The sequence below is a fragment of the Vicia villosa genome, linkage group LG4 (assembly GCF_029867415.1).
Source record: "Vicia villosa cultivar HV-30 ecotype Madison, WI linkage group LG4, Vvil1.0, whole genome shotgun sequence".
Classification (NCBI taxonomy): Eukaryota; Viridiplantae; Streptophyta; class Magnoliopsida; order Fabales; family Fabaceae; genus Vicia; species Vicia villosa.
Window position 1 is genome coordinate 74,972,872 of NC_081183.1, and position 72,089 is coordinate 75,044,960.

At 34.1% G+C, this 72,089-nt stretch overlaps 4 protein-coding genes across 4 annotated transcripts; all 4 read right to left on the reverse strand.

Annotated features, from left to right (window-relative positions):
* Positions 1–33,184: 33,184 nt before the first annotated feature.
* Positions 33,185–36,263, reverse strand: LOC131597377 (ATP-dependent DNA helicase PIF1-like). The gene is made up of 4 exons (XM_058870080.1): positions 35,684–36,263; positions 34,833–35,051; positions 33,869–34,729; positions 33,185–33,765 (listed from the first exon to the last, which is right to left on the reverse strand). The coding sequence occupies exons 1-4, from the start codon at positions 36,261–36,263 to the stop codon at positions 33,185–33,187; spliced, it is 2,241 nt and encodes a 746-aa protein (XP_058726063.1).
* Positions 36,264–36,274: 11 nt separating this feature from the next.
* LOC131597379 (uncharacterized) lies at positions 36,275–39,527 on the reverse strand. The gene is made up of 7 exons (XM_058870081.1): positions 39,361–39,527; positions 39,126–39,257; positions 38,789–38,826; positions 38,576–38,665; positions 38,062–38,503; positions 36,969–37,908; positions 36,275–36,700 (listed from the first exon to the last, which is right to left on the reverse strand). The coding sequence occupies exons 1-7, from the start codon at positions 39,525–39,527 to the stop codon at positions 36,275–36,277; spliced, it is 2,235 nt and encodes a 744-aa protein (XP_058726064.1).
* Positions 39,528–41,608: 2,081 nt separating this feature from the next.
* On the reverse strand, positions 41,609–46,265 carry LOC131597380 (uncharacterized). The gene is made up of 11 exons (XM_058870082.1): positions 45,781–46,265; positions 43,818–44,043; positions 43,480–43,747; positions 43,174–43,392; positions 42,988–43,078; positions 42,757–42,895; positions 42,505–42,662; positions 42,294–42,414; positions 42,027–42,200; positions 41,877–41,945; positions 41,609–41,797 (listed from the first exon to the last, which is right to left on the reverse strand). The coding sequence occupies exons 1-11, from the start codon at positions 46,263–46,265 to the stop codon at positions 41,609–41,611; spliced, it is 2,139 nt and encodes a 712-aa protein (XP_058726065.1).
* Positions 46,266–59,306: 13,041 nt separating this feature from the next.
* Positions 59,307–59,867, reverse strand: LOC131597381 (uncharacterized). Its single transcript, XM_058870083.1, has one exon. The coding sequence runs from the start codon at positions 59,865–59,867 to the stop codon at positions 59,307–59,309; it is 561 nt and encodes a 186-aa protein (XP_058726066.1).
* Positions 59,868–72,089: the final 12,222 nt, after the last annotated feature.

Genomic DNA, 72,089 nt, shown 5'->3' on the forward strand with positions numbered 1-72,089 from the left:
ACTGGTGAAAGCACATGAGATTTACCTGCATGAAGTAATTGGAATATGTTATGGTAGGAAAGTTGCAAGAAATCTCTTCGCCATAAGGAAAATACGTATTTACCTTGGAGGTTATCAAGATCAATATTAAGAGTGAAGGATTTGAGGTCAGAAGTGGCTGTGCCAACATCATCCTACAATCATAAGGTAAAATGTTTACTTAATTATTTCAAGTTTAAAAAAGAAAAATTTTATGAAGGTAATTAGGTTGGGAAATCCAAATACCTTAGTCAAGATGTTATTTGGGCTCGAATTATGGCTCTCGACAACGAAAGCATTACTACCGCCTTTCAAAGGTGATTCTTCAGAAGATACCTTGTCACCCGGTGAAGTAAGTTTCGAAGACCCATATCCTTTTTCTTTCCCTGAGGGAGTGACGGCTTTTTGCCTTTTCTTTTGAGCTTGTCTGGTTCGAGGTGGCGATTTGTCATCATCATCTGAAACAACTACTGGAGAGGTTTTTCGCTTCGAATGTGGTGGGGCTTTGAACTCTGAAAATATAAATTGGGTAAGATAAGTATGATTCATGCAGCATACAAATGAGAGATAAGGTATGTGTATACCATGGGTTTCTTGTCAGCAGTGATAGAGTCACTCTCACTAGGCTTGTTGCTCTGCGAAACTTCAGAAGCTTTCTGCGCAGGAATTTGTTTGACCTTTTTCTTTCGAGCAACAGCTGTAATCGAAACCAGAATTAGTATTTCAGTGGAAAAGGAAGGCTAGTCGAAAAATTCGTCTAAACCTAAACCTTCAGGTATTGGAGTCAAGACGCGAACATGTTCAAGATCTATATGGAGATGTCCTTTGAAAGTATCCAGGGTATGCTTAGTCGGGACCACTCGTTCAGCGTGTTTTTTAGTGCTTTCCTGAGGATTTTTAAAACATTCCCACACACGAATCAGTCTGGGAAAGGAGGGCTTAAAGCCACACCAAAATCAGCGCTTGGCAGTGCGGGAAATTTTGGAGGATTAAGTTTGAAAGCCACTTCATAACGCCGTTCTGGTCGAACAGACGAAGGCAGTTTCAACTTATCCAGTTTAGCAGAAAACTTTTCGCGCAAAGTGATTGCAGCTTCACGAACGGTCCGACTAAGATCATCAGGCCTGTAAATGGTTTCAAAGAACTTTTGAAAGGCTTGTATTTCTTTAATATGAGTCGAAGTACCTTTTTTAAATTTTTCCTGCACATCAGCAAAAGCTTCAGTTAGTTCGCGAGTAAGATTTTCAGCGTTGAAGATTTGCATGGCATAATAGTTCGTCCACCATTGTTGGAAATCCGAAGTAGAATAGAATGCGGGTTCGAAAGGAATAGGTGAAAGATTGGCCACACCAGCGTATCTGGCAATTTTTTATTCACATGCTTCTTTAGTCAGATATAAAGTATGTAAACACATATGGTTCCTTTTCTCGTATAGACATTTGGGTTTCACTTGAACCAATCCAAATTGCCTTGATACCAGATTTGGTTGGTAGCAGAGAAGGACATATTGGCTTTTGGAGGGCCGAAGACGGTGATGGAGTAACCTTGGGGTAAGAAAAGCTCCCCAGATAGTCATAAACTCAGCCTCTTGATCCTGAGATGTTGGTGGAAACTTTTGAGTGAACCATTCAGGACCCACTGTCCTGTTTACGAACGGAGCCATCGAAGGGCTGAATTGATGACACCGAGCAAACATCATAACATATGCTAGAAAGTGCTCGGGAAGTTTCCCAGTCTCTTCTTTTGGGGTTAGCGAAGCCAACCTGGTTCCTTCTACAGTTCGATTCTTAATATCTGGATCTTCTTCGTTCATAACACCTTGAAATGGGAGTTGAGCTTCGAAAGAAGCGCTGAGCCACGGCTGTAGCAGCCAGAAGGGACCAGCGAAAAGCAAGGAACCTGCTTTATAATTCTTTACAAGGTCTGTTGCTTCACCTAGGTTTTCATAGAGAAACCCTAAAATTAACTGGCTCAGGTTCAGTTTTGTTCCAGCATGAAGTTGATTGGCCATACAGAGGTACCTTTTTGCCACTTGTATGGACCTAGAACAGAAGACGCATCTTGAAAGCCATAAGGCTAAGAAAGCAATATGCTCTTCGTCTGAGACTACCTCATTGTTTTCATCATGATACTTTTGGATGAACGCAGTATAAGTAACAGTCACTTCATTGAAATTATTAGTATCAGTATCCATGATGTTAGGGTCAAAAGTTTCTCCGGTTGGTCGAAGCCCCGTAATAGCAGCTATGTCGAAAAGCGTGGGAGTGATCATTCCACATGGAAGATGGAAAGTGTTGTGGGAAGCATCCCAGAAATAAACTGACGCAACTAGCATGGTTTGGTTGTATTCTAAACCGGTCTTGGACAGTTGAATTAAATCATAAATACCCAGTTGTGGCCAGAAAGAGGCCTTGTGTTTCTCTACTCTTGCCAACCAGGCATAGTACAGTTCAGGGTCTTTTGCTAAGGGAATTGACCTAAAAACTTTCACAAAATTGGTTACATAGTTTAACCTAATTTTCTCTAAGGCTGAAGGGATTACAGTCGAAGTGTTTTCTGTATCATCAGGATTGGCTGAAATAGGACGGTCATCTTCATCTATCTTGTTCTTACTAACTAAAGGCCTAGTTTTATAGTAAGCAGGAAAGAATTTACTCAGAGAAGGGTTAGTTTCTCCTGGTAAAGGACCCATGAAAGCATGAGTTTTCCCAGAAAGTTCAAAAGGAATAATTACCTGAGAAGTGTAAATGACACGCACTTCCGCAGAATTTGGGTTTGGTACGCACTCTTGATCCCCCATCTGTGTAATTTGTTGAAATTTCAAAGCTGGTTGAAGAACATTTGAAGAAGATGCCATGAGCAAGGTTGATTTTTTGGAATGGGTTTGAATATAGTCAGGAATGTTCTTTTCTATGAAGAAATAAGGAAATAAGAGGTGAAAGTTATATGAAGGTGAAGGTTCTGGTATTTAAAGGTGTAACGGAAACCCTTTCAAGTCTTTTGGGTAAAAGCCACTAGACACGCGGCAGGTGTAGATTTCATCCAACGGCGGTCGAATAGTTATTAGCTTTACTCCTAGTATATAGGAGTAATGATCAGGGGGTAAGACCAGAACGTGGGAATGTAAGTTATGAGTAGACATCTTTGAAAATGACAAGACGTTTTGAAAACAGAGTCATAAAATGATTATGACGTCAGTCAATGATCTTGGAACTTTAAAACGAAATCTTGTTACAGCAAGAAACGCCTATTTCTCTTGTTTTTCGAAACAGGCATTTATTGGGGGCAATTTGTTAGCTGAAGATTTCGTTTAGAAAGAAATGTCCTTCGAAGGTCTGAAATTCGAAGGAGGTGGTTACTGATGACCATCTTTGAAGATAGAGAATGGCTACTGATGGCCATGCTTCGAGAATGGTGTTTAAGTTGAAACAAAGATAGGGAGCATCGAAGCTAACTTTGAGAAGAATAGTCTTTGGGACTTAGACGTTTTGCGAAATATGCGAAGTACTGAAGCTTAGCGTGTTTTCGTGGCGTTCTCGATTGTAATTATGTTGCCACACGTCGAAGGAGGATTCAGGCGGGATGATTTGAATTTCAAAACAGTTTATATAACCGCACGAAGACAGATGGCATCCCTGGATTTTCTATGGGCAATGTGGCATTAGATTAGTATAGGACCGTTAGGGTCGAAATTAGTATAAATAAGGGTCTTAATGTTAGGATTCCGTGTGTTCATTTTGTACAAATCACTCACATATTGCTCAAGTATCAAGTGTTAAGAGAAAGAGTTCGCTGAGAAATGTACGTATGACACCAACACCAATTTAAATACATGTGTATTTTCCTTTATTCAAGTATCTTTCAATTCTACTGTATTTTATTTACTTTTTACCAATTACATTCCTGCACTTTTTATTTTCATATCACTAATCTTCGAAGCATTTTTACTTTTCTGCACTTTAAGATTCCTGTACGTTTACAATTTAATCTTATGCTTTTATCTTCAACTTACCATTCGCTTATGTTATATTTACGTGTATAACACGGTGATTGCTAATCTTTATTTGCTTGATCAAGTATTTCTTATCTCGAGGCACACCACTCATAGACATAATTCGAATCATCATGAATAACAACCTATTTGACTATGTCCTAGGATCAATCTAGTCGATCCTGCGAGTAACCAAATCATATTTATTATAGTTTGGAAGACTAGCGATTGTTTACCGAAAATCACCGTAAACAGAGTGCTAGTGTTGTGGAGATTTTTGGATGTTACCCGGATTTAAAGGCGACGTGAAGTTAAGAATGATTTTGGGAGACAGAATTTAGAGAGTGGCGATGTTCACCACGGTTGAGTACTGAGAAGTTGTCGATGCGAGTGGCCTTTGCGTCAAGTGCCGATGTTTGAAGAGTGATAGAGTAATGAAGTTGTGATAGACTTTATGCTGGAACTCGAAGATGCGCGTAGCTTGAGTTCTGAATATCCGATTTGAGCTCTGTTTGAAGCGTCGGAAAGATAACGAGATGAATTGTATTATAAGAAGAATTGTAGAGAATTTTTATCACCAATTTGTCGTGAGGAGGAATTTGGTTGAGATGAGGTGAATTGTGAAGTACGAGTATAAAAGTAATTTTGAAAATGGAATAACGTTTGAAGATTGTGTGATGCTAAGTGACTATGAAGCGGAATCTATAATATGTTTGGACGTCGGTGTCTCATCGACGAGGTATTATGAGTGGGAAGTTGTGGTAATTGTAAAAAAGAAAAACGGATTAAGACGTGTTAATGAATTTGAGTGAAAATTCAGAAATGACGCTATTATGAAGTAACGACGGTTTATACTCCACTATGGTTGTCGAATACTAATTGACAAATTGGGGAACTGATCACCCTCAATCTATTGTTAATGGTACACGAAAATCGTGTTGGATGTTATAGCTTTTTATCGCTATCTTAATAGTAGGGAAAGAGTATGTATGTTATATCGTGAAGGTAATCACTCACCAGTTTGTGTGACTTTATGAGGGGAGTGGTTAAGTGAGAATTGAGACAAGATGAACAATTCGGAGTAGTGAGTTTTTTGCAAGTGAATGTCGTAAAGTGAAAGATTGGGAATATAACTAGTGAAACGACGATGTGAGGATGAGTATTAAGGAGAGTCTACGTTGGATTGAAAATTTGTGAACCGTATAGTCGACATAATTTTAACAAGGCAGTGACTTAAAGAAGAATTATCAGAGTTGCGCAGCGGAAGCATTATGTGGCACTGTTGTTATAAAACTTGTAATAAGTGAAGGACTATATGTCAGAAGCCTGTGAAGTGGATTTATCTTGATGTTTGGACTGATATACTATTGGAATGAGTGCGATGAGCCAGGGTGCTCTATTGTATCGTAGATTAATGTGAATCTCGTAAGGATAGTAATGTGAATGTGTCGTTATGAAACCGTTATTGGATTTTTATGACCGAGTGATTATTAGAGTGCGGAGTTACTGGAGTATTGGTGGTGTTGTGTTACCTCAAATTTTTGGTAGTAATGGCGAGTAAAGTTGTTGGTACCTTTTGTTAATTATCGGCGTATAGTTGGTAGGTATATGTGCGAGAGTGAAGCGACGTTCGTATGTCGATATAAAAGGTGTCGAAATGGCAAGAACATGTGTATCGATTTATATCTTGTAGAGTCGTTGTTGTCCTGAAGAGGTAGTGATTGAAGTTATTACCAAGTGCGATTTGAATACAAGAGATTTGAAATACGAGGTTGTGTTTGAGATGGTGTTGTCGAATAGATTTTCAAGGACGAAAATATTCTAAGTGGGGGAGAGTTGTAACGCCCGAAAATTCGATTATTCGCTTAATCTAGACGTTCGGAGTGTTTAGTGAAGTTTTTGTATTTTGAGATGATTTAGTCAGTATTAGTTCGGGATAGCGGATCGATATTTAATCAAGAGTTTTGATATTTTCAGTATTAGAAATATTATTGGAATAATATTTGAAGTTTTGGGAATTTTCTGAGTAATTAAGATTAAACCGGAAATATGATATATTGGTCGAATTTGGATTGTCGGTGTTATTTTAAAAAGCGTATTTGAATTTATTAAGTTAAAAGACAGATTTTAGTCAGATAGTCAGAAAATAATATTGAGGATAATATTATTTACAAGTCGGAATTTATTATATTGTTGGAATATTAATAAAAGTGATATTTTGATTTAATTGGAGTTATTTATCATATTGGGCCTAAATTTAGTTGTAAAGATTAATAAAGAAGAGTTATTGAATGCTAAGCCCAATTGGAATATTATATTAGGGTTTTAGAGATTTAAGAGTAGTGTTGTCATAGTGAGGAAAGAAGAATAGAAGAGAAAAAGGCAACTTTTGGAGGAGAAGAACAAGCTTAGAGATTCCATCCATGGTGTCAAATTGAAGGTGCAATTGGAGACCCATTGAGTTGCTTTTACTTATAAGACAAGGGTGGGGTTCTCTTCCTATAATGGGGCTCATGAACAATTGTATGTTGGGGATTAGGGATTTAGGTTAATATTTTGCCGTGATAATTGCTACCGAAAGTTGAAAATTTTGTTGTTGCTTGTTGCCGTTTGTTACTGTTTAGGTATACTGGAAATGCTGAGTTTGTGCGTAATACCCCTTTGACGGGCAGCTTAGCTTGCTATGTTCATTTTCTGTTCATTTTTGTGACTTGTTCATACTTTAACTCATTAAACTACTTCCTTATTTCATTTGCATGTTACTAGTCCCTTATTCTTTTTTTTATGGCTGAAAACGTGGATCTCTTTTAGTTGTGTTCTGTTTTGTTTCTTGTAGCATTTTGGGTATAGCATATTGAATATGTAGTTTTGGTACAGCATATTATAACATTCAAGAGTCAATTACCAAAGAACAAAAACAATAGGAGTTGGTAAATTATTACTGGGATAATATAATAAGTAGGAGGTTTGTAATATAGAATTAACAAAATGCAAAACAGTCCTGTTTGATTGAAATAGCCGAATTAGACCGTAAAATTATTTGTCCGGAATTTGATGAAAATTTACGTGGTAGCTAAGTTTAATTAGTAGATTAACGTGGTGATGTTATTTTGTTGAAATTGTGATATTTTAATAATCGACTGAAATTGGGTTTTAATTTAAATATTCTTTATAATTAAATTATAATAATTTAATAAAATTGTCAATAGAGTTGTTAGAGTTATCAATAGAGTTGTTAAAATTGTCAATAGAGTTGTTAAAATTGTCAATAGAGTTGTTAGAGTTGTTTTGAATTATTAAGAGTCATACTTTTGTTTGTTTTGAGTAATTCTGACATGTTTAGAGTTGTCAGTGTATACTGTCGGTGTTTGCTTTTCATTAGAACTTTAACAATTCATATCTTTTAAACCGTAACTCCGTTCGAGTCCTCGTGACGATATGTGATTGTGATGAGTATGTTGTGTTGTCTTATTTGTCGAGTCACATTTCATATGCATACTCTGTGACGGCCTGGATTGACAAACTAGTGACGAAGGCTTATGCCTTGTGCCTCTGAATTGGGCAATTGGTGACGGGGGCTGAAGCTCCGATTGGTACCACATGCATATACAAGAGTCATGTCCCATGTGTCTTATGTGATTCATAGTTATGACGTTTTGTGACTATATCGTGATTGTATTCCATGACTTGTTAAATGATGGAAGTATGTGAAGATGTAAATTGATGATTTTATGATTAGTATGATGATATTAATATTTGTGAATGCGATTAACTGAATATGTCTGGTGTGACTTATATCTGATGTTTTGTGTTTAGATGTATATGTGATGTTTTGAGTTTAGATGTTTATGCGATGTTTTAAGACTAGATGTATGACTTATATGCTATGACGTTGTGGGATTGGAATTGTGATTTATACTTGTGATGTATCATGACTTGACTTACAATGTAAATGAATGAGACTTATATGTAATTGATGTGAATATGAATTGTGGTGACTCGTTGTGAGATGTAAAACATGTGAGATTTGTGAATTAGTGAAAGCATGAAGTGTATAACAATATTAATACTTGCGATTGTTAGAACAAGATTTGTTCTGATCAATATTCTTAGTTTTGATGATAACAAGGATATGAATTTTGTATGAGATAATGTGGTACTCTAATACACTGCAATTTCCCTTTCAGGAAATATATAAAGAGTATGCACAATTCAGCGCAAGAAGCACTGACTCAGAAGGTTCAGCATGCAACATCAAAACATGGTCTGGCAAGACATCAGAAGATGGTCAAAGGAGAATCAGAACATGGGTCTATGGAAGCATCAGAAGAACTTGAGTTCAGAAGCAGAAGCACTGAAGTTCTCATGGTATCACGCTCAGAAGCACTTCAAGGTCAGAAGACAAGAAGATGCTCTGCACCAAGTTGTTTGACTCTGATGATATTTAAACGTTGTATACACAAACATCAGATCAGAAGCAAGTACAAGATGGCAGGCTACGCTGACTGACAAAAGGAACGTTAGAAGCTATTAAAGGCAACGTCAGTAGACACAGCGTAAACAAGGCTCGAGGTAGTTGACAAAAGAGTGAAACATTAAATGCAATGTTGTACGGAATACGCAAAGCATTAAATGCTCCCAACGGTCATCTTCTCAAGTGCCTATAAATATGAAGTTCTGATGAGAAGCAAGGTTACTGATTCTGACGAATTCTGTGAATACTAACTTGCTGAAACGCTGTTCAAATCAAAGCTCACAAACTTCATCTTCATCAAAGCTCACTGCATTGCTGTTGTAATATATTAGTGAGATTAAGCTTAAACTTTAAGAGAAATATCATTGTTGTGATTATAGCTTTTCAGAAGCATTGTAATACTCTTAGAATTGATTACATTAATTTGTAAGTAACTAGAGTGATCAGGTTTGATCAGGAAACTCTAGGAAGTCTTAGCTTGTGTCTAAGCAGTTGTATCTAGAGTGATCACGTGGTGGTCAGGATACTCTAGAAAGGCTTAGCTTGTGTCTAAGAAGTTGTTCCTAGAGTGATCAGGTTGTGATCAGGATACTCTAGAAGACTTAGTCGTGGGCTAAGTGGAAAACCATTGTAATCTGTTAAGATTAGTGGATTAAATCCTCAGGTGAGGTAAATCACTCCAAGGGGGTGGACTGGAGTAGTTTAGTTAACAACGAAACAGGATAAAAATAACTGTGCATTTTGTTTTTATCGTTCAAGTTTTTAAACTACACTTATTCAACCCCCCCCCCTTTCTAAGTGTTTTTCTATCCTTCAATTGGCATCAGAGCGCCGGTTCTAAGGTGCAAGCACTTAACCGTGTTTAGAAAAGATTCAGGAAGAGAAAAACGCTTCAATAAAAGATGGCTGGTGAAATTCCAACAAACCCACCTGCATCTACATTTGGCTCTGCTGAGCAATATAATGGTAACAATGGTTATACTAGACCACTAGTATTTGATGGTGAAAACTTTGAATACTGGAAAGATAAACTGGAAAGTTACTTTCTTGGTCTAGATGGTGAACTATGGGATCTTCTGATGGATGGTTACAAACATCCAGTGAAAGCTAGTGGCGTAAGGCTTACATGGCAAGAAATGGATGATGATCAGAAGAAGCTTTTCAAGAATCATCATAAATGTAGGACTGTTTTGTTGAATGCTATCTCTCATGCTGAGTATAAGAAGATATCTAACAGGCAAACGGCCTATGATATATATGAGTCATTGAAAATGACCCATGAGGGAAATGCTCAAGTCAAGGAGACTAAAGCTCTTGCTCTAATCCAAAGATATGAAGCCTTCAAGATGGAGGATGATGAAAACATTGAGAAGATGTTCTCAAGATTTCAAACGCTAACTGCTGGATTAAGAGTTCTGGACAAAGGCTACACCAAGGCTGATCATGTAAAGAAGATTATCAGAAGCTTAGCCAGAAGATGGGGTCCAATGGTAACAGCATTCAAGATTGCAAAGAATCTGAATGAAGTTTCTTTGGAAGAGCTTATCAGTGCCTTGAGAAGCCATGAAATAGAGCTGGATGCAAACGAGCCTCAGAAGAAAGGTAAGTCTATTGCATTAAAATCTAATGTTAAAAAATGCACTAACGCTTTTCAGGCTAGAGAAGAAGATTCTGAAGAATCAGAATCAGAAGAAGAAGATGAACTGTCCATGATCTCCAGAAGGGTAAACCAACTCTGGAAGAGCAAGCAAAGGAAGTTCAAAGGCTTCAGAAGTTCAAAGAGATTTGAACAAGGAGAATCTTCTGGTGACAGAAGATCTGACAAGAAGAAAGCTGTTTGCTACGAGTGCAATGAGCCTGGACATTTCGAGAATGAATGTCCAAAACTTCAGAAGGAGAATCCCAAGAAGAAGTTTCATAAGAAGAAAGGTCTTATGGCAACATGGGATGATTCTGAATCAGAATCAGAATCAGACTCTGAAGGAGAGCAAGCCAACTTCGCGCTGATGGCTACAAAAGATGATGGATCAAAATCTACGTCAGAATCAGATTCTGAAGAGGTATTTTCTGAACTATCTAGAGAAGAGTTAGTTTCTAGTTTAACAGAACTTCTGGAACTCAAGGCTCATCTTAGTATCAAATACAAAAAGCTGAAGAAGCAGTTTGAATTTGAAACTAAGAAGCTGGAAGTGGAAAATTCTGAACTGAAGGAAAAAGTTTTAAATCTATCCAAAGATAGTGGGTCCCCTTCTGAAACAGAAAAATCCATTCCAAGTCTCAATCATATTCTGAAAGAATATGACTCGAGCTTCAGAAAGTTCTTATCTAGAAGTATTGGCAGAAGTCATCTTGCTTCTATGATATATGGTGTTTCTGGAAACAGAAGGTTTGGTTTTGGCTATGAGGGTGATACCTCACATAAATTTGAACCTATTGATGATCTGAAGATCACATACAAGCCATTGTATGATCAGTTCAAATATGGCCATGACATGATATTAGGCTCACTTCACATGCACAGAGCTTTAATATTGTTCACACCTAGAAGCATGTGACACATCCTAAGAAATATCATGCTGACAAACCTAAAGAATATCATGCTGTTCCTCCTGTTAAATATTATGCTAAACCCAAGTTCAATCAGAACTTGAGGAGAACTAACAAGAAAGGACCCAAGAAATTGTGGGTACCTAAGGAGAAGATAATTTCTGTTGCAGATATCCTTGGCTGCAAAGAGGACAAAAAGCAAAATGTCATGGTACTTGGACTCTGGGTGCTCGCGACACATGATGGGAAGAAGGTCTACATTCCAAGACCTGGTGCTTAAACCAGGTGGAGAAGTCAAATTTGGAGGAGATAAGAAGGGCAAAATCATTGGCTCTGGAACCATAAGTCTTGGTAACTCTCCTTCCATAACTAATGTACTTCTTGTAGAAGGATTAACGCATAACTTATTGTCCATAAGTCAATTAAGTGACAATGGTTATGATATAATCTTCAATCAAAAGTCTTGCAAGGCTGTAAGTCAGAAGGATGGCTCAATCCTATTTACAGGCAAGAGAAAGAACAACATTTATAAGATTGAGCTTTCAGATCTTGAGAAGCAGAAGGTGACTTGCCTTATGTGTGTTTCTGAAGAGCAATGGGTCTGGCACAGAAGATTAGGACATGCTAGTTTGAGAAAGATTTCTCAGATTAACAAACTAAATCTGGTCAGAGGACTCCCTAATCTGAAATACAAATCAGATGCTCTTTGTGAAGCATGTCAGAAGGGCAAGTTCTCCAAACCTGCATTCAAGTCTAAGAATGTTGTTTCTTCCTCAAGGCCGTTAGAACTCTTGCACATTGATTTGTTTGGCCCAGTCAAAATAGCATCTGTCAGAGGGAAGAAATATGGATTAGTCATCGTAGATGATTATAGCCGCTGGACATGGGTAAAGTTCTTAAAACACAAGGATGAGTCTCATTCAGTGTTCTTTGAATTCTGCACTCAGATCCAATCTGAGAAGGAGTGCAAGATCATAAAGGTCAGAAATGATCATGGTGGCGAATTTGAGAACAGATTCTTTGAGGAGTTCTTCAAAGAAAATGGTATTGCCCATGATTTCTCTTGCCCTAGAACTCCACAACAAAATGGAGTTGTAGAGCGAAAGAATAGGACTCTACAAGAAATGGCCAGAACCATGATCAATGAAACCAATATGGCTAAGCACTTCTGGGCAGAAGCAATAAAAACTGCTTGTTATATTCAGAATAGAATCTCTATAAGACCTATTCTAAATAAGACTCCCTATGAATTGTGGAAGAACAGAAAGCCCAACATCTCATATTTTCATCCTTTTGGATGTGTGTGTTTTATTCTGAATAATAAAGATCATCTTGGTAAGTTTGATTCTAAAGCACAAAAGTGTTTCCTTCTTGGATATTCTGAACGCTCTAAAGGCTACAGAGTATACAATACTGAAACATTGATTGTAGAAGAATCAATCAATATCAGGTTTGATGATAAGCTTGGTCTTGAAAAACCAAAGCAGTTTGAGAATTTTGCAGATATAGATATTGATATATCAGAAGCTGTAGAACCAAGAAGCAAAGCTGCAGAAGCTGGAAGTCTCAGAAGCAATGGATCAGAAGATCAAGTTGCTGCATCTTTAGAGAATCTCAGGATTTCTGAAGAGCCAATAGTCAGAAGATCATCTAGACTTTCATCAGCTCATTCAGAAGACGTGATTCTTGGGAAGAAAAATGATCCTATCAAAACAATATCATTTCTAAAGAATGACAATCAGAAGAAGTGATCAGAATCAGAAGGCGTAAATTCTACTCAGAAAAATACAGCTGTCATCTATTAGTTTATGATGGTGAACACGTGTATGTACGGTTAGTAAAAAGCGTGAAGAATCTGATGGGACGCCGTCCTAGGTAACTGTGTTAAATCATTTCACTTACCACGTTCTCTCACCTAACGTCACTCATCATTTAATGCAATTGATTTCTTTTGATTCTGTAACTATTCATTCTCAAAATTTTATTGTATTTTTTTTAAATCTGTCTCTATAAATTCTTTTTAAATTATATCGTGTATCTTTTTCGCTCCCATTCTCTCTTTCTTCTTGCATACTTTTTTGAAAACTTTTTAGTCTATTCTAAAACCCTAAACGAAAACCCAGAATTTGTTTTTCCTATTTGTTCGTTCTGCTTCAATGGCTGCTTCTTCATCTCAAAATGTTGGTTCATCTGCTCCTCTTCATCTTCAAGAAGAAGAAAATCTGCAAATCACTCCGGTTGTTGCGTGCTCCATTCCTAAGGATGAATTGGAAGTTCTATGTGAACTCATGGTTGATTTTGATAACATTAAAGAACACCAATACCATCTTAAAGAAGATATCGTATTTCAAGGATGGACTTCACTGTTCGCTGAGTTCTGTGGACCAGTCTACCCAGATCTTGTCAAGGAATTCTGGGTGCATGCAGTTGTCGCCCCTAAATCCATCTTGTCTTTCGCCCATGGAAAGTTTGTGGTAGTGACTGAGAACATCCTAAGAATGATGTTTGATCTGAGAAACCCTGAGGGGGCTTTTGAAATTGATCAAAGGGCTGATTGGAAAGTTGTGTTATCTACTCTCTACACAGATGTAAATGAAACAAAGCATGTCAAGGACATGAGACACCTCTACAAAATCTGGACCAAGATTCTTCTTGGGTGTTTCTATCACAGGAAGAGTACGCATGCTGCAGACTTCGTCAACAATGAGCAAAAATACATTCTGTATTGCATTGCCACTAAGAAGAAGGTTGATGCTATCTACATTATCTTCAACCATATGTGGAAGGCTGTGAAGGATTCCAGAAATGCCTTCAGAGAAAAAAAGTTGTACCACTATTCCTTTTGGTAGAATCATCACAAATCTTCTGGTTCATTCCAAGATTGTTGAGAACCTGGAAACTGAAGGTATTATCAAAGACCTTGCTGTCACCTCTGGGAGTTGCCTGAATGCTCTCACTTTAAAGAAGATGAAGGTGATTGATACAATCATCAAAACTCCCCAACCTCTTGCTGGATCAAGAATCAGAAGAGATCCTGTTCTAGCAGACTTTGAAACCTTCTTCAGAAGTGAGGTACCAGGAGTCAGAACTAGGTATCTGAAGTCACTAAATGAGGACGAAGGTGTTAAAGGTCAAGAGAAAGATGCTCCTGTTAAAGTAAATCGCAAGAAGGAATGAAGGACCAAAAGAAAATTTGATCATCCTTCTGTTAATCAGGTGAAGGTAGTTCAGAAAGTTGCTGCTACTACTGAGAAAGAAGTGGTTCCAGAAGAAGTAATTTCAAAGGTTGTTAAGGCCGCTCAGTTGAATTTGAGAAGAATAAGAAGGAGTCTGAGAAGAAGAAGAAGAAGAAGAAGAAGTCAACTAACAATGCTGAGATTGTTAAAGTTGTTGAGAAGGAGAAAATCAGAAAAAGGAAGCTATTAATTCATGACTCCGATGAAGAAGAGGTTGCTCAAGAGGCTGTGAATCAGCAGGAAGCTCTAGCGACCGTCAGAAGGAGAAACATCTCTCGCGGCAAAACAAAGGTTGTTGAAGAGCCGAAGGGTAAGAAGCAAAAGAAGCTTGAGGCGGTGGTCAAAGCCATTCAGAAAGCATCCAAAGGTATACGTCTTTCTGAAACCGATTCTACTCCTGCTGGTAATTCAGAAGTTGCACCAATAGCGGTTGCCCTTGTCCCTGAACCAGAAATAGCCCCATCAGAATCACCTATAAACGTCCATGTTCTTACACCTCCATCTTCTCCTGTAACCATTCCTTCTTCTCCACCCACCATCAATCCTGTTTTGGATATACCACGTCTTCAAACTCTCTTTCCACCTCACACAAATATCTCCATCTCTCAACCTCCTCCCCATGCCAACTTTGAACCCATTCCTTCCACCTCTCAAATCAAAACAACCAAAGTGGTTCTGATCTTCCAAACTCTGCATCACATGAGCAACTGCTCCGTGACTGCAACTACACTCCAAAGCCTCGTCCTGAAGCTGAACTGGTTGTGTTAGAGTCTGATAATGAAGCAGAATCTTCTTATAGGTTGGATAGAGAGCCTCAACCTTATTCTGTCCCTAAACCTGTTTCTTCTCGAACCATTATAAAATCTCGCCTAGTCTACCCTATTGGTGTAATTTTTGAAAAGGTAAAGAGGAATCTCAGAAGTATCTTTGATACCCTCAAAATTGCTGAAAGTTCTGGCTTGAATGACGTCGCTATGCGGACGTTCTGGAGAATCTTACGCAGAGAATCAGATGCTCTTTTTATAGAACTTCAGGAAGCCTGCGTAGAAGCTGCTCCACGGCCTCGTGGAATTCTGAGAAGTTATGAAGACTTCTGGTTTGCTCGTCTCGGAGGGAGACATATCCTTGAGGAGAAGCAGTTTGTGGATGAATTGGAAGAAGCAAGACTGGATGCTGCATTGGAAGCTAACCCTTGCAGGGAAATTGTGGTCTGGAGACCTCAATATCCTGTTCTGCTCAGAGACTTCAAGACTCTCTTTGACTTTCTGAGGGAAAACCCTTCTAAGAAAGACCCAAGCTTGGTCATTCCAGAAGTTGTTGACCCACCAGAAGTTGAAGGTCCTTCTGCCCCTAGGAATCTAGCTGCCATTCTTCAGGCTCTTGAGAATGAAGATTCTGAGATTCCGGCTGCAGAATATGAAGATGCTTTTATGCAAGAAGCAGATGTAGAAGATCATGTTGCTGAAACAGTTCCTGTTGAGGAAAACCCTACAAATGATCTATCAATGGAAGCTGCAGATCACAATGCCATCCCTGTGGATAGAAGCTGTGAAGCTTCTTCTGATGAACCTTCCCGTCTTGCAAGGACTCTGGAAGTTATTCAGAAGAACCAGGATGAGCAAAGCTCGGTCAATGCTAAGTTTAGAGCTTTCATGGAGAGGCGGAATGAGCACAACAATGGGATTCAAGAGATGCTGGCCAAGATCTTGTCGAAGCTAGGGTCATCTTAGATTGAGTCTTAGTTGTTTTGTTTTTCGTTTTTGCTTTGCTGCATCTGTTTTTGTGCATCTTCTCTTGCTTATCCTCTTGTACTTCTGTACTTCTATCTTCTTGAGCCTAAATAAAAATTATCTTTTTCTTCCATATGTTTCCTTTTGTTTTTCATCTGAATCTTTTATGTTTTTGATGTTATGACAAAAAGGGGGAGAAAATGTGATAAATGATCTGATTAATATTATCAGTTACCGGGTAGAAAGGCTCTACATTTCTAACAGAACTTGCAAAGTTCTATGCTTTAAGTTTTGTTGTTGCAGGAATTGAAGATCCTCTTTAAAAGCTCAACATAAGAAGCAACAAGATGGGGAAAAGCAATTCTATAAAGAATCGAGCTTTTGGAAATTGAAGCAAACTGAGTGCTATGAAGCTTCAGAATCAGAAGCAAGAAGCAAGAAGGAAGAATGTTCAGATATTCTGATGATAGAATATGCTCATAAACATTATGTCTATTTGCTCTGATACATATTATGTGGCTCTGATACATATTACGTGTTCTGAAACATATTCTATGTTCTGACTCATTCATGCTGACTTTTGTCGTTTAGCTTTGTTCTGTAACATTTCAGGATGTAGAGATGCTCTGATGGTGCTCTGGTACATTCAACAATGTTCTGATACAATCTAGCATGAAGTGATGTAAGAAGAAATTCAAGCTCTGAAGCTGTCCTAATGGAAGTAAGAGTCAGAAGGTGTGAATGTTCTGAAGATCAAAGAAATTCAAGTTCTGAAGCTGTCCGATGGAAGCAGGAATCAGAAGCTGTGAATGTTCTGAAGATCAAAGAAATTCAAGTTCTGAAGCTGTCCGATGGAAGCAGGAATCAGAAGCTGTGGATGTTCTGAGGATCTAAAGAAATTCAAGTTATGAAGCTGTCCTATGGAAGCAGGAATCAGAAGTCATGAATGTTCTGAAGATCAAGCATATTTGAACGTCTCTACTGAAATACGCAGGGAAGTATTTTATTTATAAAATTCTTCTAGTATTAATTTCAGGGGGAGATTGTTAATCTCAGGGGGAGACATATTCACACAATGTCTATATGCTTATGCTATAGCTGTGTAATTGTCTTTAGCCGTCTGATCTTTCTGATCGCAAATTCATATCATTTATATATGTTTTTGTCATCATCAAAAAGGGGGAGATTGTTAGAACAAGATTTGTTCTGATCAATATTCTTAGTTTTGATGATAACAAGGAAATGAATTTTGTATGAGATAATGTGGTACTCTAATATACTGCAATTTCCCTTTCAGGAAATATATAAAGAGTATTCACAAATCAGTGCTCAGAAGCTTTGACTCAGAAGGTTCAGCATGCAACATCAGAACATGGTCTGGCAAGACATCAGAATATGGTTAAAGCAGAATCAGAACATGGGTCTATGGAAGCATCAGAAGAACTTGAGTTCAGAAGCAGAAGCACTGAAGTTCTCATGGTATCACGCTCAGAAGCACTTCAAGGTCAGAAGACAAGAATATGCTCTGCACCAAGCTGTTTGACTCTGATGATATTCAAACGTTGTATACACAAACATCAGATCAGAAGCAAGTACAAGATGGCAGGCTACGCTGACTGACAAAAGGAACGTTAGAAGCTATTAAAGGCAACGTCAGTAGACACAGCGTAAACAAGGCTCGAGGTAGTTGACAAAAGAGTGAAACATTAAATGAAATGCTGTACGGAATACGCAAAGCATTAAATGCTCCCAACGATCATATTCTCAAGTGCCTATAAATATGAAGTTCTGATGAGAAGCAAGGTTACTGATTCTGACGAATTCTGTGAATACTAACTTGCTGAAACGCTGTTCAAATCAAAGCTCACAAACTTCATCTTCATCAAAGCTCACTACATTCCTGTTGTAATATATTAGTGAGATTAAGCTTAAACTTTAAGAGAAATATCACTGTTGTGATTATAGCTTTTCAGAAGCATTGTAATACTCTTAGAATTGATTACATTAATTTGTAAGTAACTAGAGTGATCAGGTTTGATCAGGAAACTCTAGGAAGTCTTAGCTTGTGTCTAAGCAGTTGTATCTAGAGTGATCACGTGGTGGTCAGGATACTCTAGAAAGGCTTAGCTTGTGTCTAAGCAGTTGTTCCTAGAGTGATCAGGTTGTGATCAGGATACTCTAGAAGACTTAGTCGTGGGCTAAGTGGAAAACCATTGTAATCTGTTGAGATTAGTGGATTAAATCCTCAGGTGAGGTAAATCACTCCAAGGGGGTGGACTGGAGTAGTTTAGTTAACAACGAAACAGGATAAAAATAACTGTGCATTTTGTTTTTATCGTTCAAGTTTTTAAACTACACTTATTCAACCCCCCCCCCCCCTTTCTAAGTGTTTTTCTATCCTTCAATTGGCATCAGAGCGCCGGTTCTAAGGTGCAAGCACTTAACCGTGTTTAGAAAAGATTCAGGAAGAGAAAAACGCTTCAATAAAATATGGCTGGTGAAATTCCAACAAACCCACCTGCATCTACATTTGGCTCTGCTGAGCAATATAATGGTAACAATGGTTATACTAGACCACTAGTATTTGATGGTGAAAACTTTGAATACTGGAAAGATAAACTGGAAAGTTACTTTCTTGGTCTAGATGGTGAACTATGGGATCTTCTGATGGATGGTTACAAACATCCAGTGAAAGCTAGTGGCGTAAGGCTTACATGGCAAGAAATGGATGATGATCAGAAGAAGCTTTTCAAGAATCATCATAAATGTAGGACTGTTTTGTTGAATGCTATCTCTCATGCTGAGTATAAGAAGATATCTAACAGGGAAACGGCCTATGATATATATGAGTCATTGAAAATGACCCATGAGGGAAATGCTCAAGTCAAGGAGACTAAAGCTCTTGCTCTAATCCAAAGATATGAAGCCTTCAAGATGGAGGATGATGAAAACATTGAGAAGATGTTCTCAAGATTTCAAACGCTAACTGCTGGATTAAGAGTTCTGGACAAAGGCTACACCAAGGCTGATCATGTAAAGAAGATTATCAGAAGCTTAGCCAGAAGATGGGGTCCAATGGTAACAGCATTCAAGATTGCAAAGAATCTGAATGAAGTTTCTTTGGAAGAGCTTATCAGTGCCTTGAGAAGCCATGAAATAGAGCTGGATGCAAACGAGCCTCAGAAGAAAGGTAAGTCTATTGCATTAAAATCTAATGTTAAAAAATGCACTAACGCTTTTCAGGCTAGAGAAGAAGATTCTGAAGAATCAGAATCAGAAGAAGAAGATGAACTGTCCATGATCTCCAGAAGGGTAAACCAACTCTGGAAGAGCAAGCAAAGGAAGTTCAAAGGCTTCAGAAGTTCAAAGAGATTTGAACAAGGAGAATCTTCTGGTGACAGAAGATCTGACAAGAAGAAAGCTGTTTGCTACGAGTGCAATGAGCCTGGACATTTCGAGAATGAATGTCCAAAACTTCAGAAGGAGAATCCCAAGAAGAAGTTTCATAAGAAGAAAGGTCTTATGGCAACATGGGATGATTCTGAATCAGAATCAGAATCAGACTCTGAAGGAGAGCAAGCCAACTTCGCGCTGATGGCTACAAAAGATGATGGATCAAAATCTACGTCAGAATCAGATTCTGAAGAGGTATTTTCTGAACTATCTAGAGAAGAGTTAGTTTCTAGTTTAACAGAACTTCTGGAACTCAAGGCTCATCTTAGTATCAAATACAAAAAGCTGAAGAAGCAGTTTGAATTTGAAACTAAGAAGCTGGAAGTGGAAAATTCTGAACTGAAGGAAAAAGTTTTAAATCTATCCAAAGATAGTGGGTCCCCTTCTGAAACAGAAAAATCCATTCCAAGTCTCAATCATATTCTGAAAGAATATGACTCGAGCTTCAGAAAGTTCTTATCTAGAAGTATTGGCAGAAGTCATCTTGCTTCTATGATATATGGTGTTTCTGGAAACAGAAGGTTTGGTTTTGGCTATGAGGGTGATACCTCACATAAATTTGAACCTATTGATGATCTGAAGATCACATACAAGCCATTGTATGATCAGTTCAAATATGGCCATGACATGATATTAGGCTCACTTCACATGCACAGAGCTTTAATATTGTTCACACCTAGAAGCATGTGACACATCCTAAGAAATATCATGCTGACAAACCTAAAGAATATCATGCTGTTCCTCCTGTTAAATATTATGCTAAACCCAAGTTCAATCAGAACTTGAGGAGAACTAACAAGAAAGGACCCAAGAAATTGTGGGTACCTAAGGAGAAGATAATTTCTGTTGCAGATATCCTTGGCTGCAAAGAGGACAAAAAGCAAAATGTCATGGTACTTGGACTCTGGGTGCTCGCGACACATGATGGGAAGAAGGTCTACATTCCAAGACCTGGTGCTTAAACCAGGTGGAGAAGTCAAATTTGGAGGAGATAAGAAGGGCAAAATCATTGGCTCTGGAACCATAAGTCTTGGTAACTCTCCTTCCATAACTAATGTACTTCTTGTAGAAGGATTAACGCATAACTTATTGTCCATAAGTCAATTAAGTGACAATGGTTATGATATAATCTTCAATCAAAAGTCTTGCAAGGCTGTAAGTCAGAAGGATGGCTCAATCCTATTTACAGGCAAGAGAAAGAACAACATTTATAAGATTGAGCTTTCAGATCTTGAGAAGCAGAAGGTGACTTGCCTTATGTGTGTTTCTGAAGAGCAATGGGTCTGGCACAGAAGATTAGGACATGCTAGTTTGAGAAAGATTTCTCAGATTAACAAACTAAATCTGGTCAGAGGACTCCCTAATCTGAAATACAAATCAGATGCTCTTTGTGAAGCATGTCAGAAGGGCAAGTTCTCCAAACCTGCATTCAAGTCTAAGAATGTTGTTTCTTCCTCAAGGCCGTTAGAACTCTTGCACATTGATTTGTTTGGCCCAGTCAAAATAGCATCTGTCAGAGGGAAGAAATATGGATTAGTCATCGTAGATGATTATAGCCGCTGGACATGGGTAAAGTTCTTAAAACACAAGGATGAGTCTCATTCAGTGTTCTTTGAATTCTGCACTCAGATCCAATCTGAGAAGGAGTGCAAGATCATAAAGGTCAGAAATGATCATGGTGGCGAATTTGAGAACAGATTCTTTGAGGAGTTCTTCAAAGAAAATGGTATTGCCCATGATTTCTCTTGCCCTAGAACTCCACAACAAAATGGAGTTGTAGAGCGAAAGAATAGGACTCTACAAGAAATGGCCAGAACCATGATCAATGAAACCAATATGGCTAAGCACTTCTGGGCAGAAGCAATAAAAACTGCTTGTTATATTCAGAATAGAATCTCTATAAGACCTATTCTAAATAAGACTCCCTATGAATTGTGGAAGAACAGAAAGCCCAACATCTCATATTTTCATCCTTTTGGATGTGTGTGTTTTATTCTGAATAATAAAGATCATCTTGGTAAGTTTGATTCTAAAGCACAAAAGTGTTTCCTTCTTGGATATTCTGAACGCTCTAAAGGCTACAGAGTATACAATACTGAAACATTGATTGTAGAAGAATCAATCAATATCAGGTTTGATGATAAGCTTGGTCTTGAAAAACCAAAGCAGTTTGAGAATTTTGCAGATATAGATATTGATATATCAGAAGCTGTAGAACCAAGAAGCAAAGCTGCAGAAGCTGGAAGTCTCAGAAGCAATGGATCAGAAGATCAAGTTGCTGCATCTTTAGAGAATCTCAGGATTTCTGAAGAGCCAATAGTCAGAAGATCATCTAGACTTTCATCAGCTCATTCAGAAGACGTGATTCTTGGGAAGAAAAATGATCCTATCAAAACAATATCATTTCTAAAGAATGACAATCAGAAGAAGTGATCAGAATCAGAAGGCGTAAATTCTACTCAGAAAAATACAGCTGTCATCTATTAGTTTATGATGGTGAACACGTGTATGTACGGTTAGTAAAAAGCGTGAAGAATCTGATGGGACGCCGTCCTAGGTAACTGTGTTAAATCATTTCACTTACCACGTTCTCTCACCTAACGTCACTCATCATTTAATGCAATTGATTTCTTTTGATTCTGTAACTATTCATTCTCAAAATTTTATTGTATTTTTTTTAAATCTGTCTCTATAAATTCTTTTTAAATTATATCGTGTATCTTTTTCGCTCCCATTCTCTCTTTCTTCTTGCATACTTTTTTGAAAACTTTTTAGTCTATTCTAAAACCCTAAACGAAAACCCAGAATTTGTTTTTCCTATTTGTTCGTTCTGCTTCAATGGCTGCTTCTTCATCTCAAAATGTTGGTTCATCTGCTCCTCTTCATCTTCAAGAAGAAGAAAATCAGCAAATCACTCCGGTTGTTGCGTGCTCCATTCCTAAGGATGAATTGGAAGTTCTATGTGAACTCATGGTTGATTTTGATAACATTAAAGAACACCAATACCATCTTAAAGAAGATATCGTATTTCAAGGATGGACTTCACTGTTCGCTGAGTTCTGTGGACCAGTCTACCCAGATCTTGTCAAGGAATTCTGGGTGCATGCAGTTGTCGCCCCTAAATCCATCTTGTCTTTCGCCCATGGAAAGTTTGTGGTAGTGACTGAGAACATCCTAAGAATGATGTTTGATCTGAGAAACCCTGAGGGGGCTTTTGAAATTGATCAAAGGGCTGATTGGAAAGTTGTGTTATCTACTCTCTACACAGATGTAAATGAAACAAAGCATGTCAAGGACATGAGACACCTCTACAAAATCTGGACCAAGATTCTTCTTGGGTGTTTCTATCACAGGAAGAGTACGCATGCTGCAGACTTCGTCAACAATGAGCAAAAATACATTCTGTATTGCATTGCCACTAAGAAGAAGGTTGATGCTATCTACATTATCTTCAACCATATGTGGAAGGCTGTGAAGGATTCCAGAAATGCCTTCAGAGAAAAAAAGTTGTACCACTATTCCTTTTGGTAGAATCATCACAAATCTTCTGGTTCATTCCAAGATTGTTGAGAACCTGGAAACTGAAGGTATTATCAAAGACCTTGCTGTCACCTCTGGGAGTTGCCTGAATGCTCTCACTTTAAAGAAGATGAAGGTGATTGATACAATCATCAAAACTCCCCAACCTCTTGCTGGATCAAGAATCAGAAGAGATCCTGTTCTAGCAGACTTTGAAACCTTCTTCAGAAGTGAGGTACCAGGAGTCAGAACTAGGTATCTGAAGTCACTAAATGAGGACGAAGGTGTTAAAGGTCAAGAGAAAGATGCTCCTGTTAAAGTAAATCGCAAGAAGGAATGAAGGACCAAAAGAAAATTTGATCATCCTTCTGTTAATCAGGTGAAGGTAGTTCAGAAAGTTGCTGCTACTACTGAGAAAGAAGTGGTTCCAGAAGAAGTAATTTCAAAGGTTGTTAAGGCCGCTCAGTTGAATTTGAGAAGAATAAGAAGGAGTCTGAGAAGAAGAAGAAGAAGAAGAAGAAGAAGTCAACTAACAATGCTGAGATTGTTAAAGTTGTTGAGAAGGAGAAAATCAGAAAAAGGAAGCTATTAATTCATGACTCCGATGAAGAAGAGGTTGCTCAAGAGGCTGTGAATCAGCAGGAAGCTCTAGCGACCGTCAGAAGGAGAAACATCTCTCGCGGCAAAACAAAGGTTGTTGAAGAGCCGAAGGGTAAGAAGCAAAAGAAGCTTGAGGCGGTGGTCAAAGCCATTCAGAAAGCATCCAAAGGTATACGTCTTTCTGAAACCGATTCTACTCCTGCTGGTAATTCAGAAGTTGCACCAATAGCGGTTGCCCTTGTCCCTGAACCAGAAATAGCCCCATCAGAATCACCTATAAACGTCCATGTTCTTACACCTCCATCTTCTCCTGTAACCATTCCTTCTTCTCCACCCACCATCAATCCTGTTTTGGATATACCACCCCTTCAAACTCTCTTTCCACCTCACACAAATATCTCCATCTCTCAACCTCCTCCCCATGCCAACTTTGAACCCATTCCTTCCACCTCTCAAATCAAAACAACCAAAGTGGTTCTGATCTTCCAAACTCTGCATCACATGAGCAACTGCTCCGTGACTGCAACTACACTCCAAAGCCTCGTCCTGAAGCTGAACTGGTTGTGTTAGAGTCTGATAATGAAGCAGAATCTTCTTATAGGTTGGATAGAGAGCCTCAACCTTATTCTGTCCCTAAACCTGTTTCTTCTCGAACCATTATAAAATCTCGCCTAGTCTACCCTATTGGTGTAATTTTTGAAAAGGTAAAGAGGAATCTCAGAAGTATCTTTGATACCCTCAAAATTGCTGAAAGTTCTGGCTTGAATGACGTCGCTATGCGGACGTTCTGGAGAATCTTACGCAGAGAATCAGATGCTCTTTTTATAGAACTTCAGGAAGCCTGCATAGAAGCTGCTCCACGGCCTCGTGGAATTCTGAGAAGTTATGAAGACTTCTGGTTTGCTCGTCTCGGAGGGAGACATATCCTTGAGGAGAAGCAGTTTGTGGATGAATTGGAAGAAGCAAGACTGGATGCTGCATTGGAAGCTAACCCTTGCAGGGAAATTGTGGTCTGGAGACCTCAATATCCTGTTCTGCTCGGAGACTTCAAGACTCTCTTTGACTTTCTGAGGGAAAACCCTTCTAAGAAAGACCCAAGCTTGGTCATTCCAGAAGTTGTTGACCCACCAGAAGTTGAAGGTCCTTCTGCCCCTAGGAATCTAGCTGCCATTCTTCAGGCTCTTGAGAATGAAGATTCTGAGATTCCGGCTGCAGAATATGAAGATGCTTTTATGCAAGAAGCAGATGTAGAAGATCATGTTGCTGAAACAGTTCCTGTTGAGGAAAACCCTACAAATGATCTATCAATGGAAGCTGCAGATCACAATGCCATCCCTGTGGATAGAAGCTGTGAAGCTTCTTCTGATGAACCTTCCCGTCTTGCAAGGACTCTGGAAGTTATTCAGAAGAACCAGGATGAGCAAATCTCGGTCAATGCTAAGTTTAGAGCTTTCATGGAGAGGCGGAATGAGCACAACAATGGGATTCAAGAGATGCTGGCCAAGATCTTGTCGAAGCTAGGGTCATCTTAGATTGAGTCTTAGTTGTTTTGTTTTTCGTTTTTGCTTTGCTGCATCTGTTTTTGTGCATCTTCTCTTGCTTATCCTCTTGTACTTCTGTACTTCTATCTTCTTGAGTCTAAATAAAAATTATCTTTTTCTTCCATATGTTTCCTTTTGTTTTTCATCTGAATCTTTTATGTTTTTGATGTTATGACAAAAAGGGGGAGAAAATGTGATAAATGATCTGATTAATATTATCAGTTACCGGGTAGAAAGGCTCTACATTTCTAACAGAACTTGCAAAGTTCTATGCTTTAAGTTTTGTTGTTGCAGGAATTGAAGATCCTCTTTAAAAGCTCAACATAAGAAGCAACAAGATGGGGAAAAGCAATTCTATAAAGAATCGAGCTTTTGGAAATTGAAGCAAACTGAGTGCTATGAAGCTTCAGAATCAGAAGCAAGAAGCAAGAAGGAAGAATGTTCAGATATTCTGATGATAGAATATGCTCATAAACATTATGTCTATTTGCTCTGATACATATTATGTGGCTCTGATACATATTACGTGTTCTGAAACATATTCTATGTTCTGACTCATTCATGCTGACTTTTGTCGTTTAGCTTTGTTCTGTAACATTTCAGGATGTAGAGATGCTCTGATGGTGCTCTGGTACATTCAACAATGTTCTGATACAATCTAGCATGAAGTGATGTAAGAAGAAATTCAAGCTCTGAAGATGTCCTAATGGAAGTAAGAGTCAGAAGCTGTGAATGTTCTGAAGATCAAAGAAATTCAAGTTCTGAAGCTGTCCGATGGAAGCAGGAATCAGAAGCTGTGAATGTTCTGAAGATCAAAGAAATTCAAGTTCTGAAGCTGTCCGATGGAAGCAGGAATCAGAAGCTGTGGATGTTCTGAGGATCTAAAGAAATTCAAGTTATGAAGCTGTCCTATGGAAGCAGGAATCAGAAGTCATGAATGTTCTGAAGATCAAGCATATTTGAACGTCTCTACTGAAATACGCAGGGAAGTATTTTATTTATAAAATTCTTCTAGTATTAATTTCAGGGGGAGATTGTTAATCTCAGGGGGAGACATATTCACACAATGTATATATGCTTATGCTATAGCTGTGTAATTGTCTTTAGCCGTCTGATCTTTCTGATCGCAAATTCATATCATTTATATATGTTTTTGTCATCATCAAAAAGGGGGAGATTGTTAGAACAAGATTTGTTCTGATCAATATTCTTAGTTTTGATGATAACAAGGAAATGAATTTTGTATGAGATAATGTGGTACTCTAATATACTGCAATTTCCCTTTCAGGAAATATATAAAGAGTATTCACAAATCAGTGCTCAGAAGCTTTGACTCAGAAGGTTCAGCATGCAACATCAGAACATGGTCTGGCAAGACATCAGAATATGGTTAAAGCAGAATCAGAACATGGGTCTATGGAAGCATCAGAAGAACTTGAGTTCAGAAGCAGAAGCACTGAAGTTCTCATGGTATCACGCTCAGAAGCACTTCAAGGTCAGAAGACAAGAATATGCTCTGCACCAAGCTGTTTGACTCTGATGATATTCAAACGTTGTATACACAAACATCAGATCAGAAGCAAGTACAAGATGGCAGGCTACGCTGACTGACAAAAGGAACGTTAGAAGCTATTAAAGGCAACGTCAGTAGACACAGCGTAAACAAGGCTCGAGGTAGTTGACAAAAGAGTGAAACATTAAATGAAATGCTGTACGGAATACGCAAAGCATTAAATGCTCCCAACGATCATATTCTCAAGTGCCTATAAATATGAAGTTCTGATGAGAAGCAAGGTTACCGATTCTGACGAATTCTGTGAATACTAACTTGCTGAAACGCTGTTCAAATCAAAGCTCACAAACTTCATCTTCATCAAAGCTCACTACATTCCTGTTGTAATATATTAGTGAGATTAAGCTTAAACTTTAAGAGAAATATCACTGTTGTGATTATAGCTTTTCAGAAGCATTGTAATACTCTTAGAATTGATTACATTAATTTGTAAGTAACTAGAGTGATCAGGTTTGATCAGGAAACTCTAGGAAGTCTTAGCTTGTGTCTAAGCAGTTGTATCTAGAGTGATCACGTGGTGGTCAGGATACTCTAGAAAGGCTTAGCTTGTGTCTAAGCAGTTGTTCCTAGAGTGATCAGGTTGTGATCAGGATACTCTAGAAGACTTAGTCGTGGGCTAAGTGGAAAACCATTGTAATCTGTTGAGATTAGTGGATTAAATCCTCAGGTGAGGTAAATCACTCCAAGGGGGTGGACTGGAGTAGTTTAGTTAACAACGAACCAGGATAAAAATAACTGTGCATTTTGTTTTTATCGTTCAAGTTTTTAAACTACACTTATTCAAACCCCCCCCCCCTTTCTAAGTGTTTTTCTATCCTTCAGCGATGTGATGACTATGTATGCCTGGATCCTAATATACAATTTATCATGCGCTCACTTATATGATTTGATATCTCACCCTTTTCTCTTGTTCGCCGTTGCCTTTATATTGGTAACACGCAGGTGTTCGAGTATGAAGATTTAGTTGCCATTAATCGAGTCGGTTGTCGCTCTGATACGTAGCACTCGGGGGGAAGATTTATAATGTTTATGATGTTGTTGTTTATTGTGACTATCCTGGTTTATTAGGATGATATGTTAAGTGAAGTTGCTTTATTAATATGATGTTGTTTATGTGATTAAGATGTTACTTGATTCGGAAATTGAGAATCATGACTCCGTTGTTTTATTAATAGAAGAAGTTATTGTGTTTTAGAAAGTGCTATGTATCCGCTAAATGCGATGAAGTGATTTATTGTTGAAGTGAATATGTGACGCCTCATTCGTTTGTCGAGAAATTTTTAAATACTCTGATATTTTCCGTATTATAATTGCCGGGTAGAAATGGGGTGTTACAAAAAGCACTATCTTAGATAGAGAGAAATAGGACAATAAAAATGAAATATTTGCATGCCAACAAGATTTGAACTTTAGACATTATGCTTAAATTTTACTACGCGTGTATAATAGCACTTTACCAAAAAATGTTATCTTAGATAGAGTTAATTAAAACAATAAAAATGTAGATTTTGCATGTGAGACGGTTGGACAATAGACCTTAGCCTAAAAAAAAATTACTTCGTTGTTGGACTATTTAACAAGTTTGATAATATTACTGAAACATATTAATATATCATGATAAAAACACCATTACATGAAATAAATTGAATAAATCAAATGTTCCTTGCGTCAAAATATTTCGCGTTTTTTCATATTGTTTTCATGAAAATATTTCCTGTTAGCTACGATTCAGTCCAATCTTAGGGAAAATTTTAATTGTTTTTCTTTAATGTAAAATTCACTCCCATCAAAACTTTAATTTATTGTGTTTCACCTCCGTCGAACCCTAAAAATTCATCGATTCGTTGTTTCATCTATTCAAACCCTAAAACATCATTGTTTGTTATCAGACATGCTCTTAATCCTTCTTTAAACAATCAAGACACCAATAATCACGAAGTAGTTTCGTCGTAGCTTCATTTGCATCGTAAATCTTTTTCTACAAACAACCACTGCGCGATGAGGTTACTTGTATGAGGTTACATCGTAAATCTGCAATTTTGATTCAACGTCATTCTGAAATCTGAATCTTTCACTTCACATCTCTTTTTCTCTCTTCAAAGCTTCAAAGTCACTGTTTCAAAGAAAAACACATGTATTTCTTCAATGATTAATCATACAAGAGTTGGTAATATTTTTGTTCTTATAATTGACATGAAGCTAGGTTGTTGGATTAAATGTCTCATAGAAACAAAATGTTAACTATTCAAAATGATTGTGATATTGTTTCACTGATGTGGCTTGAGAAAGAGAGTTTGTGGTTGTCAGTAGTGGAGTTGTATATAGTGACAATTAGGTTAGGTCATTGACAAGTTTATTGTAGTTTTGAAACTAGTCGTTGTCGGAAGTTAAATTGGAACCGTAGCCGGAGAAGTTTGTGTTACCTCCTACATTGATGTTTTCTAAAACTAAAAACTTTGATAATTAGATTTAAAGTAATCTTTTATTATATTTTTTATTTGTTTTTAAACATATGCATGAAGGAACTTGTTATTAATGTATACCACTTCTACATCTACACTCATGGGAAATTTTGAGTTACATAGGATGTGTATATGTATTCATTAAAGATCCACCGGGATCCACTTAAACTTTTTTCGGAATGTGCATATTGGTGTTCATAAATGGACTCGACGTTAAGATCTTGCATACAAAACCAATGAAATGTTTATATTATACTATTAAAGGAATTGTGTGTGGGGGGTCTCGTATTGGCTTATCTCCTTATAAAATGATTTGCTGCAATTTTTTAATATAAGGATTTAATGCTTATTTTATATTTGTAGTGTTAATTTTTTTATCTCTTTGCCTTTGATCTTTATTTGTCTAATGGTGTGAAAGGAGATAATGTGTTATGGGTAGGAAATTGTTAGCTGAAGTTTTCGACGTCATATTATCTTAGTAAGAGGAGAAAGAATATTTTTGGATATTGCAAGCTTTCGATGAGAAAGCGTATTTTTTCTAAAGACCGGTCGAAGTCACCCTTATGTAAGAGGGAAACGTTGGATGAGACTTAGAAATATTTTCTTTTTATATAAGTTCGAAGAATAATGACGTGGCATTTGACAAAAGTTTTGAATTTGAATGAGGAATAACTTATTTGCGTCCTTATCCAATTTTAACATAAGACGCGTGGAGCTTCAGGGTGAAAGGAAGACATGTCGAGTGAAACGTGTCATGTTCTAAACAAAAGGTCGTTGATAACAGTTATTTTGATTTAGTATATATAGAAGTCTTAATGTTAGGATTCGGGGTGTTCATTCATTTGTACAAAATCTCACATAAACTCAAAGTATCTGCGTTATTGAGAAAATAGTCCCCTGAGAAATATGCATGTAAACACCGCCTTTTATTCAGTTTATAAATTATCATTTTCAGAATTTACTTCTTGCAATTTACTTTTAGTTACCTTTTACTGCACTTTCTTTACAAGTTTTGTAAGATTACTTTAAAAGATTCACTTAGATCAAAACAAACATTATCAAAAGATTGTGAATATTGTCAAAGTGTTCTTAATTTCAAAGAACAAAGTTTAAGATAAAAGCATGTGTCCTAGGATTAATCTAGTCAATTATGAGAGTAACCAAGGACTTTCGTTTTTGGAGGAGATCGATAAAAATGGTGAGCAGCAAGTGGACTTTGATTTGGCCCCAGACCCAAGATTTGGAGGGTGTGCGAAAAGAAACGTGTGGTTAGGAAAGAAAATGAGAGAAATGTGGTGCACGAGTGATGCATAGGGTGCATATATTTATATATTAGTTACAATTTATAATAAATAATTGTATAATTTATTGTTATAAATATGAAATTTAATTCATATCAGTTTTGTTTTAAAATCAATTGTTAATTATAATGGTTTTAATAGTTGTATATATATAAAAAAAACTAAACATAGTAAGAATCATATGAGAGGTCATGAGTGTTACTGAAAAAAATAAATAACAAAAATTAAATTAAAATAAATTGAAAAAAATTAGTAATAAAAAAGAAGATGAATATGTGAGCAACTTTGAATGTTATTATTAGACATTAGACATAAAGTAAAAAAGAAAGATAAATAATTGAAATAAATTAATATAAATGTTTTTAAAATTATATAAATTTATAAAAATATTTAAATGTGTAAAATATGAATTTTTATAACTTTTATAAAAATTATAAAATTATAACTAGTCGGAGACCCGTGCTGTCGCATGGGTGCATTTTTTTGTGGTGTAGTATAATATCAACGATAAGAAAAATGCGTAGTAACGAAGTTTGACCTAAATCCAATATAAAAAGGTTAAAAAAATCCATATTAAAAAATTCTTTGTTTCATAAGAAATTTAGAAATTAGTATTTTGTAAGATAGGTTTATTTTTTAAACCTTGCTACATGGGCCCAAATATAAAAAGATTGTAATTGACATGGGCCAAAATAAAAAGGGTAAGATTGTCCACCAAAAATAAAAGGGGATTGTCAATGCTGCAAACGATTAATCCGTTTATCAATTTCGCGATTTGCAAATGGAAGCCCTTGTGGAGCCACCTTCAGATGTTTCGTCGGAGTTCAGGTAAGTTATTCAGATCCATTAGGAACTGAAAATTGTTTTTTGACCTAATGTTTAATGACGTCCATACATGATAAATTGTTTTTTGGGTAAAATTTCACGGTTCTGATCAATTCTTTGTTGACCTAATACTCTTGAAAATTGATTTTTGGGAAGAAGATCGTATTTCTGAACATCATCACACACGCCATGAATTTTAGATTGCAAAGAAGTTTAGAAGTTTTCTAAGCTGCAACTGATATGGTGCAATCGATGAATTTTTTGCAACTGATATACTGCAACTGACTCTATGTTGAAGCAATTGGTTTTGCATAATTCATACGATTCAATATGTTTTGCGTTTCTCATATTTTCGTGTGTAGTGATAATCTGCTATGTGTATGAATTAGTTACTTGCCTGCAGTTATTTCCCATGTATGATAAGCATAAATGTCCAGGCCGACTACTTGAGATTGTTTCGTCATAGTAATCCATGAAGTGGAAATTTTTTATAGGTTGTCATTGATTATCGTAACTGTTGTGCAGTTCTGGAAGCATGGATTCAAATTTGAGTTTTTCCCATGAAGACGATACAATTTCGTGGACAAAAACAATTACATCCGATCGAACAGCGCGGCGTAATGTACTTGTAAGAGTTACTTTGGATTATAATGACTAACAAAACATCTTCCCGGATTCTGCATGATGATGTAATGAATTTAATATTTGTTCAGGTATTTCCGCGAGAGGTTTGCAGGTTCTTAACCGCCTTTCCCATGCAAATGGATCTTTTCGATGCAGATATGGGGACTGTGTACCAAGCAGATCTACGATGCGCGCCGAGAAATACACAGGAGGAAGCTTACATAAGGATTGGATGGTATGAGTATGCCAGACAGAGAAGGCTGAAGAGAGGCGACAAGTTGTCCTTGAGGATAAACAGAGAGGCGCACACATTGGTTGTTTGGCTGTTGAACCGTTGAAGGAGGGAGTGTAATCGCGTTTACGTGTCTTGATGTTGTACTGAAAATTCATGTAATGGATTTACATATTGGGTGATTGCAATTTGCTTCCCCAAGTTAATGAAGTTATGGTTCTCCGTGTATTTATATCTTGTTCGTTGTTAAGTTATATTTAGTGCAATGTCTTAAAAAACAACTTTATGCTTAGTTGTATTGTTACAATTGTTTATATGCTGGTGAACAATTGTTTATAACAATTGTTTATAACTCTATGATTACAATTGTTTATGTGATGGTGAACTTGGGTGTGAAAAAGATGTTATTCCAACCTTCTATCATATTATTCGTTTTGTTTTACTAAAAGAATGCGTCCTTTATAGAAATTCATACTGCAGGCAATATTTTTTTTTGGTTAGTTATTTCATGTTTTAAAAAAGTGTTGCAGTCACCTGTGTGCTATGAATATCGACTTGCTGTAAATCTTAATTTAAATAGATATATATTTAAGTATGGTATGCAATATTAAAAGTTGTAAGGTATCCTTGTGTGCAATATCATATAAAATGCAACACCTATTTAAATACAGTACCGCTTGGCAAATAGGTATCAAAAGCTACTGTTGGCATGTTTTTTTAAGTTGAAATGCATCCAAAATTCACCCTTAAGTGTTTCCTTACTTTTTGTGATATTTCCATAGTTGGTTGTAACAGTAACAAAGCACATGTTAACAGAATATGAACCTTGGTAGAAATCGAAGTGTTGTTTAAATCTGAATTATAAAACAATTGTTTACATTGAATAACTAAATATTTGTTAAAGTAACCAACTTCAAAACCAGCACCATATGCTTGAATTGTTCTCCTGCAATGATAATTGGTAACCCGAATAAGAACCTTGCAATAAAGGGAGATTTTGGTTGACTTTGAATTATAAAGTAAATTGCAAGTATATATTCAAGTAGGAAACAGGATACCTAATTAATGTTTTGGAATACTTCCTTGAACACCACATTGGTTGTAATAGTCAATGCTTCTTTATCTTTGTCATGAATAAGAATCCTAAGACCCTTTTTTGATTTAACTCTAGAGATATCCACATACAATTGACCATGGCTAAATACTTCTTTAGGTAAATATAACCCAACATGGTCAAGAGATTGTCCTTGAGACTTGTTTATTGTCATTGCAAATGAGACAATTATTGGAAATTGTCTTCTCACCAATTTAAATGTCCATGGTGATTGGGAAGGAGACAAAGACATTCTTGGAATATAAATGATGTTACCAACATTTTTACCAGAAATGATTTTAGCTTCAATGACGTGGTTAGCAAGCCTAGTCACTGTTAGTCGTGTTCCATTGCACAAGCCTTCCGATTGGTTTAGGTTGCGCATTAGCATGATGGTCGCACCAACTTTCAACTTGATAGAATGATTTGGCAATCCAGATGTTTTGAGTGCATTAAGGAACTCGGGTGTGACATGCTCGTATCCATCAAAGTTATTTGCATCAGATTTGTCAATGGAATCACTTCTAAAATATTCCTTCTCCTCCCCTACGATATTTATTAAAAATACCATATTAGGTAAAATCTATAAATAATATTACTCATTCAATTCTAATACGATATTTTAGTACATAAAATGTTGTATGAATACCTGGAATAAGAGTTGTGATATATTGGTTGATATCATCCACCACCTCAATTGTTGATGCTAAAATTGCACGACTTTGAAGATAGTTGGAGTCAAGATAATTATGAATAAGATCAGGGTATGTATCCTCTACTATAGCTTTAATAGGATCTTCAAAATTAGCAATTAAAAACTCTTCGGGAATACAAATATCAGCATAACCGTCATTGGGCTCGCACATTGTCCCATCACCTATTTGTAAAATCCATTCAGAAAATGCCCTAATGTCTTTTGTTGTAGAAGTAGCTGCACCACTTTGTAACCGCATGTTTTTTGTGAGCTTTAGGACTTTACAATGATCCCAAAGATATGAAGAATTGATTGTTGCATAAATAATGTCAGATCTAGTACCTCTTGGTACTACAGGGAGAATTTGCCTGAAGTCACCACCAAAAACAACAACCTTACCTCCAAAAATCTTATCTTGACCATGTGTAGATCCACTCATAATATCTTTCAATGACTTGTCAAGTGCCTCAAAACAATACTTGTTAGCCATAGGAGCCTCATCCCATATTATTAGATCTGTCACTTTGAGAAGCCCAGCAATATCATCTTTTTTGTTAATGTTGCAAATTGAAGAATCTAAAGTAGGGACTGGAATCTTAAACCGAGAATGAGCTGTTATTCCACCTGGTAACAACAAACTTGCAATCCCACTTGATGCAACAGGCAAGACAATTTTTTTCTTAGACCTAAGTGCCGCTGATAAAGTGTTCCACATAAAAGTCTTTCCGGTCCCACCGTATCCATATAAAAAGAACACGCCACCTCTTTGTTTCTCTACAGCTTCCATGATCTCTTCAAAAATGCTTCTTTGCTCATCTAAATGAAAATGAAGTAAAACATGATTTTAGTACATAAGAAATCGAGACTCGGTATTTATATGTAAACCATAATATAAGAGGCTATTTGTTATCCATTGTACCTGTTAGAGAACCGTATAACCCTGCAAATAGCTGTTGTTGAGCAATAGGATCATATTGACGCTCATCATAAATAAGCCTATTACCCGAGAAGGAAACAACATAATCTTTCGGATATGGCATTGGCTTATAGTCTTTCAATGTTTTGTTGTTATTTTGTAATAGTGTTTCAATAGCCATCAAAGTCAGCTGTTGAAGTTCCTCATCGGTAAGTGTCAACCCTAAGGATGGTTCCATGAGAAAATATTAGTTACATTAATATGGCATATAATATTCAAGTTAAAGTATGAATAATAAAGCTGCACCACTTTGTAATTGAGTTAACTTGATGGACATAATGCATGTGCACGTATCTGTTGTTATAAAGAATAACTACCAGCAACATGTTCATAGTTACAATCATTGAGAATGGCAATTGTGTCAAAGACAGGTTAAAACAATGCAGCACTGAAAATATAAAATAAATTCAGAATTTACCTACAAATACTAATACATACCAGTATGAATATTATATGACAGTGTTTTGAGATAACTTGATGGACATAATGCATGTGCACGTATCTGTTGTTATAAAGAATAACTACCAGCAACATGTTCATAGTTAGATGCATTGAGAATGGCAATTGTGTCAAAGACAGCAAGAAACAATGCAGCACGGCAAATATAATATAAATTGAGATTTTACCTACAAATACTAATACATACTAGTATGAATATTATATGACAGTGTATACATCTTTAGAACAAAAAACTATGTAGAAGGAAATTGGAAGTTTACACAGAAGTTATATTATAGTATAATGAAATCCAGCAAAGTTAGCATTGAGGGTAAAATAATATAGAGAATTTATACCTTGATTTCTTGCCACCAACCGTTGTTCGTAAAGAATACCATCCGATAGATACTTCCAAGACTTTCTCCATACGTGTGCTGGTCGGTTCATGGATGATGACAAAAGCATAGTAACAAATAGCTTTCGTAAGAATAAACCTGAACCCCAAACATGTGCCTCTTTGATTGCCTCAATAAATTCTCGATCATCTTGAAGGAAACCCATAGCAAAACATGCCTTTCTAAAAGTCTTATGTTGAACACCATCAACTTTCTTGATGTCATTATAACATAATGGGCCTTTAACAACAGTTAACATCATTCTTAAATAAAACAATTCACCTGAGCATTGAGGCACCCAACAAAGACGACCAATGGTATACCCTCTTTTCCTTGGCTTCCAACTCCTACTCCGTTTATGATAAACAAATTTAGAAACAAAGTCACCGTAAGTTAAAAGCCTTGCCTCTTCAAAACTATTGTTTGCCTCAAGCCAAGTTGTAAACATTGATTCGGTAACACTTGGTTTGAGAAGAACATCACCAACTTGCTCGTGATCTCTGTAGTAAACAGAGTGTTCTCCCTCCAAGTGAAAATACATTCTCTCTACCGCTAGTTTTCTGCCGTGTATGGAATATGCAAATATCCTCCAACATGCCTCACTTGGGGAAATGTATCGACAATCCAAATATTGTTTAATTTCGTCAACATTTTTTTCCCCGAATTTGCATCGTTGGACTGGCCTTGGATAACAGCAGAAATTCTGTCTGAACCTTTGTTGATGTATTTGAAAAGGTACTTGATAGAAGTACTTTGATTGCACCATTCCATGTTGATGTATGCTTCGTACTTTAACAACAAACTTGGGTTGTGCGGTACAACATGTCCACTATGAAAGATTATCCCATTTTTTTCAATTGTGTTTCCATTGTTTCTTCTCCTATAAACTGGATAGCCATCTTGGTCAACTATAGTGGTAGGTTGAAATTTTTTTGGGTAATACTTGGAGCACTTCCCATCTTTCATGCAAATGGACCTCTAATTTGCCAAGCCACAGGGACCATGAACCATGAGACTTAACCAAATTGTACAGCCTGGGGTGTTGCAAGGGATCAGGAACTTCGGCACTAATGATCCTGTCAATGTCTTATGGTCGTGGATACTTGTTGGACGGATGCAAAAAGAGTAGTATATGTGCATGTGGCAATCCTCTCTTTTGAAACTCCATGGTGTACATATCTAGTGATCAAAAGGATACGAAAGTTAAAATGACATATTAATCCATATTAGTATTAAAAAGAAGTACCAGTAAAGTGCTAAGGGACAAATCACATGCGAGTACTTTGCCTAATACACCATTTTTTGTCAAATCTGCTAGCAACTGATCAAACTTGATTTTGAAGATTCTTGAAACGACATCCGGACGATCTTGTGGTTTCAAATGCAGTGGTCCAAGAACTCTATGAATTTCCGGCCAATTAGGATTGCAAGTGAAAGTGATGAACAAATCTGGAAAACCAATCTTACTACAAATAGCCGTGCCATCATAGTACAGTTGATCCATAAACCTACGACCGCCAACAAAGGACGAAGGCAAAACCACTCTTTTACCGATGCTTGAACCTGGAATTTGACTTTGTTCACCCTCGTCATTAAGAGAATTATACTTGGACACCCTAAGTTTTGGTTGATTCTTGCGAATCCATTCTAATTTTTCAGATTCTAACATCGTGTAACCATCGACAAGAAATTGTTGGAACAACCTTCGTGAAGATAACAAAGTCCTAGGTTCAGCTAACCTTGTTTGAATGTGATATGATAGCCATTCCCTTATTGTAAGCCTATTTCGTAAGCTATTCTGATAGATTGGCAAGTCTCTATGGGCAATATTTGGTCTATAACCGTCCTCACCATAGGGAAAAATCAAAGGATATTGGAAGGCCATGTAACTTGCATGGAGCTCGTTGATCCGCTTAAGTCCGCCTCCTTGGTATTGCATAATTATATCCCTCATTTCTGCTGTGTCAATATCACCAACAACTAAGGCAGCAACTTCAGACACTGTCGGTTGGTTATACACTCTTCCATCCGTGGATTTGTCAGCTATGAGTCTCAACTTCAGGTTTTGAGTATCCACTTCGTTGAACCATTGTTTTGCCATTTTAAAGCTCTTGGCATGAGTATTGTGTTCATACATCATTGTAGATAATTGTTGTACAACTTCTGGATCAATGTTCTTGGTAGTCCTAAGTTAAAAAAGCATAAAGAAATGGTTAACAGCATTAAGAATAAGTTGATTACACGTGAGTAACGACTACAGCCTGTTCCAGCTGTATTATAAATAATAATTTCAGTTTAGTTTTATAAATAAAATGATTGCATGTTAGTAGAAATTATACCTTAGACACTTCATTCGATTGTGAACCTCATTTTCTGTGTCATAAATATATAATTGAGCAAATTTGGGTGTGTCTCCTCGAGCAGGTAACAAACTTCCAATTGGATGGCATGTTTGACCTTGTATCCGTAAAGTTGGTGGTCCACCTCCATTGTTAAAACGATTGTCCAACTTTGCACCTGGCGATGTAAAGGCGAACATCATATTGTAAACTCTAATATGTTGTTGAAACTTTCTGCTCACTACGTTATCATGGTCAAACATCAATTTTGCAAGAACTTTTGGAGGTTGTTTTAGTAGTGGTATTTCAACTTTCCCATTGCAACAACACAGCATAAACTTCGGATTAGCATAATGGGAACTTTTATTCATCTGTTCTTGATACCACATCATGGATTTACAATAACGACATTCGATGAGCGGGTCCCCTATGTCGTAATAAGCTACATAGTAATAGACAAGAAAAAATTACTATGATATTTGTAAAATAGTGACAAGTCAAAAAAATGATATACCTTCAGAAGAACGGGTGTAGTTGTCGTGAATTATAAAAGGTGCCTCGTTTTCTTCAGGTTCGAAACAGAAGTCCTCATCGGATAAATAAGCTATCAATGGATAAAAAGTGTAATATTAAATATATGAACATGTTTCATATATATTTCTTATATAAAATCTTAAATAAGGTGGAAATATTAAACACAAAACCAATGAGTTTGCAATTAACTCACTTGCAAAAGGGTCGTAATCGCTATCTTCGTCCGAGTCGCTGTTAAAATCCAAGTTGACTGCAGGGGTAAAAATAGGACATGCTGGTTCTTTTATTTCAGGTGTTATGCTTTTGGTGTGTGACACGGGCGATGCTCGAACCCTCTCATGATGTGTCTGTTTGATTTGCATTTGTTGACGACAGTTGTTTTTTCTACTGCTAACACTGCTAGTTGGTCATATGCATGCATGGAAATGGTTGAACACGTGCATAATCATTAAGGTCGTGAGTTATTAAACAAATATTATAATTAAGATCAACATTGAAGACAATGCATATATGAAACTAAGAACTTGTACCTCGTTGGCTGTTGTGCTACTGATATGTTGACCGCTTCTTTAGGGGGGTTACTATTCAAATTCATGGCAAGACTTGGTACTCCCAGATGCTTCTTAGGCCTGCCACGAACAGGATTTTTCTTTTCTGTATTTCTGTCATTCAATTTGTTGACATAATATGGAAGTCAATAAAAGTTAAATAAACTCTAATTAGGTACATTCTAATGGCATGCATGTTTGGTCATATGAACCTTACATGGGATTCTTGGAAGAACTTCCAGGATCATAGAATTGGCTGGTTGAAAAAATCAGCCCATGTTGGGCATTCTCAATTTTAGTTGGATGACCATTCTCAGTTGTACAATCAGTAGAAAACTTAGACATTAAATTTGTTCCTAAGGAATCTAAATGGGATGACTTCATGTTATTTCGAAACACATGTCTGGTTATGCTCGGTTCAGAATTCTGCATACACGCACTCAGCACTCTCCCTTCTTCGACAATCTGTGCGATAGTCTTCTGATTCTAATCCGAGGGAGTGATTTCAGACAAAGGTTGTCTCATTGTGAAGCAATTAGGAGAATAGAATGTATCATTGATTGAATCATGTTGGTTTAAATTCTGTCTTTGACGTTTTGAACGATTTTCTTTCATAATAAGCGATCGTCGTGCCCTTGCCTTCTTTCCAGCCAAATGCAGGTTATTATTGTCCATAACAATAATAAAATAGAAAACATGTACATAACACATATATCTTTCTGTAAAAAATAAGTAGTAGGCCAATAACAAATTGTTTATCAATCTAAGACAATACTAATGAGATAAACAAAACAAAGAAACAAACTGATACCAACCTCCCTGTAGATATAATAGTAATGTAGTGATTAGAACTGAATGCAATAACTGTTAAAAGGAGAACCTTGAATTTCTATGCTCTTTGTTTCTTGACTGCAATGTTTCAACTTGCTGCAATTGTTCATGTTTTAATATATCAAAGACATTATTGTTAGGGAAAAAGTCAGCATGTGGACTTGTTATTTTTTAAGAGCCATAACCTTACTAAAGTGAAAAAAGCACCAAATAATATTTTCCCTCTAAATATTTGAATCCAAAATGTTTTTGAAATTAATATTATTTTAATTACTATGCTAGTAGTCTGTAGTTTAAACTTTTCAAATAATTAGTCCGTTTACAACCATGTGGTGTGATTACATTCAAATGTCAGTTTACAACAATGTGGTGTGATTACATTCAAATGGCTAAAGTGGTTCATATAAATCCCAGGTTTCCAAGCATCAGAAAAGACATATATGTTGTGCAGTGAACCGTGTACAGTGTTTCTGCCACATTGTATAAAGCAATGAATAATATATTACATAATGTGATCTTACACCAAAAAGTACAAAATTGTTGTACCTGTACCGTGTAAAATGGTAGAAGTAATTTCTGCTTTTAGATGATATACTTGGTACAACTAAGCAAGCTATTTTAAAAAGCAGGAAGCATTTAATGATGAGTTGACATTGTGTATGACTTACTTTATCCAATGCTGCAGAAAGTTGTTGACTGATTTCCACAGATCCGGTTTGCAAGGGTATAAAGGGACAGGCACTCCTTAAAAAGTACGAAATTAAATGGAAGGGCTCTGCTGCAAGTTGTCCAATGTGAGGTTCCCAATGTAAAAGATATCAAGAACTCTTCCAATGGCAATGCTGTAACTGCTGTGTAAACTTAAAACATTAAAAATAGAGCAACAATTTTTGAACAATCTAGTTTGAAATTGTGTTAGTACAGAATCTGTACATTAAATTGCAAATGTTTATTTAAATTATGGTATACCACTACAAAATGAGCTTTACAGAAAAGGAGCTATTAACAAAAAAGATTTGAAATACCACGAACCCTTTCATGTGATGGAGTGTGCATGGATAGCATTTTGTATGGCATACACAATGCATTCTAAATCCCAGTGTTCTGCTCAAACTCGTGAGGTTACACCTATATAATACCCTCCATCACATGAAAAGCCATATAGAATGCAAGTGGATTAAACCTATATAGCATTCATGTACAAAAGCCATATAAAATGCCATCAATAGATTCATGTGTTTTATATGGCATACACAAAGCATTCTAAATCCCAACAAACTCCCATAATGGTGAGGTTACACCTATATAATACCCTCCATCCCATGAAAACCAATATAAAATGCAAGTGGATTAAACCTATATAAACTGGAGGTACAAAAGCTATATAAAATGCCATCAAAATATAGTCATTATCAAATAGAGTCATTACAAAATAGAGTCATTTCAAAATAGAAGCATTACAAAATACTAAGACCAAATGTTTAGTGGCTTACTTTGGATCATCATGCAATATAAAGCATAGTTACACCCATAAAACAGGTAGAATACAAAAAAGGGCGTATGAAATCAGTACTAATACAGTGTGAAATAACAATGCAGCAATAAACATCCACTTTTGAATTTAGAACTCAAGATTACTCCTTCTTGATATGCTTGATCTTTCTTGCAGTCTTAGCCTTAGTAGCAGATTGTTTAGGAGTCAGATCTTCAGCCTCAATCAACTCATTAACTGATGTTGAAATAGCTCCCCTCTTGGCAGGTGTGCTGCCGGAGCTTGCAGACGAAGGTTGAGGAGATATCGAAGCTTGAGCAGAAAGTGTCATCTAAGGATGAAATTGATTTTAGTAAATGGAAGTAAAAGTACACAGAGTGTAAATAAGACTGTATGCATTAGGCCCTTACAATAGGTTCAGTTGGCTCATGATTTGGATCAGAATTGGAGATCTCCAAAACAGGAGCATTTGATGTATGCTGCTAACAAAGTTTAAATCAGAATCACATATAAAGGAACAACCAAAAAAACTGCTTACATTAAAAGAAACATGTATTTACCTCCTCATCCGGGGTTAGGTAGCCCTTAAGTTTGTTGTAAACATTATCCTCATTAAGAATTGTCACAATTGAATACTGTTTGTAAGATGATTGAAATTTGATACGGAACGCCATTTCCTTATTCAACAAATTGTCAACTTGAGCCGGCCATATTTTTGGGTTGTCTTCTCCATTCTATGCAATCAAGAACACCATGAGGTTTGATCAATATGTCATATGTAGTGATCTTTATAATTAAGCATTTATAATACAAACACAATGACTCACCGCTATCATGAGCTTTCTTAACTCTTTAGCAGACAGTTTAGTATATGGGACACAATCCTTATCCCAAAAGACAAAGGTTCCATTAAAGCCATCATATTCAACTTCAACTTCTATTTTGAATCTGTCAATCAAAATAAAAAAAGATTTTACAGCTTGGTCTGAAATATTATGGATTTCAAAACTAAAAAGTTAGTTTAAAAAAAGGGCTCACTTAGTAATTGGTTCAACATCTTTAACTCCACAGTGACACTCAACTTTCCCTCCAACGGTCTTGATAGAAATCTTACATCCTGGGCAACACTTAAAAAACCATCCAAACCTTGAAGCCTTGAATCGTTTGGTATTTCCAATGGTAGTTGCAAAACAATCCTAAAATAAGTAACTCCAAACTGTCAAACAATGAATACTAAAATGTTGGATAATAGTTTGAAATTAAACAACAACAACATAAACAAAGAAATACCTTTTCTCCTTCATAAATGTCACGGATAGTCCTGACCTCATTATGGCTAGTCCAATTCTGGTTTGTGGATTGAATGGATGAATCACAAGTTAGTGATAGAGAAAGGTTGGATGCATTTGACAAATCAGCTGCTCCAAAACTGTATTATATAAAGAACAGGGATATAATGAGAAATTGAATCGAAATGAGAATTTTAATTAATATGTTACTTTATAAAGCACATGGTTAAACCTGGTTTTGAAGGTTTCCACTTGTGGATGGTCTAAGTTAATCAGGAGTTTCGAGCCATTCCAAGCATTAGATAGACTTGGTAATTCAGATACTGCACCAATGTTTCAAAGCAGGTTGTAGTGTTACGTGGTAGCAGACAAAAGATGATAAAATAGTTATTTGTGGGATAATAAAAAACCTCCAGACCTGTATTGGGCTTACACCAAGCATGAGTCAAAATGATAATTGTGGGACCAACATGTTTGCCAAGAGTCTTGTAGTCCATGAATTGTTTGCTAAAATCACCCCATAAAGCAACTTCAATGGCATTTCCTACAACGTCACGTAATGTGATATTGGTACAGGACTTCTTACCCCCACCCCCCATTTGTGTCTTAACAACATCTTGCAAGACACCAATAACATCTATTTCAAAGAAGGGTGAGTCATTATGTTATTCAAAAAAGAAAACTCATTCATGATAAACAACAAAAACAACACGAAATAACTAACCATAGAGCATATCAGGCTTGAAATGTCCATTGAGAAAGTTTTCAATGGCATGGAAGTTGAATTTGTGTGGTGGGATGTCCGGTATGTCCACCTTGGTGAGAGTAGTCCCTCCATTAAAAAGAATCTTAAGAGGGTTCGAACATACTTTCAAAGGGCCATCATTAACCACAGGCTCCCCATTATACAGATAATAAGTTTCATGCTCTTTGATCTGCTCTATCCAATCTTTAAAATCCCAACGGCTAGTGGTCACATGGATTTGGTCACCCTGTGAATTTTAGGAGAAATAATCAGCAGGATAACACAAATCATAAAAACTGTAATGATAAAAGCCATACCGTTCCATCTTGTAGAACCAACTCTAGGTGTTGATACCCTGTTTTTTCTGTAACAACCCACAGGTCAACGACCCTGATGTGCATTTTCCACACCTGGTTCCCTTGGACCAGCTCCTTAATGAGAATGGGAGCCCTAGACATCGTGCGCGTATCTGAAACCGTATCTTGTAAAACAGAAAATGGTTGAGTGATAGTGTAGAAACAATAGCAAATGCATGAAAGTAATCTATAGCAAACCAGAAAATCAAACCAGAAAATGACTGAAAATATAAATAAGCAAAAAAGAAAAGCTGGTACTATAGCAAGAGAGAGCAAAAGAGCCTGTATAACCGGTACATTTTGAAGAAAATGACCAAGGAATGTATGATACATCAACAAAAATGTAAACAACAAAGTCATAGTTAAAAAACAACACGAAAGGTTGGGTCTTTAAGGCAACCTAATGAAAACACACTCCAACAGACGAAGAAAAAAAGAAAACATTTTGCATTTATCATAGAAAGCAGAAAATACAAAGAATGAAAAGCCAACAAAAAGATACAAAGAAAATAAGATACAAAGAAAAGAAGATACAAAGAAAACTTCACTAAAATGCATGAAACTAATTTATAGCAAACCAGAAAAGCAAACCAGAAAATGACTGAAAATATAAATAAACAAAACAGAAAAGAAAATAGTATAGCAAGAGAGAGCAAAAGAGACTGTATAACCGGCACATTTTGAAGGAAGCAATCAAGGAAAGTATGATACATCAACAAAAATGTAAAGAACAAAGTCAGACTTAAAAAACAACACGAAAGGTTGGGTCTTTAAGGCAACCTACTGAAAATACACTCCAACAGACGAAGAAAAAAAGAAAACATTTTGCATTTACTATAGAAAGCATAAAATACAAAGAATGAAAAGCCAACAAAAAGATACAAAGAAAAGAATATACAAAGAAAACTTCACCCCAAATCTGGAAGACAACACAGCACGTCGAAGAAAAGAAAGCAGACAATATTGAATGAAAACGTAATGAGAGAGAAAGGGTATTGAGAGAGAAAGGTCTTACCCGGGTCTGTTCTTCAACTAAGGAGTTGTGTAGAGAAGGAAAGGGTAATGAGAGAGAAATGTTGACAATGTTTGAAGAAGTAGGAGGAGTCGGATGCTTTTGTTGGAGGGAAAATAGAAAGAAAACCTTGGACCAATTAGAATTGAGCACTTGTTGATTTGGGTGATAAAAGTAGGAACTTAGAACAACAGATTTAGTTGGTTACGTTTTTATCCAATTGGTAGTGCAAAAGAAATTTGAGTTAAGGGCAATTTGGGGTGTTTGGGCAATGTCTTAGTAAAGGCTTGATAGTAGATTTTAATAAAATCTTATATAAGAATATTAATAATTATAAAAATATAAGTTTTTTCCTAGTATATTTATATTTTTCTACATAACCTTTTTAAGTAATATAAACTATGAAATATAACATAATATTTAAATGTTTTTATAAATTTCAATAAATTGTATGAAATTTAATAGACATAAATTATAAATTTATAATAAAAAATTATAAAAATATAAGTTTTTATCTATATTTTTATATGTTTTTTCTTCATATAATATTTTATAAGTAATAAAGTATGACATATATAAAATGTTTAAATAATTTTATAAATTTCAATAAATTAGATGTTATTGAATAGTCATAAAATAAAAAATAGAAAATAATAAAAATAAATTGGATTTAAATTCTTTTTATGAACTTTTTTAAAATTTTAATTTTATAATTTATAAAAAAATTGTATTCTATAACTATATTCTTTTAATTTTATTTTTTTATTTTTTATTTTTTTTGGAAATAATGATTATATATAACCAAAAACAATGTAATACAAGACGCGACTCAAAGGATCCAGCGTAGAACATACAGCCTATACAACTTAAGTTATCATCATCCTAGTTATTTTCTCTCTATATTTTGGATACATCCAAATTCTATTTACAGTAGTATCTATGATTTTTTGTACTATGTATGTATCTCTATACTCCTTTTGAAACACCATTGCATTCCTTTGTATCCAAATAGCATATACAGTTTCTGCTACTGCTGTCTTCACACTGCTAGTGCGCCAGTTCTTGCTTCTACAAACTGTGTTCAGCCAAGATAATTCCTGCTCCCATCCCCTAGCCTCATGTTTCACATTAAGCCATTGCAAAATCTTGCTCCAAACATCCTTAGTGTACCTACAATCGAATAAAAGGTGTTGAATATTTTCAATACAGTCACAAAACATACATTTCAGATCCACATGCACACCAAATTTCTCCAATCTTTCTTTTGTTGCAAGTCTCTTGTGGCATGCTAGCCACAATGTGAAAACAGCCCTAGGACGAGCATAATTGTTCACCATCAGCCCCCTCCAATCAGCCTGTTGAGTTTGTTTCAGAAAAGCCCTATAGAAATTCTGCATTTTGAACTTGCCTTCTGTGATCAGTTCCCTTCATTGTTCCAGCAGCTCCACTCCAGCTCTCAATTTGAATATAGTTCTCAGGATCCAGGAGCCACTATCACCAATCTTTACTTGCATGAACTCCTCAGTCTTAACATAGTAGGAGTATACCCATCTGACCCACAAAGTGTCTTCTTTGCTAGCCAAATTCCATAGAAGCTTCACCATTGATGCTTTATTCCAGGCCTCAAGATTAATTATATCCAATCCTCCATTTTTCCTTGGGCAGCATACTTTCTCCCATGCAACAGTGGACTTCCTTGTTGCTTCACCTTTCCCAGTCCACATAAATGCCCTGCATACAGCATTCACCTTATTGATCACCTCCTTGGAATTGGTAAGCATCTCATCCAATAACTAGCAATGCCAAAAATCACACTCTTAATGAGTTGTATTCTCCCAGCATATGTGAGAAGCCTAGCACTCCAATGTCCTATTCTGTCACCAATTTTATCAGCCAAAGCCATGCATTGACTGTTTGACAATCTTCTGCTGGCCAGTGGGATCCCCAGATATCTAAAAGGAAGATGCCCTTTAGCAAACCCAATGATATGCTCTAAAGCACTTTTGTCCTCCTCCTGCATGCCTCCACAATAGATTTTGCATTTTGCTGGATTCACACTCAACCCTGTTGACTTTGAAAATTCATGGAACTTGTTCATCATCAGCTGTACAGAATTAGTTTCTCCCCTGGAAAACATAAGCAAGTCATCAGCAAAGCTTAGATCAATTAGGCTAATTTTCTCACATTTGTGATGGTATTTGAAACCTGTACTCCTGTTTAGATCAACCACCTTTCTATGGAGATACTCCATAACAACCACAAATAGCAGTGGGGAAATAGGGTCCCCCTGCCTTAACCCCCTAGCTGCTCTGAAACTTTTTGTTACCATGCCATTTATGTTGAACTGATAGGTTACAGTGGTCACAGCCTTCATCACCCAACTAATGAACCTTCTAGGGAATCCCATTTCAGCCATGATTGTTTGCATAGCATTCCAGTCAACTGAGTCATAGGCTTTCCTAATATCCATTTGTATCATGCATCTTGGCATGCCACCCTTCCTGCTATACCCTCTGATCAGCTCATAGGCAAGAAGCACATGATCCTGAATTTTCTGGCCTGGCACAAAAGCTGCCTGATTCCTGTCAATTATGCTCTCAAGAACTTTACTCATCTTAGTAGCCATAATCTTATAGATGATTTTATACACTGTAGTGCAGCAAGAGATTGGTCTAAACTCCCTGATATTAGTAGCCTTATCATGCTTAGGTATCAGTGTGACTATGGTTTTATTAAACCTAGCATCCATCTGTCCACCTTCAAAAAATTGTCTCACAGTTTCCATCACATCCTCTTTAACCACCTGCCAGGAATGTTTAAAAAATTTTGATCCATATCCATCCAGCCCAGGGGCCTTCAGATCACCTATGCTCCTTAAGGCCTTTTCAACCTCACACTCTTTGACAGGACTGCTCAGCATAATCCTTTGTTCTCTACATAACTGTTTTCCTCTTCTAATGGCTGCAATATCTACTCCCTCCAAGTTCTTTTCAGCAGTCCCCATGAGCCCCTTGTAGAAGTCTAGCACCTCTTCCTCCATGGCCTCATGAGTATCACAAACTCCTCCATCCTCTTTAATCAATCTATTAATTTGTTTGTGTTTCTGCCTACTCCTCACAGATGAGTGAAAAAAGGAGTTGTTTCCATCCCCCAGTCTAATCCATTCAATTTTTGACCTTTGCCTCAATATTGATTCCTCCATATCATTCAGATTCAGCAGCTCCTGAGTACAAATTTTTTCCTGTACAATCATATCTTTGTTCATTTTGTCTTGCCTTAACTTTTGTTGAATCTCATCCAATTGCTCTCTCTTTCTCTCAATTTGGCTTTTAATACTCAGCAAGGGTTTATGAATTCTCCTGAGGATAGGCTGCAGTCTCATCAGCTTGGTCCATAAGCTATTCTCACCTTTCACCTGCTTCTGCCAGCTCCTTCTAACAGCCTCTTTATACCCTTCCACCTCTGTTACAACATTAATGAACTTGAACATAGGCTTAGGTCTGTTCACAGTCACATCTCCCTTAATTTTATATTATTATTATGTATTATCTAAACATAAATTATTAATTTATATTAAAAATAATATATTTTTTAATTGGGAGAAGAGAGAAACTTATTTTGATTTTGTAGGGATATTTAATTAATTAGGTTTAAATTATATTAAAAATTTAAATATTTTTATAAATTCAATAAATTGGATGTTATATTATTATTATTATTATTATTATTATTATTATTATTATTATTATTATTATATATTTATTAGTATTATTAATTCTTAATAGGGTGAAATTAGTAAGTACTAACACATTAGGGGTTTTTGTTAAGAATTGTTCTCACGATGACACGTGGCTAGGGTTGTCATCATGACAACCTTCCATTTATATATACCAGATTGTCACCCGCGCATTGCGCGGTAACTAATCATAAGATGTTTTTTATTTGTTTTTAATTTTAAATTTAAGTTTTAATGAAATAAAAATTAAAGATTGTAATTCTTAAAAAAAATTAATTTGTTATCAATCAAATAAAATATAAAATACTAAATTAAGTCCACATAATAAGTTACTTGTTTTAAAGAATGTTGATTGTAGAAATTTTTTCTTAAAATATGGAGAAAAAAATTAAAGGGTTAAATATACAAAAAACCTCTGTAATATAGGCGAAATTTGCTTTTCCCCCCTGTAAATTTTTTTTTATCGAACAGCCCCTTGAAATATAAAAATACTATGTCTTTTGCCCCCTAAGTATAAAGTTTACCCCCTGTAATATTTTTTTTGTTTGATTTTCCCCCCAGATTTGGTGTTTAAATTACACGCTTAGGGGGTAATCCAAACAAAAAAATATTACAGGGGGAAACGAAAATAAAAATATTACCGGGGTAAAACGAATTTCGCGTATATTACGGGGGTGAAAAGTAGTATTAACCCAAAATTAAATGGTAACTTTCTTTTCCTAAATCAAGAGATAATCATGATATTTCTTTGCAATTATAACTTGTTGATAAAAGAAATTTGTCAATTTACTTTCTTCCATTTTCTTCAATTTTTATGAAATTTCTTTGCCTTTGACACTGTTGATTCTAGTTGTTATACTCATATTTCATTTTAGATTGTTCTTGTTACAACAACTATCTTCATTTCATTCTAAAAATTTGTCAATTATAAACAATAGATCAATCAATCTTAAAGAGAGAGAAATATTTTCCAAATGTATATGACATTTCTTTTCATGCGATACTCTTGATTTTAGTTGTTAAACTCATATTTCATTTTAACCAATTGTTCTGGCCATAACAACTATCTTACAAATCTGCAAAACATAACAAAAATTGAAAATTGAATAGCAAATTATAAAATTAAAAAAAAATCCTATGGGTTGAAATAGAAATTTATAGAAAATAGAAAAAAATGAAATTAATTAAAAATAATAATATACACAACTCTCATATTTTTCTAAATAATAAAGATACCTTTTATTTGTTAGAAAGACTTGTGTTTTTTTCGACAATCGTGAAGCTAACTTGTTTTTCATGTCTTTGATTAATGTGTGGCATTTTTCTATGAATTACGTTTTTTTTAATGAAGAGCAATCCTATAATTTGAGTGAGTATATAAATTGGGAGATAAATTAAGGTTATTGTGATGTAGTAACCGATAACTAATTACTAATTACTATGTATAAAAATTAATAACTTTTTTATTGATTGAGTTATTTATTTTGTAACGTAGAAATTTTGATATTAAATGAAAAGTGATTTGATTGAATACTAATAATTGGTGATAATTGATTTTAATTGATTTTTTATGCTAAATTTGACTTTAAAATTTTGAGGGGTTATCAAATTTAATGGAATTTTCAATAATTGTGTTGTTTGGTATCTGTATATTATACCTTGCACTGAATTTTGTTTTTTTATTTCAACTAGTAAGAAACCCGTGCTATCGCACGGGTCCCGTCTGGATTTACTTCACATGTCTACCAAATCATCATTTGTAAAGTTTAAATTCATTATTCAATTGGTTAACCTTGACATAGTTACAAATATATGCTAATAATATGCACCAACTTTTAAACATTGATTCGTACTTACAGTAAAACATCAAAAATATTTAAAAGATGGACATTAAAATCAACCATCTACAGATGGTATGTCATAGATACGTTTACATCTACCCGTGAATTCAGATGAGTTAACAATACTCAATTGAATCTAGATAAGTTAATTTTAAAATTATAAATTTGAATAAAATCATTTTTCTAATTCAAAATAACATTACTTTTTAATATTATTCAATTTTTCTAAACCTAAAGTTTTTAACAGTTTCCCATCAAATATCAGTTTTAAATCCTTATTATATCATATTTACAATTTTTATAAATCTACAATATATGACAACTTCCCGTCAAATTTCAGTTCTAAATGAATATCTACCCTCCAATAATATCTTGAAATTTATGTTCTAAATTAATATTTATGATAAATAATGATAATTAAATTTTTAATAATTTTCTATTAAAAAAAATCTAATACCTAATTTATTTGATTTTATTGTTGTGAAAGAAAAAGGAATGGTAAGGAGATTGAAAAGGGGATAGTTTTATTGATTTCATTAACAAATTTATAATGCAAATAATACGACTAATACGGTGATGAAATCTTTAAAAGAATTTATACACAAAAAAAAGAATCAAAGATTTCCAATCGTCTGTATTTGTTCTTACCAAATAAATCAAGTGGAAGATTTCCAATACTTTTGACCATACACAGAGACCAAAAAATAAATATAATCAAATATCAAAAACGTAATTTAAAATAATTTGATTTAAAAATTAAATAAATATATTTTATTTATTATACTTATATAGATGAAAGATTAGAAAGAGCACAATAAAAATTATATAGTAACACGACACATCATTTAAAAACACAATAATACTATATAAACACACAAAACACAAACTAAATGAAATGAATCTTTAATTTCCATAACAGTGATAAATCTTACATTTAACCAAAAACAAAAAAATACATTAATCAATATTTTTTACTGAATGTAAATCAAAAGAATATTAATATTCCGAAAATATCATTAGTATATTAGTAGGTCCATTAAATGTTGATTATATATATAATTTACTAATTAATTAAAAAACAATTTGAATCAAAACGCTTTGAACGTAGAAAAAAAAGCTTAAATTAGAATAAATTTTTATACAAAAAGAGGGAAACAAATTTTTAACCAAAAAAATGTCATATTATAAATTTTGTTTTCCATTTAATTTCCTTTTCAATCATAAATCCAAGGCATTAAATGACATAGGATTAATATATTATCATAAATCATGTACAAAATAATTAATATATTATCATAAATTTAAAATTTAATATATTTTCTGTATTTTTATCCTTATCTCGCTTTCTCACTTTATTGATATCATGAGTGTATAATATAAACCGTAAAATATAATAAAACATTTTAATAAAACAAAATTATAAAATTATTAATTAATTAAATTTAATAGTGTTTGTAATTGTAGAATGGTATATACAGCAGCCTATAATAGGGTTTAATATTTTACACTGTCAATGCATCACTCATTTTCTCTCTCTCTCTCTATATATATATATATATATATATATATATATATATATATATATATATATATATATATATATATATATATATATATATATATATATATGATGCATTGAAATTAATAATATCAAATATATGATGATCTATATTGTTAAATTCTAAAAGTCCTCGTAACACACAATGTATGCATGGAGTAATGTGCAATGGAAACTAAGAATTTATTGCCGGCCCATTAAACTATGCATGGTAATTTCATCATTGTAAATACATTTCTCTTGTTAGTTGTTACTATGAGCATGTTTGGACAAATAAAAAGCAAAGGAAAATAACAATTTATTGATAGACTAAAAATGCAGGCTGGACAATTAATGTATTATGGCTGAGACTACAAAATCGAAACATCAATTATATTTAAGGTGAATTTTTTAGATAATGAAATGGGCAATGACATGATGATTATAAACATACAATATTCAATTCATAAACCGTAAAAAATAAATATTTTATCAAGAACATAAACAATTTCATTAAGAATAAAATGAACGTGACACACTATACCCTAAAGTGTAATAGAATAAATTAACCACTAATATAATGTTTATTACAAAAATAGTTCAATTATTAATTATCTCTTATCTGAGTTGAGTCAAAAAAATGTGACGGAGTAATAAACCTTGTAACTACTTATGGAATGAGAATTGAAAAAATATCAATACCTGCAATAACAGATATGGATTAGATATGTCAATACAATGTAGTTGTTTTTTTTTTACATAACAAACCTAAATTAATATTCTATGATGATGATATACCTTTGGATTTGAAATCATAAAAATAACACAATACTATGTATCATATAATCAGATTATATATAATAATTTCATGTATAATCATAAAATTAGGAATTGCTGCTATAATAATATACATGAAACCATATAAATAACACAATCTAACTGTCATCATACATGTTGCAGGTATTTATAATAATCACCAATACAATTGAAAATCAAAAATAAATTAGTGAGCAAAGATCCCCAATACATTACAAAAACAACCAAAAATGTCATGCAAGAACTTTCTACAGCCAACTGCTTCCCAATCGACATCTTCACCCTTGGCAACAACTGCAACATCCTTAGCTGAAGTCATTAAACTGTTGGTTTCAGGATCATTTTCTCCACATCCAAACAATAATAGCTTAAAAAATAAGAATATATATAATGTATAATATATTAATTAAAATTAAAGTATCAAAATTGTAAACATACAATTATTCGTGTTACTCTCTTGAAGCTCTAATGATGCACACATTAGTGGTTGAAATCATATATACTTACTTACACACTGACCGTAAAGACCTAAAACTGAATATTGTCAAATATCACAAACACAATATAACTTAGGAAATTACTAAACAGAAAAGAAAAAAATAATAGATTAAATTGGATAATTATAATAGAATCACCCAAAACTTTGGTCTTTATTAGGATTCATAAGATCCTCCATTACCATGTATATTTTTTTGAACAACATTCTTTTTCCATAATACTAAACAAAAAATATAAGATATAAGAATACAAATAAATAGAGTTCCTTCTAATAATTATTAATTTAACAGAATAAAAAATACACATGAAAAAAATCAAATCTCAAAAATCCATGATAAACTAAATCTAACTCATGCATAAATGAAAAATCAAAACTTGAAACGATTTTAAAATTGGAAATAATTTTAGAGTTTTCAATTTCATTTAAAAATAACTTCGGAGATGGGTTTATAACATAAACAATAATATTATTTTTTTTTGACAAAATAAACAATAATATTATTAAAAATGGAAGTGAATCCTGATCTGAGAACAATTTTAGAATTGAGAATAATTTCACAAAATGTTAACTTTTTTTTTTAATTGAAAATCTGAATGGATTGTAAAACATTTGCATGAACCAAAAAATAAAGAAAAGGAAGACAAACAAATATTGATGATGGTCTGCAGAAGGAAGGAACTGATTTTGCAGATGATGATGGTGGTAGAGAGAACATAGGAAAGTATTTTCAAAGAGGATGGTGCAAGATGGAGCGAAGGAAAAGAGAAGAATACCACACATGACTCCAACCATTTGCTTAAATAAATGGAATAATAGGATTTGAATGAATAGAATAGGAATGGCCAAGGTCTCTTTATTTTTCCAATGCTTTATTCCCTTAAGTTGGAAGTAGAATAGGGTTCACGTTGGAAGTAGAATAGCGTTTGATGAAATTATTTAATGTCATACATAATTAATAAATTGGTTTAGTTAGGATAATTAATTAATTAATTATTAATTAATTAATTAATTATATTAAAAATAGATACAGACAGTGATTAGGTTAAGTTAATTACTATACAATTAAAAAAAATAAAATGCAACAAATATTCTGGACATGCCACATCAGCGGTATTAAATACCAAATCAATATAAAGCAAGCAATGTTTAATTAGTCAATTTTACCCTTATAATTAGGTTAGTTTTAGCTTTTAATTAGAGGGTTTATCATGTAATTATCAGGTACTTTACTTTTTATATATTTATATATATTTATATAGATAGATATAGATATAGATAGATGACTTAGTATAATTCAAATTTAAATATTATTATTTATTTATTTTTTATAATGTTGGTTCAATATTATATTAATATTATTTGTTTTCATTATAATTATAATTATAACTATTAATTATTTTTAATAATAATTTTGATTTGGAGATTTTTAATAGTTGTAATTGAATATTATATAATAATTATTATTATAATACTAATTATTATTATAATACTAATTATTATTATTATTATTATTATTATTATTATTTATTACAGAGATGAATAGATATTATATTATTATTGTTTTCTTTAATAATTAATAGTTGAATATTATATTATTATATATTATTTATACTATTATTAGTATTATTCTGAATCTATTATATTCAAAAAATTTTATTTTATAGCAGTGACTCAATATTCTATTATTGTTTTTACTTTTATAATGATTATGATTATATTAGGGATTATATTAGGGGTAATTGAATATTATACTACTATTATTAGATATTATTGTTCTCACCAATTTTTTCCGTAATAATTTTTGTTTGAAATTTTTAATAATGGTAATTGAATATTATATTATTATTTATAATAATAATTGTAGATGAATATTATATTATGATTATATTAAATTATTAGTAGTTGAATATTATATTATTATTACTTAAAATAGTGAAAGCTAAATATTATATTATTATTATTATTGATTACTATTAATGGAATAATATATTAATTATTATATATTACTTATATTATTATTAGTAATAATAGCTGAATATTATATTATTATTATTATTTTTCATTTATTATATTTAAATTAGTATCACTTTTTTTATATTTTTTATGCCGGTGGCTCAATATTATATTACTGTTTCTATTTTTATTATATAATATGAAAAAAAATGTCTTAACTATTTATTAAAAACAAAAAGTTTACATAATATCCATATTTTTTAAAATATAAATCGTAAAAGATTTTTATTTTTGAGTTTTTATTTTATTAATTTGTTAAAAAAGTTCAAATTATTTTTATGATTTTTTAAATTTTAAATGTCTTAATTAAAGTTGAATATATTATTATTATCATTATAATTATTATTATTATTATTTATTTTTAATATAGGGTGAATTTAGTAAATGACACATTAGGATTTTTGTTAAGAAAGACTATTATGATGACACATGGCTATGGAATGACTATCATGATCACACATGGCTAGGGTTGTCATCATGACAACCTTCCATTTATATATACTAGATGTTGACCCGCGCGTTGCGCGGAAAGACTTTTAAATGTTTTTTATCTTAAACTTTTTAAAATTATAATTTATTAAAACTACCATGTTTATAATTTTAAGAATCTTAAAGCATGTTCTTCTATATTTTTTATTTATTTTATCTTTTGCATATAATATTTAGAATTTCCTCTTTAATGGAAATAAATATTTTTAATTATTGATTAAAAAGGTTGGATATAATACTTTTAATTAAATATTTTATTGATGTGATTTTACCTATAATATATTGTATAAGATACCGAGAAAACAAATTCGAGTTATTAGTGAAATGAGATGGATATTTTTGTAGGTCTAATTTTAGAGCAGCATTATAATATATTATCAAAGTTGTTAATATGATATAATTCATTGGACAAAAGAATTTAGGTCATATTCAATATATTATACTTCAAATTTAAAGGAACTACAATGATATATTTTATTTATTTTTGGTAAAAAACAGTGACATATATCATTGCAATAAAATAACTACTACAATCAAATTTAAAAAACTAAAATTTATATTAGACTAAGTAAATAGTCAAATAAAATAAATATGACAAATATAAAGAAAATAACTTCAATATCTTAATATCTTAATCAGTTTTATATCCTTATAGATATGAAAGATTGTAAAGTTCGTACATACGATCTCTTGCATATTAATTAGTTACAATAGAGTTTTCAAAGTGTTAAAAATAAACATATTATATACACGATAAAGTTTTCTTGTGTTCAGTTTTTTAACATTGAGGAGGTGGAGATTATCAAGTCATTTGATTCTCATAAACAATAATTAACAAATATTGAGTAGACTTATTATTTAAGTGTCAATATTAAGGAGAAAATCCTTACATAATATGAAGATGAAATTATTAAATAAAAATATTTCCAAACACAATAGTCATAAAACTACTAATCTAATACTAATAATAATAAATAAATATTAAGTTGATAAAATGCAAAAATAAACACCTTGTATCTAAAGTTTTATGGATAGAACAAAGCTCTTACAAAAAATAATAATGAACTACAAATAAATGATGAGAATGTTTGGACATACTCTACATCCTCGCAGGTAGGAAATCAAGTGTTAGAGATGAAAGGAAATTAGGAGAATAAAAAATCTTAGAGGTCATGGACAGGGGTGGCCCTGAGCACGGGCTCGTGGGGCGGGAGCCCAGGGCCCCATAATTTTAGGGGCACCAAATTTTTTTTTTACCCCTAGTATAAAAATACTTGCTAGAATTTTATATTTGAAAAATACTGAATAACAAAATTATAGGGGCACTACAATGTCGAAATTAATAAAAGAATGTAATTTCCCATAAATAAAATATAAAGTAGAATAAAATCAATTAATTCCCCTAAAATAAAATCAATTAATATTATGATGAAAATCCCCTAAAAAAAACACTGTGAGGAAAATTCGTCTCAACTCACGCAACTGAATCTTGAGTTTGCTGAAGAGTCTTTCCGAAATAACTATTTCTTATATATTGTAGATAAAACAATTGATTCACTTGATAGAAGATTTGAGCAGTATAGCACATATGAAAATATTTTTGAATTCTTGTTTAGTATTGAAAGGCTTAGATCATTATCTGGTAGGGACTTGAAAGCATGTTGTAAATCGTGAAACTTGTTTAAAACATGACGATTCTCTTGATCTTGATGGTGGAATTTTGTTTGAAGAATTTAAAGTTATTAGAAAAGTTTTAACAATTGAATCAAAATCAAGCTATATGTTATTGAGTTCCTTAAATACTTTTAATTGTTTTCCTAATGCACGCATAACTTATAGAATAATATTGACTATTCCTGTCAGTGTTGCATCTGCTGAAAGAAGTTTTTCTGAATTAAAATTATTAAAATCTTATTTGAGATTTACTATGTCACAAGATAGATTAAATAGTCTTGCGTTGATTTCAATTGAAAATAATTTTTTGAAAAACCTTGAGTATGAGCAAATTATTAATGATTTTGCAATAAAAAATACTAAGAGGACGATATTTAAATAATTTTAAAGGTTTGATAAACTTTTTTATAGAAAAAAAGATCGGATCAAGAAGAAGAAGAATAAGTCTCTTTATAGTGATTTATGTTTTGATGTAGTATAAACATTGATTCAAAGATCCATACTTGTATTCATTTTTGCACAATGTCAAATGAAAATGTGTTTTTATCCAATTATTTCTTTTTATCCTTATGTATTTATTGTTAAAAACAATTTTTAGGACACCACTCTTTTAATTCGCCCAGGGCACCAAAATTCAAAGGACCGGCCCTGGTCATGGAGTAATATCTATGGTTTTCATTCTCTCTATGTATGTGAGAAATTATATTTAAGTTACAATTTAATTATTTGTTTTTGAGATACTTAAGGAGCTTAGCCAAATATTTCCGACGAAAATAATTACACTCTACCCAAATTTACCTCCGATCTCTTGCATTTACTTATTTCAGAAAATATAATTTTCATTGTTGCTTCTTGTTATACCCTATCCTATCTACCTTAAACCTGCAAAAACATACAATATTTAACATGAAAATAAAATAATTTAGTATGAGATTTAATAATAAGATAAACTAATCTACAAATTATTTTTGAAATAATTTGCACAACTCATTAAAATACACAAATCTATAAAACATAGCAATGAAAGAAGAACTTCGGATTGAAGTTGTTATCAATAATAGACATAGTGAAAAATTCTAAAAAATAGTAAATAAGTGAAATGGGTATAGAAGTGAATAAATAACGAATTCGGGATTAAGGTTGTTTATAAAGGTGTGGAGGAATGCGAAGAGACAAAAGTAATTAAAAGGTTTATGTTATAAATTTATCACCAATTAATAAAAAGAGTAATTAATCAATTTATTAAGAAAATTGCTAAATGTCGCGAATAAATATTCGTGATTTTATCACGACTGAATTGCCAATGGCTATGTGATTGGTTACTGTGTTTCTCTTTATGGGATGATACCAACATAAATTATTTTATACATATGTCATACTTTTGGCTAATGAATAATTCAAATTATTTAAATTATGAAAAAAAATTAATGTATTATGCTTCAGGCCATGATGAATTAGGTCCAAGAGTAATGCATAAAGTAGTATTGATAATGCAATGATGATGTCATTGATGTAATCTTATGAAATACTAGTATTAAATTAATTTAAAAGTGGTTATTCATACTCCATACAGATGATGTGTAGTGTGGATAGGTCATAAACATAGGCTCCACTGCATATGTATGATCAAGTGGCATGACAAATAAACCATTCGTGAAATTCGCGGCGTATAAGTTTCGTGACATATAGCACTGCTCATTTATTAATTACAATGTTTTTTTTTTTTTCGAATCAATAAATTTGATTAATTCAAAAAACACTCTATACACGGCGATCGCTCACGATCCAGCCCAAGCACAAGCCCGAAAACAAAAACAAACTATGTGCCTATACCTACAGCATAAGCATAACTAATTGGTCCCTATATTTCTTAGCATTCCATAGTCTATATACAAGAGTGTCTATAATATCTTTATCAATGGCATCTATGTGATTTCTCCGACCAAAAACCATCTCATTCCTCGCTTTCCACACTGCATACACAGTTTCGGTAATGGCACTTTTCAAAAGTGTAGCTCTCCAGCTCTTGCCCTTGCAGTTTCTAGTAGCCCAAGCAAGTTCTCTATCCCAATCCATTGGTGTGTGGGCAATATTAGCCCAGTGCAGAACTTTTTCCCAGATACTTCTAAGCCGGTTACAACAAAAGAAAAGGTGACTTATAGTTTCCTGTTGCGGACAGAACAAACATTTATCCTCGGGGAGCAAACCGAATCTCTTCATCCTCTCTTTTGTTGCCAATCTACCATTACAAGCTAACCAAAAAATGAAAATAGAACGAGGTCGAGCAAAGTTACCAAACATCATATGCTTCCACGTTGGTTTCACATCCGTGGCTAGAAGTTTGAAATATAGGCTCTTCAGCTGCAATTTATTACCAGCCAGAGGAATATCCATCTCTTGGTATAACTGTCTTGATTGGAGTAGTTCTTTGAAAATCCAAGAGTATCTCTCCTTGATGGGAGCCTGCATAATACTCACCGTTTTAATTACAATGTTATATTAATGTAATAAATGAGTGAATCATCAATTTATTAATTAAAATTTTTTTGTTGAAATAATACTCACCGTTTTAACAAAATTTATTTAGTAATAAAACAAATAAACAAATTAATTTGGAGTTAGTGTGGAAAAGTTGAAAAATGGTAACTATAAAATAAATCACATGCTTGATTTCTAATATGAGAGAATCAAATAATGATGGTTAAATTTTGTTTTAATGAAATTCATAACTGTAGCATTTATTATAATCCACTGTTTTTGTTTTATTTAGTTTATACTCCACCGTATAAAAAAATATATGCTCGATATTATACATAAAATTGATGACAATTATTTGATTTTTTATTGGAACAATATGTAGTGATTGATTGTCATTACATTTATTATAATTAATTCAAAATTTATGGTATTAAGTCCATTGTTTTAAAAAAAAAAGATCAACTATTATGCCTAAAATTAATAACAATAATTTTATTTTACTTTTCTTTTAATAATATGTAGTGATTGGTTGTCATTACATTTATTATAATTAATTCAAAAATTATAATATTATTTAATAATGAATTAAATAAGTAAGATTTTTAATTTTTGGTTACAATATTAAAAATTTACTAATAATAGAATTAGATCTTTTTATAAAATTAATTAATTAACGATTTAAAAAATGAATGAAATAAGTAAGGTTTAGATATAAAAAATTGGTTTTTAATACTCATAAAATTTTTTAATTTAAATAAAATATTATTAATCATTTATAACAATAGTTTAATTTTTTTAAAATTTAATAAAATATCAACTTATGTTAAATTAATTTTTGTTTTTAAATATAAAATAAATTAAATAATAAGGATTTTTAATTAATTTTTTTTAATTTAAATAAAATATTATTAATCATTTATAACAATAGTTTAATTTTTTTAAAATTTAATAAAATATAAACTTATGTTAATTTTTTTTAAAATATAAAATAATATAAATAATAAGGACTTTTAATTTTTTGTTACAAATGACTTACATTTTATTTTTTAATTTAAATGAAATATTATTAATCATTTATAACAATAGTTTGAATTTTTTTTAAAAATTAATAAAATATAAACTTATGTTAAATTTTATTTTATTTTTAAATCTAAAATAAACTAACTAATAAGGAATTTTAATTTTTTGTTACAAATTACTTACATTTTATTTTTTAATTTAAATAAAATATTATTAATCATTTATAACAATACTTTAAATTTTTTTAACAAATTAATAAAATATAAACTCATAAATATTATATATTACATATTTATAAAATTATTATTAATATTTGTGGCTGAATATTTTACTATATTATTATTATGATAATTATATTTATTTATTTTTAATATAAGGTTAAATTAATAAAAGTTAAAATTAAGAGTTTTGTTTAGATTTACTATGAGGTGACATGTGGCAATTTTCTTTTAGAGATACTACCAAGGTGAAGGTGACATGTGGCTAGGGTTGCCATCATGACAACCTTGGATATATATATATATATATATATATATATATATATATATATATATATATATATATATATATATATATATATATATATATATATATATATATATATATATATATATATATATATATATATATATATATATATATATATATATATATATATATATAAAGATAAAACTAAGATATGTATCCTTAAATTCTAAATCGAGACATACTAGTAAGTTAAACTGAGACATCCTTGAATTTTCTAATGTACCACGCTAGTCTTACCAATACGCTAACTATTATTGCAAAAGAAAATTTTGAATAATAGAACTCGTCAATCTTTAATAATGAGAAAAAGCAATAACTTCATTTCGATTAAATTTTTTTAAAATCAACCGTTGGATTGAAACATACTATCATATAGATCATATTTATAAAGTTTGAGATTAGTCAATAATGATATACTATGTAATTGAATTACATAAAAATTAACGTTATACGAAAGTTTATTTTGACGTTAATCTTTGGATATCTTGATGATATGGTAAATCATTATAGATTAATCTCAAACTTTATAGGTATGATCTATATGATAGTATGTTTCAATCTAACGGTTGATTTTGAAAAACATTTATCCAATGTGAAGTTATTAAGCGAGTGTAACTCTGTTTACGGTGATATCCGGTAAACAACCGCTAGTCCTCCAAACTATCAAATATACCTTGGTTACTCGTAGGATAGACTATATTGATCCTAGGACATGTGTCGAAAATGTGTCTTTTAAGATAGTCGAATTCATATTTCTGGGTTTTGTTTTTAAAGAAAAAAGATCTTAACCTATGACTTGATGTAAAATAATGTGAAATACAATGCAATGAAATAAATTGCAGAAAGTAATTTGAAACGACTAAACTATAAACATAAATGATTCGAAAAAAATGTAAAGGTATTTTAAAAGACTTTGTGTTTATAAAACAAAAGGTAAATATTGAAAGATATAACCGTGTTACACGTACATTTCTCAGCGAAAACTCTTTCTCTTACACTTGATTCGTGAGTGATTTGTGAGTGATTTGTACAAGATGAACACTCCTGGATCCTACCATTAAGATCCTTATTTATACTAATAAAACCCTAACGGTCCTACTCTAATGAGATGCCACGTCGCTCTTTGCATGCGCTTCGAATTCCTGGAGTTCTACGTGTCTCTTCGATTTTAAACGAAAGATGTTTAAAATTCAAATCTTCCCGCTTGAAGCGCTTTGACGTGACGCAGCGTGATTGTAATACGTCAATATATTCTAAGTCTTTTTACCCCTTATACCTCGAAGAGAAATCATCTCAGATTTACTTCGATCTAAAACTTTTTGACACATAATAACTTAGAGATAACCCTTTAAAGGCCATTCTTTCTTCGAATCAAATGACTTAGAATATTGATTTACGTATTTAATTTTATTCGTGCGTCCTATTATCAGCAAACGAAATCGGTTTAGATGGTTACACAGTACGTCCAAAGGCTACACAAGGGCGTGAGTTCAAGTCATGTATCCTGCAATGTTTTGTTCAATTTTTTGTTGTTGTGTTTGATTCGTAGGTACAACGTATCCAAGCACAGTGCGGGTATGGTGTGTCCTCAGATATCTGACCTTGGATCCTAATCAAATCAAATTTGAACGCCCAGAACCCGCAACTCCGCCATGGACTATCAGGCTTGTCCCACACTGGATCCCAACGCCTTTTTTTGGTTTATTTCTTATTTTATTTCAATTTCTTTTTAGTTTCTTTTATTAAACCATCAAGCCTCATTTTTAACCATAAACCTGAAATTAATCACCTTAATTATTAATTAGGATTAGGTTTTTCTCACTTAATTTAATTTAATCTAGGATTTAATTAGTTTGTTAGGTTTTGTAATTTAATCAATTTTTATTTTGTTCTAATTACTCAAACTAGGTTAGTTTATAATATTAGTTAATCATTTAGACTAATTTGTATAAAATAATTAACTTAGTTATTAATTTTGAATTAGGATAACCTAGTAATTTAATAATTAAACTAGATTTAGGTTTTCTAGTTTAATTGTCAAAAACTTAATGTTTTCTCTCGATTCTTCTTCTCATCTTGAACTTCCAATGATTGTCGCATGTGTGCTTATTTATTTATATCACATTTTAAATTCTAAAAATTATGTACAAGTCACAAATTTTTAATGTAATAGTAATTAGGGCCTTTTCATTTTCCTTCACTTTACTTTCCGCACCTCCTATTATGTATTTGCCCCAAAACCATGTAATAGCTTAAGACTCTTTTACTTTTCTGCTTTTATTTTCTGCACCTATATTAATTGCTTAGATGTATGGCTGATAGGATTGCATGAGAAGATTAAAATTAACCGTTAGCTCACTAGCTTCAAGATAAATGTCTGAACACAACACACTCCTTTTTACTATTCACACACCTGTAACGCCCGTATAATTTTAATATTAATTTAATTTTATTATTGAATTAATAATTAGAATTATTAAAGAAATTGTGGAAATAATGAATAAATGAGGTTTTGGCTTTTGGGCCATATGTGGAAATAGAGGAAGAAGGGGGGGTAATTCTGAAAAACCTTTTTCTAATCTTATTATTTCATAAACATTGGAATTGGGAAAAAGAAAGAGCGTGAAAGAAAGAAGTCTGAAGAACGAAGAACGTGAAGGAGAACGATAGAGGGAGAGACCAAGAATCCAGAATTATCTAAGGTAAGGGGGGACTTGTCTGATTATCATCTATTATCGGGTTAGGGGTTGGTAATGCTGAATAGATGTAGAATTCGGATCAATTGAGTCATATGATAGGTTTAGGGATTGTGTCAATTGTATGATATTTGACCCCTGTGTTTGAATCTATGATGTATGTGTTGTTATAATCTCAATTGATGTATATTTGGTGCATTACGAGACGTAATTTGTGTTGTTTGTGCATTCTAATTCTCCATGTTCGCACTGGTATGTGTTGGGGTGTTTGGGATACATGGAATGCTGTTTTTCTGCAGATTGGGGTTTTTAGAATCGCGGTTCGCGCCGCGTACATAGGGGAGGCGCCGCGAACCTGAAGGCAGAAGGTCAGGAAGTCTTGTTGCGTTCAGTACGCGCCGCGAACAGGTGACCGCGCCGCGAAGGCGTTGTTCCGATTCGTTCCGCGCCGCGAACATGTGGCCGCGCCGCGAAGGCGTTGTTTCGATTCGTTCTGCGCCGCGAATGTATGATGGCGCCGCGTGCTGTTGATGTTTTGTGATATTTTAAGAAAGATCAAAGAGGCATAACTTTCTAACCGTTGGTTCATTTGATGCGCCGTTTTGGGCTAAATGAACCTTATTAAACGATCTATGTGATGATGATTTGACTGGTTTTAGAATGATGATAATATATGTTGCTATTTCTTGATGATGATGATGATTGTAGCAAATATGTGCATGTTTTCGACAGGATGATGATAGAATTGTGGTTGAATGATGTTAATATATATGAGCATACTTGAATGATGATGATTATTGAGAATGATAATGATAATGATATAAGTATGTTATATATGTTGCATTCATTCATGTGCATTGTTGATACTGTATCCATAAGGGAAGTGTTGGATCAGTGAAGGGCATGATTCCCATTGTGTGGAATCTGTGCTGGCAGGGCCGTATCTGAATGATGATAGATCGATCATGGGTTATTCCCATTGGATGACGTTGGTACCACATGCATAGTGTCAGTTCATTCATATGCATGATTTATGACATGATTGGAGGTATTCCAGTGTTGTAAATGCTGATGATGCGTTGGTTGTTATTTGTTTTGTTTTGATTGTCTGTTTATGAAACAATTGGGTGAATGATGCAACTGTGACGTGTTATTGCTTTATAACCTTATAACATTTGTTAATTATGACGAGACTCACCCTTACGTGTTGTCATTTTCAGACTGAGGATAGCAGCTGCTCGACTCGGTGAGGATTAGCTCATGAGTCAGTGTTTTTAGTTAGTGTCAGGTGTCATGCTCTGGTAGTTGTAACACTGGGAACGTTTGTTTGTAGTTTTGATTGTAACTCTATATTTATCTGTTTTGGTTGAAGTCTGATACATTTAGTAATAATGTAGACTTGATGTGGTATTTTTCCGCTGCGTAGAACATGGTTTGGATAATGAGTTATGATTTTCAGGTGTTCCAATGATGCATGACTTATGTGACGTGTATTTTTGTTATTTATGAATTGTGATACCTCTCTACATGTTACTCTTATTTAATAAATTGTTTAATTGCCGCGGGTTATTTAGAGGGGTGTTACAATAGTGGTATCAGAGCATAGTCGGTCATTGTGACCAGAGTCTTAGTGTCAGTGTCAGTTTTCCTGTGTATACGACTAATACGAGTTATTGGTCGATGCTTTGTTCTGACTGGATTGTTGCATTTAAGCAGAACAAATGGCTGGAAGAGGAGGAAGAAACGATGATGCTCTTGCTGAGGCTCTGGGCATGATTGCTGGTGTGCTTGGAGGAGGGACTGTAGGAGCAGGGATTGGTGCTGATAGGCAACTGGGGAATTTTCAGAGGAACAATCCTCCATTGTTCAAAGGCACGCACGATCCTGAGTGTGCTCAGAGATGGCTCAAAGAGATCGAGAGGATTTTCCGAGTCATAGATTGTGCTGAGAATCTCAAGGTGAGGTTTGGTACCCACATGTTGTCTGAGGAGGCTGATGACTGGTGGTTGACAACAAAAGCTGAACTGGATGCCGGCGGTACAGCGGTTACTTGGGCTATATTCAAAAGGGAGTTTCTGAGGAGGTATTTTCCTGAGGATGTCAGGGGAAGAAAAGAAGTGGAATTTTTGGAGTTGGTTCAAGGTAACATGACTGTACCAGAGTATGCTGCCAAGTTTGTGGAACTGGCAAAGTACTATGTGCACTACAACAACGACGAAGCCAGTGAATTCTCGAAATGTGTCAAGTTTGAGAATGGCCTTCGTGATGAGATCAAGCAGGGTATCAGGTACCAGAGGATCCGGAGATTTGTTGATCTGGTGGATTGTAGCAGGATTTTTGAGGAAGATAGCGTCAAGCTGAAGTCATCTCACTCTCGCGAGTTGGTTGACAGAAAAGGGAAGAAGCCTATGGACAGAGGTAAACCATATGGTAGAGGTAAACCTGTTGATTGGAAGAAACCCAGTGGGGGAGATTCCAGTGCTCGTATCAGATGCTACAATTGTGGTGAGATGGGACATCGTAGGAATGAGTGTAAGCTGAACCAGAAGAAGTGCTTCAAGTGTGAGGAAGTGGGTCATGTCGCGGCTGATTGTAAGAAGAGGGTTGTGACTTGTTACAACTGTGGTGAAGAGGGTCACATCAGTCCTAATTGTCCTAAGCCAAAGAAGAACCAATCGGGAGTGTAGCAACCTGCCTAAAATTTTAACCTAGAGAGTCGCCACCTATTCTGAAGGGCGAATAGGAAACCCTACGCAGTATAGAGATCAGGGTAAGATACTATATTCAGGTCGAGGGAAGGTGTTAGGCACCCTCAACCCTTTCCTATGGCTTGGAATCTAAGGATAAAGGTTTATGGTTAAAATTGAGGTTTATAGCTAAGGAAGTGAATAGGGGAAAAATTGAGATTTTAGGGAAGGGGGACTCGCCTTGTTGCCAAGTGCCTACGTATTTCCTTATGGAGAATCAGAGTCAACGTAGTTCGGGGAAGGATTGTACGCCCTTAGGATTAGAACTTGATTTGGTATGGTTTGAAGGCTTTTTGAATGGCCTATTGTAATTTTAGAATAAGGATAAAAATCCGTAGTTTGAAATTTGTGGTTTTGAAAGGTTTGGAAAGTGTTTTGAGTGTTTTAGAATTTTGGGCGTACAATCCTGATTTTAATTTGTATCATTAACCGCGATAATCGATTGATTCAATTACCATAGTTAACAGATTAATAGTTGTATCATCACCAATTTTAATCGATTGATTCGATTATCACTAATAATGAATTATAGTATTTTTTAGAAGTTTTAATGATTTAATTTGTATCATTACCCTTCGTAATCGATTGATTCGATTAAAAATGATAATGAATTAGAATAAAGAAAATAGGCTAATCATCGCAACCAATACGATGGTTGAAACCCTTTAGCCAAATATTATGTATTTGAATTATATTAATTAAATGACCAATTATTACCCATCGCGACCGATTAATACGGTCGAAACGAATAATAAATTAAATCCTAAGATTTCGGCTAAAAAATTCATGGGATCTGGCAAACCCTAATATCTTATATCACCGTTCTAGGGTTTTTGTGATTTATAAATAAAATTAAATGATTTAATTAAACCGAATAATCGGGAAAATAATCGGGAATAATTATGGTCCTAATCCTATTTATATCATTAATCCTAATGGAACAATCTAATCCTAATTTAAATAATTAATAATCTAATCTAAACAATTATAGAACAAAATAAATAGATAAATAAATAAAAAAACATAATAAAAACCTGGTTTGGATTGTGTGTGAGTAAGCTTTGAATATCCATGGTGGACGGGTATTTTCTGGGCGTGGATCTGATCCTGGTGAGATCTGACGGTGCATGATTGAGGGTGCGTGATAAGAATGCGCGCGCTGGATCACCTTGCTAATACTCATCCAGAAAATTGAAAAAAATACTACCTCCAGTGGGGATCGAACCCCAGTTTGAATGGTGATACATATATGCCTCTTGCCAGTCGTTCCATGTGCGCTTGCTGTTAACTAATTGAAACGCGTCAGATATAAGCCTTCAAATGACGCGAATGCTTTTTTAAAAATAAAACCAGCGTGCCCAGACCTTGCTTCTTCATCTATTCTTTCTGCAAAAAAACTCAAATACTTTTACCCACGGTTTTCCACCGTGGCTATGTATCTCCACCCTCAAAACCCATAAACCGTCACCGGTAAACACCAATCAAGAGCCCAGATTAATTATAATGACCCTCAGGAATCCAGTAAGACCATTAATTTGATCTGAAAGCGTCCATAGCCGAGTTCCCCTAAAATTATGAGCACGAACCCTAACAATGGTGGTTCTTCTATACAAGCTCCAAAATCCAATTAACTTTCCAGAAAGATCATGAACATCAATATAAACATAAATATACGATTAAATTCAATCCATAATGCACGTATTGTGAAAATCGGGGATAAAAGTATTTGTTCAAACCGTCACCAAGAATGGCGTGATTCTGGAGGTACTTATGACTCGTGGCAATCCAGAACGCTTCAGGAAGGACCGAGGATTCGATCTGGACGTGTGGAATCTCTCGAATCAACCTCAAACTCCTTCTGCCATAGCCACTAGCTTCACGATTTTTTTCAAGTTCTGAACACCTTTCTTTAGCGGCCAATCCTCCCCTTTTTTGCATCTGTTGTGTTTGCTTATATATGACAGACTGAATTAGGTTATTTCCATTCAATCAAATCCCTCTAAATTGTGAGATTGATATTTGGTTTAGAACTTGTATGAAATCTTTCCAAAATTGATAAAATCCCATCCAATCTTACCTAATTCAATTTGAACGAAATTGTGAGGAGTAATATGCCTTTTGAGAGATTAATATTGATTAGGAATCAAATCAAATCAAGTCTCTTTGTTTTTTCTGTTATTTATTTGATTTAAACTAAATTTAAAATGAATAAAAATTCATTAAAATTCTAATAAAAATCATATGGTCGTGGCCTTGGATTTAGGGGTTCCTAGTGACCTTATAATCAAGTTTGGGTCATAATAATATAGGCCCATTTGGAAAAATAATCATTTTGAACCACTTTTATTTCACATATTTCCCTCAAAATCGCCTAACTTTGATCAAGCATATCTCACTCAATATTTAAGCTATGAAGGAGTTCTAAGACTTTTTGGAAACCTCAAGAGGTCCTCTATAAGCCACTTTGGAATATATTTTTCATTTGAAGCTTTTATCTTGATCATATCCTCTTTGGGAAAAAATTGCTTTTGGAGGATGCCTGAAAATGACCTGTAATCTTTTGCATTGTATCTCTCAAATGAATCATTTCTAGCCCTAGCTTGTGAGAGACAAAGTTGTAGAGGATCCAATTTCCTTCAAAATAGGCTTTGAGTGGGTAATTTTTGATGTTCCATGTGAAAGTTATGCCCAGTCAAAGTTGGGTTGACTTTCTCCTAAGAAACCCTAATTTGAACCTTTTTGTATTTGTTCATCTCTGAGTTTCTATTAATGGAATCCTGATCAATCTTTGATCAAATGATGGTTATACTCTTATTCACTTTATGTTGACCCAAAAGTTGAGAGTTTTGACTGTGCTTTGATTATGGTTGACTTTTAGGTCAAACCAGTTGACTGTGGGTTACCTGGACCATTGAGGGAGCAAAGCTTTGGATTTGAATCTTGAACTTTGAATCATTGTGAATGGAATATGGAAGGAAAATTTTGGGGTATGACAGCTGCCCCTGTTCAATCTTCTTGAACCTGAAGAGGTAGAAGATGATTGGACACTGAAATGCCCTGAAATTTGCTTGCGTAGGGAATGAATTCTGTGGGAGATGGGCTTATAGATGCCATCCATTTGATTGTATCTGAAGAGATATAAAGTAATGTCTTACATAAGACTACCTGAAGAGGTTCCTGAATAGGGTATATCGAAAGTTGATGCGAAGAAGCTTAGGCTTTGAACAATGCTTAGGAAGAATGTCTTGGAGAAGATTAAATGAGGAGTTCTTTAAAAGAACTAAGTGTGTCTTAGAAAAGATTGGATAAACATTTTAAGAAGACTACCTAGAAAGACACGATATGTCTTAAACAAGACTTACCTAAAAAGACTCCTAAAAAGATATGAAACATCTTAAACAAGATTCACCTGGAGAGGTTTTTAGAAAGGATACGAAATGTCTCAACAAGACTACCTAGACAGGTTCCTATAAAGGATATGAAACGTCTTAACAAGACTATCTAGAGAGATTAGGACACGTCTTACACAAGACTAACCTAGGAAAGTTTTTTTTTGATACGTTTTACACAAAACTATATAGAAAGATTCCTATAAAGGGAACGATATGTTTTAAACAAAACTATCTAGAAAGATTCCTATAAAGAGAACGATGTGTTTTTAACAAAACTATCTAGAAAGATTCCTATAAAGGGAATGATGTGTTTTAAACAAAACTATCTAGAAAGATTCCTATAAAGGGAACGATGTGTTTTAAACAAAACTACCTAGAAGGGTTCCTATAAAGGACATAAGACGTTTTAAACAAAACTACCTAGAAAGGTTCCTATAAAGGACATGAAACGTTTTAAACTAAACTACCTAGAAAGGTTCCTATAAAGGACATGAAACGTTTTAAACAAAACTACCTCGAAAGGTTCCTATAAAGGATATGAAACGTTTTAAACAAAACTATCTAAAAAGATTCCTATAAAGGATATGAAACGTTTTAAACAAAACTACCTCGAAAGGTTCCTATAAAGGATATGGAACGTTTTAAACAAAACTACCTCGAAAGGTTCCTATAAAGGACATGAAACGTTTTAAACAAAACTACCTCGACAGGTTCCTATAAAGGACATGATACGTTTTAAACAAAACTACCTCGAAAGGTTCCTACAAAGGGCATGATACGTTTTAAACAAAACTACCTCGAAAGGTTCCTATAAAGGTCGTGAGACGTTTTAAACAAAACTACCTAGAAAGGTTCCTATAAAGGACATAGGACGTTTTAAACAAAACTACCTACAAAGGTTAGGATATGTCTTAAACAAGACTGCTTGGAAAGATTAGGATAATTGTCTTGGACAAGACTACCTGGAGAGGTAAGAAATTCTTTGATTGCTTCTGGATTATCTTTGAAGAAAGACTTGGAATGAAGTATTGGAATTGTATCTGTTAAGATTGAATCGTTGATACGATCGTATTTGCACTGTAATTGGATGATAACATCCTTTTGATTATGAAGTGACCTGAAAAGGCAGCGTTAGTTTTATGCAATGTCATGATGCATGTGTCATGTAATGAGATTCTCAAAATAAATGAGAATTATGCATGTATGCCTACCCCACACTGCGGGATGTAAATAGTACAAGCGTGGGAAGATCAATTATGTAACAATGCTCTTTGTATGATGCCAGTATGACTTCCCGAATATCAAAATTTTTGAGAGATGTGCCCCTTAACCTGAAGGAAGGACCTTTAGAGAGAACTCGAATTTCACTATGTCTTGCATGAATATGTATTGCCCCAGTGTTTGAATTCTTGAAAAAGAATGCCCCTAGTCAATAGGATTCTTGATTGTAAGTGTTGGATGTGAAGCAGATGCTTTTCAGAGTGAGTCACGTGTTTCGGTAGCGCCTGACAGATAGCGATTTGCTGAGTACTCAGAATGAGATGATGTCTTTTATAAGATTACCTGAAGAGGTCCTTGGAAAGAAATGGGAACTTGTCTTAAATAAGACTGAGCTTTAAACAAAGCTCGAAGGGATGTGTTGTGCAAAGGGTCAGAAATATTCCTATAGAGGATAACGGCTGTTTTTAGGAACGCGAGGTTTTAAACAAAACTTAGGGAAAACATCTTGAAGAAGACTACTCTAGAAAGAATGGT

Excerpts from the sequence above, each read along its gene's own strand:
- LOC131597377 (XM_058870080.1), bottom strand. The coding sequence starts at position 36,263 with ATGTATTTTCACTTGGAGGGAGAACACTCTGTTTACTACAGAGATCAC. Across the intron at positions 34,730-34,832 it reads GTTATACGGTTCTCTAACAG|ATGAGCAAAGAAGCATTTTT; the intron begins GTACAATGGATA and ends ATTTTCATTTAG. Across the intron at positions 33,766-33,868 it reads TATCACAACTCTTATTCCAG|GGGAGGAGAAGGAATATTTT; the intron begins GTATTCATACAA and ends TAAATATCGTAG.
- LOC131597379 (XM_058870081.1), bottom strand. The coding sequence starts at position 39,527 with ATGAAGTCATCCCATTTAGATTCCTTAGGAACAAATTTAATGTCTAAG. Across the intron at positions 39,258-39,360 it reads AGTTCTTCCAAGAATCCCAT|AAATACAGAAAAGAAAAATC; the intron begins GTAAGGTTCATA and ends ATTGAATGACAG. Across the intron at positions 38,827-39,125 it reads GTAGCACAACAGCCAACGAG|CGACTCGGACGAAGATAGCG; the intron begins GTACAAGTTCTT and ends GGATTTTAACAG.
- LOC131597380 (XM_058870082.1), bottom strand. The coding sequence starts at position 46,265 with ATGCAGAATTTCTATAGGGCTTTTCTGAAACAAACTCAACAGGCTGAT. Across the intron at positions 43,079-43,173 it reads TTGGTGTAAGCCCAATACAG|TATCTGAATTACCAAGTCTA; the intron begins GTCTGGAGGTTT and ends ACATTGGTGCAG. Across the intron at positions 41,798-41,876 it reads ATGAGCCAACTGAACCTATT|ATGACACTTTCTGCTCAAGC; the intron begins GTAAGGGCCTAA and ends TTTCATCCTTAG.
- LOC131597381 (XM_058870083.1), bottom strand. The coding sequence starts at position 59,867 with ATGGATATTCCTCTGGCTGGTAATAAATTGCAGCTGAAGAGCCTATAT.